Source organism: Hyla sarda, chromosome 1, assembly GCF_029499605.1.
Source record: "Hyla sarda isolate aHylSar1 chromosome 1, aHylSar1.hap1, whole genome shotgun sequence".
Taxonomy (NCBI): Eukaryota; Metazoa; Chordata; class Amphibia; order Anura; family Hylidae; genus Hyla; species Hyla sarda.
Genome location: NC_079189.1, coordinates 518,230,141 through 518,302,229, shown reverse-complemented (window position 1 = coordinate 518,302,229; position 72,089 = coordinate 518,230,141).

Below are 72,089 nucleotides of genomic sequence, written 5' to 3'. Positions count from 1 at the left end.
TCATTTATATATTCATTCGCCACCGCAGCTGACATGTCCCGCTGCTGCCGTGCTACTAGCATAATCAGCGCACCTCATGTCTATTCTATGCTGCTCATTTCTGTACCTGACGGTGATGAGCAGCAGAGAATAGGCATGTCCCGGCGGTGCGCTGATTGCACTTGGAGCATGGCAGTAGCGGGACATTTCGGGCGGTGGCGAATGAATGAATGAAGCCTACATGCAGGACATGTCGGATTCATGTCGGATTCATTCATCAATTTATGTGGGCAGGCAGGGCACTAAGAATGTAGCCAAAAATAATAAAAATTTAGTGTGTGTGTGTTTTTCCCTTTTTAAAAAAAACATGTTTTTAGGTAGTACTACTACTCCCAGCATGGAACACACTGTTCCATGATGGGAGTAGTAGTACTGTACTAATTGACAGATCACCTGTGTCACTCCTGAGACCCGTTGCGATCTACCTGTATAATGTATAGATGCAGCCAGCCGCTCTTCTATGGTCCCCTGCACTGACGTTTATATATACCTATTCATATTTCCCACAGAGAGTTGTGATTGGCCATATGGTTCCAGCCAATCGCAACTCTGTGAGGGAAATATGAATATGTGTATATACGTCATTGCTGGGGACCATAGAAGAGCGGCCGGCCGCATCTATACTTTCTACAGGAGGATCACAGCAGGTGTCAGGAGTGACACTCATTGCGATCTGTCTATTAATGCAGGTACTAGGGCTTACAGCATGGAGCAGAGTGTGATCCATGTTGGGAGCAGTAGTACCTGCAGTTAAGTACAGATCACAGTGGGTGTCACTCCTGACACCCGCTGCGATCATCCTTCATCCCTGAGATGCGGAGTGGCTTTCTCCTGCGCTCGCATCTCTGCTCTGTAATCCAGCCGGCCACTCACCAATTATATTTCAAACTGCGAGCGTGGATTGGCTGCGACCATCCAGCCAATCCCCACTCTGGGCGGAAAATATAAATGAGTGATATGAATTTTATTCACTTCACTGGCTGGCCCAGAGTATAGTGCAGAGAGGCGAGCGCTGTATGGAGCCGCTCAGCATCTTTGCTATATTATGGACGATCGCATTGGGTGTCAGGAGTGACTCCCGGTGCAATCTGTTTATTAGTACAGGAATTACTACTCCCATCATGGAACAGTGTGTTCCATGCTGGGATTAGTAGTACTACCTAAAAAAAAATTTTTTTTAAAGAAAAAAAAAGTGAAATACACACACGCTATATTTTTATTATTGTACATGTTTAGGTTAAAAAATCATAACTGTTTTATATTTTCATCCACAGACTAGTATGAGGGATTGCTTTTTGCACGACCAGTTGTCTGTTGTAATGCCATCACTCACTTTACCATTAAATGTATAACGCAACAAAAAAATACTATTTGTGTGGTGAAATTAAAAAGAAAACCGCAATTTTGCAAATTTTGGAAGGTTTTGTTTTCACGCCGTACAATTTACGGTAAAAATGGCATGTGTTCTTTATTCTTTGGGTCAATACGATTAAAATGTTACCCATGATAGTGTACTTTTCTATTACTGTTTTGCTTAAAAAAAATCGCAAACTTTTTAAACCAAATTAGTATGTTTAAACTCCCCCTAATTTGAATACCTATAACTTTTTTCCGTATAAGCGGCGGTATGAGGGCTCATTTTTTGTGCTGGGATCTGTTCATTTTATTGATACCATGTTTGCTTATATAGAACTTTTAATCCATTTTTTATAAATTTTTGGGGGAATAAAATGTTATAAAAAAGCATCTTTTTTGGACTTTTTTTATTTTTACGTTCACGACGCTCACCGTACGGTATCATTAACATTTTATTTTCATAGTTCAGATATTTATGCACGCGGCGATACCAAATATGTATATAAAATATTTTTCTTAACACTTTTTGGGGGTGAAATAGGGAAAATGGGACAATTTATGTTTATATTGGGGGAGGGGGTTTTTCACATTTTTTTAACTTTATTTTTATACTTTTTTTACTTTTATTTTTACACTTTAATAGTCCCCATAGGGGACTATTTATAGCACAATCATTCGATTGCTAATCCTGTTCAGTGCTATGTATAGGACACAGCACTGATCAGGGTTATCGGTCATCCTCTGCTCTGGTCTGCGGGAAGGCAGATCAGAGCAGAAGACGCCAGGATGGACTTGATGGACGTATGTCTTTTTTCAACCATACTAACTATGTACTATGTACTATGTACTATGTGAGGGGACCTCCCTGCGGGCGATCCGATCATCCATTTTAGTGACAGCGGTGCTGCAGATGCCGTGATCTGTATGGATTATGGCATCTGAGGGGTTAATGGCGGACATCCGCGGGATCGCGGGTGTCCACCATTACGGGCGGGTCCCTGGCTGCGATCAGCAGCCGGGACCTGCCGCACCAGGACGTACATTTATGGCGCTCATCGTTAAGGGGTTAAAAAACAACACTAACTTTTTTATATTTTTTGGGATCACGCAGGGACCAGGAAATTCAGCACTCAATATTAAAAATGAATGAGGCGTGCATTTCATTATTATTATTTTTTTTTCGTTGTATTTCATAATTTTTCTTATTTTCACTTTACTTTTTTAGCCCCATTTTTAATAATGAGCGCTGCATTTTCTGGTCCCTGACTGCTCCCGAAAATTGAAAGACAAAAAAAAGAAATGTTAATATTGATTATTAAACTGGGATCAATTTATGTGGGCGGGTAGGGACCTAAAATTGTAGTCGACAATAATAAAAATGTAGAAAGGGGCCATTTAAATGTAAAAATAATTTATTTTTAATCATTATTTTTTTTATTAGTAATGTATTCTAATATTGTGTTTAAGAAAGTGTGTGTGTATGTGTGTTTCACATTTTTTTTCTCTATTGTTTAAATTTTTTAGGTAGTACTACTTCTAGCATGGAACAGACTGTTCCATGATGGGAGCTGTAGTACCTGTACTAATAGACAGATCACAGCAGGTGTCACTCCTGACACCTGATGCGATCATCCTATCTATTGCAGAGATGGAGCGACTTTCTCCTGCGCTCGCATCTCTGCACTATACTCCGCCCGGTCAGTGATGTGAATAGAATTAATATCACTTATTCATATTTCCCGCAGAGAGTTGTGATTGGCCAGATAGTTTCAGCTGCTCACAGCTCTCTGCGGAAAATATTAATAAAAGGTGTATATACGGCATATACTTACACTTCAGTGGGACCAGAGAAGAGTTGCCGGATGCCCGAATCTTTACATTATACAGGACGATCGCATTGGGTGTCAGAAGTGACACCAGGGGAGATCTGTCTATTAATGCAGGTACTACATCTCCCACATGGAGCAGAGTGTGCTCCAGGTTGGGAGAAGTAGTACCTGCAGTTAAGGACAGATCAAAGCAGGTATCACTTTTGACACGTGATGCGATCGTCCTATCTAGATGCGAGAAAGCCACCCGCATTATACAGGACGATTATACATTATACATTATACAGGATGATTGCTGCGGGTGTCAGGAGTGACACCCGAGCCGATTTGTCTATTAGCACAGGTACTACTACTCCCATCATGGAACAATCTGTTCCATGCTGGGAGTAGTACCGTGTTTCTCCGAAAATTAGATCGGGTCTTATATTAATTTTAGTCACAAAAAACACACTAGGGATTATTTTCAGGGTAGGGCTTATTTATTTACAGTATGTACCTTGAACAACATGGGGGGGGCTGTAGCAGTGTGGAGGATGGGGGGCTGTAGCAGTATGGAGGATGCCACACCCCTCCATCTTCCACACTCCTACAGCCCCCCCATCCTCCACACTCCTACAGCCCCCCATCCTCCACAATGCTACAGCCCCCCCATCCTCCCCTTCCCCCATCGTCCTCCAGACTCCTACAGTGCCCCCCACCCATCTGCTATAATAGACTACGGTACACATTTCATCCCGAGCAGAGACCAGCAATTCCCTACCTTCATAAGGTAGCGTCCGCAACTTGTACTGTACAGAAGCTGCAGCTCTCGGTGGCGGCGAGATCTCCTTCTGTTGCTTAGCAGGGACACATCCGTGACGTCGGCAGTGATTGCGCACGGACGTTTGAAAGCGACAGCGTCCCTGCCCCGGCTCAATTACGGTAACTTGCTGCGGGACCAGCCAAAGGAGGGGGGGTGTCTGCGGGCATTACTGGCGGCCGCGGTCCGGATCTGGACGGCGGTCCGTCAGTTGATTACTCCTGGCCTAGGTCTTATATTGCAGCCCACCCTGATAATCCTGCTAGGGATTATTTTCGGGGAAACACGGTAGTACTACTTAAAAAAATGTAAAAAAAAATTTAGAAAAATAGCGAAGCACACAAATTTTCTGAAACACATTATTAAAATACATTACTAATAAAAAATTTGCCGAGAATTTATTCAGATTGTTTCATTTTTTTTATTTTTTTTATTCGGTGAATCAACCAAATCGAATTTTTCAAACATTTGCTAATCTCAACTTTTATGCAGTGATTTGGGCTTTTGGTGAATCGCTGCTGTAAAGCTGTTTTCCTGTGCAACGCACACAATGCTCTATCTCTCCCTACAATGAAACGCTCTCTCTGAAATAAAACGCTGAAGTGATTGGTCGCAAGATGGTTGCCGATTATATAGGGCTGTGACATCATGCTGATAGGCTGCATGCTGCATGTGATTCAGGGTCATCCCGCATACCCGTCTTCCCACCTTCCCAGAGTTCCTAGCCCCATGTCCTTACATGTGGACCCACCATTTTAGATGCCCTAGAGCCTTGACCAGTGGGATCGAATCGTAGCAATATTCGGATACGGTGCCAAGCTAATTTTTCCAGATTCAATTCATTCATCCCTAAAAAAAAGTTCAAACAGGTTCCATTAATAGAGGTAACGAGAGGAGGACAGAGTAGACTGTTAACCCCTTAAAGGGGTACTCCCTTGGAAAAAAAACAACTTATCAACTGGTGCCAGAAAGTTAAACAGATTTGTAAATTATTACAAAAAATGGAGAGGCTCCTGTGGGAAGGTTTGCAAAATGGCCCGAGGTACCCAATCTGGCACCTGTACCTAAGGTGTCTGAAAAAGACTACTATAGGATATGAAATATTGAGGCTTAAGGTCGTTGGATAATGTACACACTTGTTTATTGAATGATAATTATTAAATTATAAATATCAAACTGATAAATCTGGGATCACAGGGCCCTTGTTAATCCACAGGTTCAGAATGATGGTTAGAATAATATTATAAAAGGTATTAAAATATAATAAAATATACAAGACCACTGTAGATATAATAAATAATTAAATAAATAAGTAGCTTATACTTAATAATACTTCAATCAAAGCAGCTGTTTACTGTAAAGCTGCCAATAAATGTTCATTGAAGCGCTGTAGCAGTCAAAAGAAATGTCTGTGTTACTATATGCCAACACGATCAAGGTCCTCGCAATGTGACAAATCCTCACAATGTATTAGTTGTGATGATTATGTATCCATATACCAAAAGGGTAACGATCAGAATAGTAGCTGGATTCTATCACTTCGTAGTGTAGCTGATTTCAACACAAAAATGCCGGCAATTGTTCAAACTATGCGCATAGTATAAAATATATAGAGATCGCTCACCAGTCCGGGTGCAGATTGGGGTAAGTATATTTACCACTTTTGAGTTCCTGGAAACGATGTTCCGCGGCCGTCCAGTGCCTGCTCTCCGGCCGGAGAGCGCACCGCTGGAGTCTTGGCCGACTTCTATTGACGCGGGGCTTCACAAGCAGGTAATCTCAGTGGCGTCCTCGTGGTTAAAGAGCGCGCTCATGTGCAGACCGCGCACTCACAAAGTAATTGACAGGTCTCAGCAAAGTGATGAGATGTGCTTTCTATTGACTGTGGATACTAGTAATAGTACAGGTGGTCTCTCAATTCTCTTAGAAGTGTCACTGAACGCGTTTCAGGACCCACTAGGTCCTTTCTTCAGCAGCTAATTGTATATGTCCTGGGGGTCTGAGTTAATTCATTATATAGGGTTGAACTCCACCCCTACCAATAATGATGTCACAGTCCATTGTAAACATTATAGTAAAACATAGTTTTATGAATGGCAATGATCTAAATAGGCCACAGAGGGAAAATTTTCATCATATAGCTATTCTTGAATAAAACACCTTATATTTAAAGCTATAAAACAATGTATATGATGTAGTGGAATAAATAGTAAAAATAGTGTGAAATAACATGCTAAAATAAAATACTTACTAAACTATTACAATAGGAGTACTAAAATTATTATGTTATAAAATTAAAATATTGTATTAATGAATCATGAAATTGGGAATCTGGTAAATATTTTATGATTAATTGTCAAACATTATAAACATAAAAAATAAAAAAATTATAAATAATTATAAAAAAAATAAAAATGTATATAAGGATTAATGGGAATATAGAAAATTAATGGAAATACAGAAAATTCTCATATTTGTACTGTAATAGGTTCAACAGGTACAGATTTTTCATTATGATTATTTAGTAGTATCAATATAGATATTAATATTGATAATACCAATGTTAGTAAAAGGTATATAGAAGTATTAATAAAAGGTACTGATAAAAGGTACAGATAAAAGGAACATAAAAATGTATTATGGTAATATTAATAATGGAAAAAATGAGTGTATACTGTATCATGTAAAAATATGTAAAGTGCTATATACTAATACTAATATTAATATGGATGGTAGGGGAGTGGGACCCTTCCAGGACCGATCGGCGTGCTGAGAAACAACAGCCAAACGTCGAAGGGTCATTAGTATAAATTATACACAAAAAGGAAAGCTGGACTAAATCACGTCCCAGACTTGCCAAACATGTCCTCGTGCGTAGCAAAAATGCAGGAGGCCCTCATTGCTTTGCCGTGTTGTTCTGAAGCCCTCCTAACCTTCTGGGTAAGTCTTACAACCTCTTTCTTACGAACCTAGTAGTCTTCCTCGTTCCCATTCCCTTCTGTCCCTACAAAACCCTTTCCTGTCTCTTCTTCCTCCTTCTTTCTGTCCTCATCTCCTCTTCTTCCCATATGTTGCTTACACCAACCACATTTTTGTTGATTGTACCTACCCTAATCACATAGAAGCTCGGACCAAGTGCCTTGAGTTGACTAATTGATGTTTGATTTGTCATGTCTTTAAATATGTACCTTAATGTATTCAACATCCTGTCTTGTTACTGAATACCTGACTTCATATAGTGATGATACGCATCATACGTGTGTACCCTATCGACAACCACGTTTCTTACGATGCCTGTTTATTGATGGTGTTTTTGTACCTTACTTGAACTTCATACTTTGAAAAATTAATAAAACGTTAAAGAGAAAAAAAAATGCAGGAGGCTTGGCACTTCTGGACTACCTGTCCTACTACATTGCGACAATACTGACTAGAGTTCTGGATTGCTGTCACCACAGGACGGATAAGCAGTGGTCACTCTGGTCAGTCGCTGGATAGTGATCTGATGGCATTTTTGTGGCGCCCTCACTTCCCCCCGAGCCCGGCCACAACCCTCTCTCCAGTACTCTACTCCATACTACGTATGCGTAAACAATACCTCTCCAAATTTAATTTCTTCCCAAGCGATGGCCCTCTCACTCCCTTTTTTGACAACCCCACCTTCCCACCAACTCAATCCACGAGCAATTTCCTGAACTTTCGGAGAGGTACATGCATTATGTTCTCCCACCTCTTAAATCGCGACAACCTAAAACCGCTATCGGAACTCCTTTCTGATTCTACCCCCACCCCTGCACACTACTACCAATACACGCAACTACACCATTACTATCACAAAGTAAAAGGAACACTTCACTTACATCGACCTCTAACCAAATTTGAACGCCTCTGCACCTCCACACAGCCTGTCCCTCCTATACAATATCCTCATCGATGAGAACTCGGACCGTCCTCTCTCTTTCAGAGCGAGCTGGGAGAGAGACTTGGGCCACTCCATCACTGATGGTGACTGGCCTATAGCCGTCAGGAACTACCATATATCCACCATGTCCAGCAAGGCCCAAGAGACAAACTATAAAGTACTCATTAGGTGGTATAGAGTCCCCACCTTATTGGCAACCTTCTATCTGGGGGTTTCAGATGCTGGTGGTGCTGTAACACTGACAAAGGCTCCATGCTCCACATCTGGTTCACTTGCCCATCACTTAAATTTTCGATATCATAGTACTCATTACTTACATACGTCTAGAGGCTTCACCGGAGATAGCCCTGCTCTCTATCATCCCACCCACTGTACCCAAATCCACCTAGAGACTGATCCCATATCTCCTCTTGGCTGCCAGAACGGTCATCCCACGCCTCTGGAAATCAATGACTGCACCTACCATAACAGACTGGCTTAAAGAGGTATCACACATACATAGGATGGAGGAGCTCACCGCCATGTTACGAGATGACTTGCCCCGCTACTTGACAATTTGGCAACCTTGGTGCTCATTCCTGACCTCTCCTGAATACTCCACCCTTCACCTGACGAGGTGATTCCCTTCCTAAGGACATGCTTCATACCCCTTGCTGCACACATGCCATACACATTGTGAATTGACTTGCCTTTCCCTCTCAAAAACTGTGTGCTGTGCCTGTGCTATCCTTCCCTCATTGGGTCCCATTCAAGCTCACTCCCTTCTTTCCTTCCTTTCCCTCCCTCTTCATTTCTCACTTCTTTCTCCCTATTTACTCCACCTCCATTCCCCCCATTACTCTTGTTCTAGTTTATTATGTTAGACATGTTTGTGATTGCTACCAGGTCCGTTGTTGAGAACTATCGAGATGTCAACTACACGATTGTTACCTGAACTACCCACCTAGTGTGGTCGACCTACAGAGACCTGAACTGAACCTTCTGACCTCTGTTACATTGTTTTTGGAATGTCTTATGCAATCACCTACTTTGTTGCCTTGTTTTCCAGATACTACTTGTATTGTACTGTTTTCTTATGGAAAAACTCTAATAAAACTTTGAATTTGGAAAAAAAAAGAAAAAAGAAAAAAAAGAAAAGCACGTACGTGCACTCACTGCTTAGTGGAGACAGCTGGTGTGGGAGTCCGGTTTATAGGGAGCTGGATCACAGCATCAGCGCAGGTGTTGCCTAGAGGCTGGAAGAAGCACGCCTTCATGTGTGAAACTGCCGGCGTAGCATCCCGCAGGAGATGACTATATAGAGACTGTGCTGCATCCTAGCCAAGGTGAAGTTGCCTCTTGCATGCCCTCTCTTTTCTCGTCTCACTACTATTTAGATTTGTAAATTACTTCTATTAAAAAAATCTTAATCCTTCCTGTACTTATCAGCTGTTGCATGCTCCACAGGAAGTTTTCTTTTTGAATTTCCTTTCTGACTGACCACAGTTCTCTCTGCTGACATCTCTGTCCATTTTAGGAACTGTCCAGAGCAGTAGAGGTTTGCTATGGGGATTTGCTCCTACTCTGGACAGTTCCTAAAATGGACAGAGGTGTCAGCAGAGAGCACTGTGGTCAGACAGAAAGGAAATTCAAAAAGAAAATAACTTCCTGTCGAGCATACAACAGCTGATAAGCACAGGAAGGATTAAGATTTTTAATAGAAGTAATTTACAAATCTGTTTAACCTTCAGGCAAAAAAAAAAAAAAATGTTTTCCAGGGAGTACCCCTTTAACCACTCAAGGACTTTTAGCATTTTCGTTTTTTTCCTTCTTACCTTTTAAAAATCATAACCCTTTATATTTTGCACCTAAAAATCCATATTATGGCTTATTTTTTGCACTACCAATTCAGCTTTGCAGTGACATTAGTCATTTTACCCAAAAAGCCAATGCAAAACTGAAAAAAAAAAATCACTGTGCGACAAAATTAAAGAAAAAACGCCATTTTGTAACTTTTGGGGGCTTCTGTTTCTACGCAGTGCATTTTCTGGTAAAATGACACCTTGTCTTTATTCTGTAGGTACATATGGTTAAAATGATACCCTACTTACATAGGTTTGATTTTGTCATGCTTCTGGAAAAAATCCTAACTACATGCAGGAAAATGTTTACATAAAAAAATGTCCTTTTCTGACCCCTATAACTTTTTTTTTTCCGCATACGGGGCGGTTTGAGGGCTCATTTTTTGCACCGTGATCTGAAGTTTATCGGTACCATTTTTGTTTTGATCGGACTTTTTGATCACTTATTAATTTTTTAATGGTATAAAAAGTGACCAAAAAGACGCTATTTTGGAACTTTGATTTTTTTACGTGTACGCCATTGACTGTGCGGTTTAATTAACTATATTTTTTGTAAAGTTCAGACATTTACGCACGCGGCAATACCACATACGTTTATTTTTATTTAAACAGTTTTTTTCTTTTTTATGGGAAAAGGAGAGTGATTCAAACTTTTATTAGGGAAGGTGTTAAATCACATTTTTTAACACTTTTTTTTGCAGGGTTATAGTCCCCTAGGGGGCTATAACACTGCCCACACTGATCTTTTACACTGATCACTGGCATGTATTAACCTGCCATTGATCAGTGTTATCGGCGCTTGACTGCTCCTGCCTTGATCTAAGGCATGGAGCAGTCATTCGACGATCGGACACCGAGGAGGCAGGTAGGGATCCTCCTGGTGTCCTATAAGCTTTTCGGGATGCCGCAATTTCATCGTGGCGGTCCCGAACAGACCGACTGAGCTGCTGGGATACTTTCAGTTTCACTTCAGACGCAGCGGTCAACTTTGATCGCCGTGTCTGAAGGGTTAATACAAGGCATCACCGTGATCGGTGATGTCCTGTATTAGCCACGGGTCCCGGCCGTTGATGGCCGCCGGGACCGACCCGTTATGACACGGGGTCACCTAGTGACCCTGCGTTATATCGCGGCAGCGGGCGCAGGACGTAAATATATGTCCTGTCTCGTTGAGGAGTTAAGGACATAGCCCATTTTGACCTTAAGGACACAGCCATTTCTTGCAAATCTGACCACCTTCCCTTTATGCATTAATAACTCTGGGATGCTTTTACTCATGAATTTGATTCAGAGATTTTTTTTTGTGACATTATGTTAGTGGTAAATTTTCATCGATACATTTCATGACAATTTGGAAAATTTTGGTTGAAGTTTAACATGAAAATGAAAAATTTGATTTTTTTCACTAAAATGTTGGTGTTACCCCAAATTTTCCATTGTCACAAGGCGGAATAGGAGAAAAAGCCCCCCAAAATTTGTAACCCCATCTCTTCTGAGTATGCAAATGCCTCATATGTGGACATAAAGTGCTCTACCAGCTCGCTACAATGCTCAGAATAGATGGAGTAAAATTTTGCTGAAATGGTTTTTAGGGGGCACATTGCATTTAGGAAGCCCCCATGGTGGCAGAACAGCATAAAACACCCCACATGGTATACTATTTGGGAAACTACACTCCTCAAGGAATGTAACAAGGGGTACAGTGAGCCTTAAAGCCCCACAGGTGTTTGACAAATGTTCATTAAAGTTGGATGTGAAAATGAAAAAAAAAATTTTTCACTAAAATGCTGGTGTTACCCCAAATTTTTCATTTTCAAAAGGGGTAATATGATAAAAAGCCCCCTCCCCCAACAATTTTTTAACTCCATTTCTTCTGAGTATAAAAATACCCCAAAGTGGGCCCCCCTGACATGTGACCACATTTTGGAAATTACACCCTTCATGGAATGTAATAAGGGGTGCAGTGTGCATTTACACCCCACAGTGGGCTGTACAAACGAACAGTGGGCTGTACAAACGAAAATAAAATTTTTCATTTTCACGGACCACTGTTCAAAAATCTGTCAGACACCTGTGGGGTGTAAATGCTCACTGTACCCCTTGTTACATTCCTTGATGGGTGTCCTTTTTATTTAGCGTTTATGTCAAAACCTTATAAGGGAAATTGACATCCCAAATAAATTATATATTGATTCACATATACAATATGTCTACTTTATGTTTGAATCATAAAGTTGTTTTTAATGTTTTTACTTTTGGAAAATATCAGAGGGCTTCAAAGTATAGCAGCAATTTTCCAATTTAAAAAAAAAAAATTAAATCGGAATTTTTCAGGGACCAGTTCAGTTTTGAAGTGGATTTGAGGGACCTTCATATTAGAAATACCCCACAAATGACCCCATTATAAAAACTGCACCCCTCAAAGTATTCAAAATGACATTCAGTAAGTGTGTTAACCCTTTAGGTGTTTTACAGGAATAGCAGCAAAGTGAAGGAGAAAATTCTAAATCTTCATTTATTACACTTGCATGTTCTTGTAGACCCAGTTTTTGAATTTTTACAAGGGGTAAAAGGAGAAAAATCTTCCTAAAATTTGTAATCCAATTTCTCTTGAGTAAGGAAATATCTCATATGTGTATGTGAAGTGCTCTGTGGGTACACTAGAGGGCTCAGAAGGGAAGGAGCGACAATGGGATTTTGGAGAGTGAGTTTTTCTGAAATGGTTTTCGGGGGCATGTCACATTTAGGAAGCCCGTATGGTGCCAGAACAGCAAGAAAACGCCCACATGGCCTACTATTTTGGAAACTACACCCCTCAGGGAATGTAACTAGGGGTCCAGTGAGCCTTAACACCCCACAGGTGTTTGACGACTTTTCGTTAAATTTGGAGATGTAAATGTATTTTTTTTCCCAAATTTTTCATTTTTACAAGGAGTAATAGTAGAAAATGTCCCCAAAATTTGTAACTCCATCTCTTCTGAGTATGGAAATACCCCATGTGCGGACGTCAAGTGCACTGCGGGAGTACTACAATGCTCAGAAGAGGAGTCACATTTGGCATTTGGAAAGCAAACTTTGCTGAAATGGTTTTTTGGCGGCATGTCACATTTAGGAAGCCCCTATGGTGCAAGAACAGCAAAAATCAAACAAATGGCATACTATTTTGGAAACTACACCCCTCAAGGAACATAACAAGGGGTACAGTGAGCCTTAACACCCCACAGGTGTTTGACGACTCCTTAGTTAAACATGTGTAAATGATTTTTTTTTCACTAAAATGCATTTTTTCCCCAAATTTTACATTCCTACAAGGGGTAATAGGAGAAAATGCCCCCCCAAATGTGAAACTCCATTTCTTCTGAGTAGGGAAATACCCCATGTGTGGAAGTTAAGTGCTCTGCTGGCAAACTACAATGCTCAGAATAGAAGGAGTGCCATTGAGATTATGGAGAGAGAATTTGGTTGGAATAGAAGTCGAGGGCCCTGTGCATTTACAAAGTCCCCCATGGTGCCAGAACAGTGGGCGCCACATGTGACCCCATTTTGGAAACTGCACCCCCCACAGAATTGAATAATGAGTGCAGTGAGCATTTACACCCCACTGGCGTTTGACAGATCTTTGGAACAGTGGGCTGTGCAAATGAATAATTACATTTTTCATTTTCAGGGACCACTGTTCCAAAAATCTGTCATTTACCTGTGGGGCATAAATGCTCACTGTACCCCTTATTACATTACATGAGGGATGTAGTTTCCAAAATGGGGTCACATGTGGGGGAGGGTCCATTGTTCATGCACTATGGTGGCTTTTGTAAACACACGTGGCCTTCAATAGCGGACAAATTTTCTACTCAAAATCACATTGGCGCTCCTTGTCTTCTGAGCCATGTAGTTCGCCCGCAGAGCACTGTACATCCACATATGGGGTATGTTCTTACTCAGAAGAAATGGGGTTATAAATTTTGGGGGGCTTTTTTTTCCTATTTTCCCTTGTGAAAATTAAAAATTTGGGGTAACATGCCTGCCTCCCTGTGCAGGTAATATCCATGATTTATTATTTTTTGTGACATTGTTTCCACCTGTACCTGCACAGTACCTTTTCTGGTAAAAACCTCCTGAGGAACCTTGGCCACGCGTAGAGGTATTCCAAAGGTTTACATTTTATCCTCCTTTATTAATATATTTTTTCTATTATCCTATTTTTTCGTGAAGGATTGATTTATTATTGTTTAATCACAGATTGTACACATAGATGTGCTGTATAATGATGCATCATTATATACATTAGTGGCTTTGTATTGTCATGTATGTCTACAACGGTTTTAGTCAGCCTTAGGGAGTGGAGAATCAACGGTTGAAGTGGGGGCGCCTCCCCCGCTGTTAGGTAGGGTAAGATTGTGTAGCAGTAGGAGTGCTAGTTAGATTATATTATCAATATTGTATACATCCGAGCACTATTCTAACTTTATCTTACCCCACGACAGTCTCCTCCCGAAGGACTGAAAAGTAAGCACAGTCTGCAGTATGTAAGTGCCATCTAACATTATTGCTTTACTGCATTGTCAATTTGTATATGTATTTTTGTCCAAGTATACATACCTCTGACATGTATAGTTATCAGCTCTAGGTGAGCATCAATGTATATTTGCATATACAACAGATCGCTGGATATTGAAAAGTTATAATATAATTTTAATAAGATATAATAAAAGGTAGATTTTAATAGGGTATTGGTTATATAGTAAGCTAGTAACACCAGCATTTTAGTAAAAAAAAATGTTCCCATCCAATTTTAGCGAAAATTCGTCAAACACCTGTAGGGTGTTAAGGCTCACTATACCCCTTGTGGGTTGTAGTTTCCAAAATGGGGTCACATGTGGGTATTTATTTTTTTTGTCAGAACCGCTGTAAAATCAGCCACCCCTGTGCAAATCACCAATTTAGGCCTCAAATGTACATAGTGCGCTCTCACTCCTGAGCTTTGTTGTGCGTCCGCAGAGCATTTTACACCCACATATGGGGTATTTCCATACTCAGGAAAAATTGTGTTACACATTTTGGGGGTCTATTTTTCCTTTTACCTCTTGTGAAAATAAAAAGTATTGGGCAACACAAGCATGTTAGTGTAAAAAGTTTCTTTTTTTTTTTTTTACAGTAACCGGCTAATGTAGACCCCAACTTTCCCTTTTCATAAGGGGTAAAAGGAGAAAAAGCCCCCCCCCCCAAATTTGTAACTCAATTTCTCCCGAGAACGGAAATACCCCATATGTGGCCCTAAACTGTTTCATTGAAATACGACAGGGCTCCAAAGTGAGAGAGTGCCATGCGTATTTGAGGACTAAAATAGGGATTGCACAGGGGGGGACATAGGGGTATTCTATGCCAGTGATTCCCAAACAGGGTGCCTCCAGCTGTTGTTAAACTCCCTGCATGCCTGGACAGTCAGTGGATGTGCAGAAATGCTGGGAGTTGTTGTTTTGCAACAGCTGGAGGCTCTGTTTTGGAAACACTGCACTACAATACGTTTTTTATTTTTATTGGGGGGGACAGTGTAGTGTTTTACCCTTTATTATGTGTTAGTGTAGTGTTTTTAGGGTACATTCTCACTGACGGGTTTACAGTGAGTTTCCAGCTAGGAGTTTGCGCTGTGGCAGAAAATTTGCCGCAGCTTAAACTTGAAGCAGGAAACTTACTGTAAACCTGCCCGTGTGAATCTACCCTGTACATTCACATAGGAGGGGGTAAACCTCCAGCTGTTGCAAAACTACTTTTCCAACAGCTGGAGGCACACTGGTTGGAAAACCTTAAGTTAGGTTTTGTTACCTAACTCATTATTTTCCAACCAGGGTGCCTCCAGCTGTTGCAAAACTACAACTCACAGAATTTATTGATCGCCAAAGGGCATGCTGGGAAATGTAGTTATGCAACAGCTGGAGGTATGCAAATACAACACCCAGCATGGCGAGACAGCTGTTTGCTGTTTGGGCATCCTGGGATTTGCTGTTTTGCAACATATGGAGGGCTACCGTTTAGAGACCACTGCACAATGATCTCCAAACTTTGACCCTCCAGATGTTGCAAAACTACAAATCCCAGAATGCCCAGACAGCAAACTGCTGATTAGGCATGTTCGGAGTTGTAGTTTTGCAAGATCTGGAGGGCCACAGTTTAGAGACCACTGCACAATGATCTCCAAATTGTAGCCCTCTAAATCTTGCAAAACTACAAATCCAAGCATGCCCAAACGGCTGTCTGGGCATGCTGAGAGTTGTAGTTTTGCTAAATCTGGAGGGCTACAGTTTAGAGACCACTACACAGTGGTCTCCAAACTGCGGTCCTCTAGATGTTGCAAAACTACAACTCCCAGCATACCCAGACAGGCATTGGCTGTTTGGACATGCTGGGAGTTGTAGTTTTCTTACATATGGATGGCCTAAGTTTAGAGACCATAACACAATGGTCTCCAAACTGTGGTCCTCCAGATGTTGCAAAACTACAACTTCCAGCATGCACACACTGTCTGGGCATGCTGAGAGTTGCAGTTTTGCAAATTGTAAGGGGGAAGCACTCATCTGCCGCATCATCGCCGCCATACCTCCGGGCACCCGCCACTGGACCTCTGGACACCATCCGCTTCCACTGCACACCTCCTAATCCCGCCGCGCACAAGCCGATTCCGCCGCACATGCACACCCGATCGCTGATCAGGTTAATCAAATGGGGTCCTGGGGTGTCAGGTGGAAATGGTCTCCCGCCGGACACCCCGGGTCTTTAGCTAATTAACCCAATCAGCACAGTGGGAGCGCATATTTAATGAACGTCGTATATATACTGCACTCTGCAGGAAGGGGTTAAAGAAGAAGTTACAGGTCTGTGAGAGCCAGAAATCTTGCTTGTTTGCAGGTGACCAAATACTTATTTTCCACAATAATTTGCAAATAAATTCTTTAAAAATCAGAGATGTTATTTTATGGATTTTTTTCTCATGTCTCTCACAGTTGAGGTATACCTATGATGAAAATTACAGGCCTCCCTCATCTTATATTACTTCAATTAAAAAATCGTAATCCTTTCAATACTTATGAGCTGCTGAACTTGAGTCGTTCTTTTCTATATAAGTGCTCTCTGATGACACCTGTCTCAGGAACTGTCCAGAGTAGAAGCAAATCCCCATAGCAAACCTCTTCTACTCTGTGCAGTTCCTGAGAAAAGCAGAGATGTCAGCAGAGAGCACTGTTGTCAGACAGTAAAGAACAACTCAACTTCAGCAGCTAATAATTATTGGAAGGATTAAGATTTTTTAATAGAAGTATTTTACAAATCTATAATATAGAAGAGTTGGAGAGGCTCTTGTCTGACTACCCACCAAATAAACCCGGGCTACCTAATTAGACACTTATACCCAAGGTGTCAGATTGTAGTTTGTCTGTAGAAATATATATATTAGGGCTCAGGGTTTGAGACAACTGGACAGGTTGTGTTTAAAGTAATATTTCAATTTATTGATTGTATATAATGTGACAATTGAATATTAGATAAAATGTAAATAGCAGCAACTGCGTCTCACAGGGCCCTTGTGTAGGCGCAGCACCAACTATTAAGAACTATAGCATATGTATAGTACAGTATATAAAATATAAAAATATACTTGTAAAAAATTATAAAAGATATAAAATAAGAATATAGAGACCACCATAAACATATATATATAGAGAGGGATCTGGATGGGAGAGTCTTAGTCCATCCTCTATGGTAAATAATCTCCTCTCATAAAAAAGTCCTGCTCATATAGACCGATTCTGGTATTGTGGTAACCAATGGCAACCATAAGGTTAGTAACCCGTAGAAACCGTTCTGATGAGTCCGGCTATTTAAGCACTTCAACGTTTAAGTAGAAGATAAACTTGATATTTGTAGACAATATTCAACATGAACAGCTAGTGTGCAGTCACTGTTAATATGCATGCATATTTGTATGATACTTTGTATCTCACCGCTCCCGGACACTGATGCGCTGGACTTCACGGGGATGCTGCGATCTCCTCCTGATGCGCTGTGTAATCCTGCAGTGTATTAGCACTGAGTAGCTGTCTTGGTAAGCGGCAGCATCACCGGAGACTCGGCAGTCTCCCAAAGTGGTGATGTTGGTAGATGGTGGGTTGCGGGTGGTGTTGTCGCAGCGGTTCTGCGGATGCGCACGTACATGTGCCGGTGGCGTCCTCGTGGCAGCGAGGTGCGGATGTCTCCTTCACCGGGTGTCGGGTGATTGACAGTTTATTGTCCGGTATCGGACTGCTATTGACTTAAGCAGGGCAAATATACTGGTGGTCTCAATAGGTATTGAGGGGACGCTGGACGCGTTTCAGGACTCTCTCAGTCCTTTCTTCAGCAGCAAAGAATAAGTGACACTTATTCTTTGCTGCTGAAGAAAGGACTGAGAGAGTCCTGAAACGCGTCCAGCGTCCCCTCAATACCTATTGAGACCACCAGTATATTTGCCCTGCTTAAGTCAATAGCAGTCCGATACCGGACAATAAACTGTCAATCACCCGACACCCGGTGAAGGAGACATCCGCGCCTCGCTGCCACGAGGACGCCACCGGCACATGTACGTGCGCATCCGCAGAACCGCTGCGACAACACCACCCGCAACCCACCATCTACCAACATCACCACTGTGGGAGACTGCCGAGTCTCCGGTGATGCTGCCGCTTACCAAGACAGCTACTCAGTGCTAATACACTGCAGGATTACACAGCGCATCAGGAGGAGATCGCAGCATCCCCGTGAAGTCCAGCGCATCAGTGTCCGGGAGCGGTGAGATACAAAGTATCATACAAATATGCATGCATATTAACAGTGACTGCACACTAGCTGTTCATGTTGAATATTGTCTACAAATATCAAGTTTATCTTCTACTTAAACGTTGAAGTGCTTAAATAGCCGGACTCATCAGAACGGTTGCTACGGGTTACTAACCTTATGGTTGCCATTGGTTACCACAATACCAGAATCGGTCTATATGAGCAGGACTTTTTTATGAGAGGAGATTATTTACCATAGAGGATGGACTAAGACTCTCCCATCCAGATCCCTCTCTATATATATGTTTATGGTGGTCTCTATATTCTTATTTTATATCTTTTATAATTTTTTACAAGTATATTTTTATATTTTATATACTGTACTATACATATGCTATAGTTCTTAATAGTTGGTGCTGCGCCTACACAAGGGCCCTGTGAGACGCAGTTGCTGCTATTTACATTTTATCTAATATTCAATTGTCACATTATATACAATCAATAAATTGAAATATTACTTTAACCCCTTCAGGACGGAGCCCATTTTGGCCTTAAGGACCGGAGCGTTTTTTGCACATCTGACCACTGTCACTTTAAACATTAATAACTCTGGAATGCTTTTAGTTATCATTCTGATTCGGAGATTGTTTTTTCGTGACATATTCTACTTTAATATAGTGGTAAATTTTTGTCGATACTTGTATCCTTTCTTGGTGAAAAATCCGTAAATTTGATGAAAAATTTGAAAATTTAGCATTTTTCTAACTTTGAAGCTCTCTGCTTGTAAGGAAAATGGATATTACGAATACATTTTTTTTTGGTTCACATATACAATATGTCTACTTTATGTTTGCATCATAAAATTGACATGTTTTTACTTTTGGAAGACACCAGAGGGCTTCAACAGTCAGCAGCAATTTTCCGATTTTTCACAAAATTTTCAAACTCAGTATTTTTCAGGGACCAGTTCAGGTTTGAAGTGGATTTGAAGGGTCTTCATATTAGAAATACCCCATAAATGACCCCATTATTAAAACTACACCCCCCAATGTATTCAAAATGACATTCAGTCAGCGTTTTAACCCTTTAGGTGTTTCACACGAATAGCAGCAAAGTGAAGGAGAAAATTCACAATCTTCATTTTTTACACTCACATGTTCTTGTAGACCCAATTTTTTTATTTTTACAAGGGGTAAAGGACAACATTTTTACTTGTATTTGTAGCCCAATTTCTCTCGAGTAAGCACATACCTCATATGTCTATGTAAAGTGTTCGGCGGGCGCAGTAGAGGGCTCAGAAGGGAAGGAGCGACAAGGGGATTTTGGAGAGTACGTTTTTCTGAAATGGTTTTTGGGGGGCATGTTACCATTAGGAAGCCCTTATGGTGCCAGAACAGCAAAAAAAAAACACATGGCATACCATTCTGGAAACTAGACCCCTCGGGGAATGTAACATGGGATAAAGTGAACCTTAATACCCCACAGGTGTTTCACGACTTTTGCAAATGTAAAAAAAAAAAAAAAAATTTACCTAAAATGCTTGTTTTCCCAAAATTTTTTTATTTTTAAAAAGGGAAATAGCAGAAAATACCCCTAAAAATTTGAAGCCCAATTTCTCCCGATTCAGAAAACACCCCATATGGGGGTGAAAAGTGCTCTGCTGGCGCACTACAGGTCTCGGAAGAGAAGGAGTCACATTTGGCTTTTTGAATGCAAATTTTTCTCTGGGGGCATGCCGCATTTAGGAAGCCCCTATGGTGCCAGGATAGCAAAAAAAACCCCACATGGCATACCATTTTGGAAACTAGACCCCTCGGGGAACGTAACAAGGGGTTAAGTGAACCTTTATACCCCACAGGTGTTTCACGACTTTTGCATATGTAAAAAAATTTTTTTTTTTTTACCTAAAATGCTTGTTTTCCCAAAAATTTTACATTTTTAAAAAGGGTAAAAGCAGAAAATACCCCCCAAAATTTGTAACACAATTTCTCCCGAGTACGGCGATACCCCATATGTGACCCTGAACTGTTGCCTTGAAATACGACAGGGCTCCAAAGTGAGAGCGCCATGCGCATTTGAGGCCTAAATTAGGGATTGCATAGGGGTGGACATAGGGGTATTCTACGCCAGTGATTCCCAAACAGGGTGCCTCCAGCTGTTGCAAAACTCCCAGCATGCCTGGACAGTCAACGGCTGTCCGACAATACTGGGAGTTGTTTTGCAACAGCTGGAGGCTCCGTTCTGGAAACAGTGGCGTACCAGACGTTTTTCATTTTTATTGGGGAGGGGAGGGGGGCTGTGTAGGGGTATGTGTATATGTAGTGTTTTTTACTTTTTATTTTATTTTTTGTGTTAGTGTAGTGTAGTGTAGTGTTTTTAGGGTACAGTCACACGGACGGGGGGGTTCACAGTAGTTTCTCGCTGGCAATTTGAGCTGCAGCAGAAAGTTTGCGGCAGCTCAAATTTGCAGCTAGATACTTACTGTAATCCTCCGCCCATGTGAGTGTACCCTGTACGTTCACATTGCGGGGACATCCAGCTGTTGCATAACTACAACTCCCAGCATGCCCGTTGGCTGTCGGTGATTGCTGAGAGTTGCAGTTTTGCAACAACTGTAGGCACACTGGTTATGTATCACTGAGTTTGTGACCTAACTCAGTGTTTCACAACCAGTGTGCCTCCAGCTGTTGCAAAACTACAACTCCCAGCATGTACGGTGCATGGTGTACGGTGACTGCTGAGAGTTGTAGTTTGCAACAGCTGGAGGCACACCGGTCGTGAAACACTGAGTTAGGTAAAAAAAAACTGAGTTTCACAACCAGTGTGCCTTCAGCTGTTGCAAAACTACAACTCTCAGCAGTCACCGACAGCCAACGGGCATGCTGGGAGTTGGAGTTATGCAACCAGCAGATGCACCACTACAACTCCCAGCATGCACTTTAGCTGTTTGTGCAAGCTGGGAGTTGTAGTTATACAACAGCTGAAGGTACACTTTTCCATAGAAAAAATGTGCCTCCAGCTGTTGCAAAACCATAAGTCCCAGCATGCCCATAAGGGAATGCTGGGAGTTGTAGTGGTCTGCCTCCTGCTGTTGCATAACTACAGCTCCCAGCATGCCCTTGTTGCATGCTGGGAGCTGTTGCTAAGCAACAGTAGGAGGCTGTCACTCACCTCCAACGATCCAGACGCTGCAGGTCAGTCCCGCCGCCGCAGCTGCTCCTGGGGCCCCGATCCCAACAGGGTCGCCGGGGATCGGGGTCCCCAGCACCGGGGGTCGTCTTCCCGCACCCGCTCACGTCCTCCAGAAGAGGGGCGGAGCGGGTGCGGGAGTGACACCCGCAGCAGGAGCCCTGATTGGTCGGCCGGTAATCCGGCCGACGAATCAGGGCGATCGTGAGGTGGCACCAGTGCCACCTCACCCCTGCAGGCTCTGGCTGTTCGGGGCCGTCAGAGACGGCCCCGAACAGCCAGTAATTCCGGGTCATCGGGTCACTGGAGACCCGATTGACCCGGAATCGCCGCAGATCGCTGGACTGAACTGTCCAGCGATCTGCGGCGATCGCCGACATGGGGGGGCATAATGACCCCCCTGGGCGATATGCCGGGATGCCTGCTGAACGATTTCAGCAGGCATCCGGCTCCGGTCCCCAACCGGCTAGCGGTGGGGGCCGGAATTCCCACGGGCGTATGGATACGCCCTCGGTCCTTAAGGACTCGGGATTCAGGGCGTTTCCATACGCCCTATGTCCTGAAGAGGTTAAACACAACCTGTCCAGTTGTCTCAAACCCTGAGCCCTAATATATATATTTCTATTTTACAAATCTGTTTAACTTTCTGGAGCCAGTTGATATAATTTATTTTTCCTGGAATACCCCTTTAAGTAGTTTGGTACCTCCTAACACATATCATAACCCACTATACCCATAAAGTGCAAGTACAATAGCATAATAACCAGGGCTAGGAATAGTGCGAAGCAGAATACCAACAATCAAATGGAACAAACAGGGACAGAATCAGGCATGGATAAGTAAGACATTTTTGACTCCTGTCCTACTGATAAGATAATACTACTACTACCCCTGCTTTTCTGTACACTGGCTACAACTCCAAAACACCAACTAGTCCTCTACTGCCTGCTGTCCACTGGTAATGATGAGCGGCATCTACAAAATTTGAATTTGCGATATTTTGCGAATATATAGACGAATTTTCGTATTTTTGCATATTCGTTATATTCGCATATTCGAAGAAGAAAATAGTGAGCGGGTGGGCAACTTTACTATTGGTTGCTAGGGATGTTGTTGATAACCTCTGACAAGTGTATTTGCATAAAGTTAAGAGAAGGAATATGTGCATATGCGGAAAAAAAGCGACTATTCATCATTTCGAATATATAGCGAATTTGTGATATTCATAATAAAAATTTAAAATGTGAATATTCGCACCCAACACTTTCCACTGGCTACTTCAACTACCACCAGTCCAATACTGCCTGCTATTCCCTGGCTATTACAACTATCATTAGTCCACCACTGCCTGCTTTCCGCTGGCTACTACAACTGTCACTAGTTCACCACTGCCTGCTGTTTGCTGAATACTAAACATTTCCCCGGTCCAAAACTGCCTGCTTTTCACTGGCTACTACAACTATCACTAGTCCATCACTGCCTGCTGTTCTCATGATACTACAACTATCACTAGTCCATCACTGCCTGCTGTTCTCATGATACTACAACTACCACCAGACCACCACTGACTGTTGTCCACTGGCTACTACAACTATCACCGGTCCACCCCCAGGCATCTGATGGGCTAGAGTGTTGTTTACTTTGTGGTTGTATCTATTGAAGATTAACAATTGTTGAAATAGGATGTTAAAGGGGTAGTCCAACTATGAAACCTATTTTTAACTGTCTAATAAATTAACATATATTGGTAAAAAAAAAAATATTTTGCTACATTTCTGTTGTCTTTCATGCTTTTCTTCTGCTTATGATGCAAACTATCTGTTCTGTTATCTTTATTAGTCCAACTTCCTTTCTTTACTAAAACTCCTCCCATTTAGTGGGAGGGAGATAGAGGTGGCTGAATTCCCGACTGGAGTGTACACATAATGTACACCAAATAGAAAGTTGTGTTAATGAAGAGAGCAGAGCAGACAATCTCAAAAGCAGAATGAAAGCATGCAAGTCCACAGAAATGTAGTAAAATAACTTAATTCACCAATATTTGCTCATTTATTAGATGAATTAGCTGAATATAGGTTTTATCATCAGACAACCCCTTTAAGTTAACATTAAAGTGCCATGATTACCTTCTTGCCAGGTTGCTTAAAAATAGAACGCATGTAGGTAAAATAGAAATCTGAGGATGTGTTCACATGTTTAGATCACTTATAGGTAAAATAGAAATCTGAGGATGTGTTCACATATTTAGGTGTTGAATTGCAATTATAAAATACAAAGCAAGGAAGATATCATGAATGGAGGACACATATAAACGAAAGACTGAGACTTTTTCCTCCATTAAAATCCATTGCTGCTGTTTTTAATAATTGCAATTAAAACCCTGAAGGTGACAACACACTTTAACAGGTCATTTTAACCTTGTCAATTACAACTAAAAGCTATAAAATATTACACCCAGTCTTGCTTTAAACCAAGACTTCCTTTCAACACGCTACACAATCTTATAGACAATAAAATCACCCACTTTGGGTATAAGTGAACTATTTTCACATGATGGTACATTTGACGACCATCAGAGTAAATTGTTAAAATATTATTTCTAATAATAGCTAGGAAGAAAGACAAGACAGAGGGGATATGATACAAACTTTTAAATACATTAAGGGAATCAACACGGTAAAGGAGGAGAGCATATTTATAAGAATAAAAACTATAAAAAAGGACATAGTTTTAAATTGGAGGGGCAAAGATTTATGCAGTAATATAAGTAAATATTACTTTACTGAGAGAGTAGTCTATACATGGAATAGCCTTCCCGCAGAAGTGGTAGCTGCAAATACAGTAAAGGAGTTTAAGCATACATGGGATAAGCATAAGGCTATCCTTCATATAAGATCGAGCCAGGGACTATTTTTAGTATGCAGAATATTGGGCAGACTAAATGGGCCGAATGGCTTTTATTTGCCAAAATATTCCATGTTTCTATGTTTCTTTATTTCTAAAACTTTTTACAAGACAAGGTGACACAAAAATAGTCCCCTATCATCAATAGCATGTAGTATGTATCCCTTTTTCTCTAACAATAATACTTTTAATTTCCTACCACTAAATCTAAGTTATTCTTTGACATGTAATTATTTCAGGTAGTCAACACCTGGCCTACATTTTAGAGATCATTAATTATTGGATTAGGGAATCTGCCAGAAGCAAATCATTTTTGCTCCAAAAATAGAAAATGGTAGATTTCATTGCCTACTCATCTGCCATGCAAATTGTTCTGAGCCTAAAAATTGGACTTGAATTTGATATAGCTTGTAGTGAAGAAAGTAGGGGATTCTGATATTGCTGCAAGCCAATACTGTTTCAAGCCAATATAACTAAAAGTTTTATATGTATCTTACAAGTTTAGGATTTTAGACAGAAGTTTATTTTATTGTCTTGAGGGAAAATTGACTATTTCTAGTTCAACAAAGATAAAGAAAACACGATGGCACTCACCACTGTGGAAAGCTGTGTAGTTTATTCAAGCATCGGCAGGTTACAGCATCAGGGGAGAGGGATGCCAGGAGAGCTATAGCTATTTCGTGCGCTAGGTGCACTTCTTCAGGCCACTCCTCCACTGTCGTCAGTGGACGTATAAATACACCTGCACATGACGTCAGTGGGTGTATGTAAATAGCCATGCACCTGTCCAATAGTATTCTCATGTGAGTTACGTGCACAATAGTAAAAAATGGTTAAAAACATACAAAACCACAATGAATTCAGACTGATATATTACATCCGTTATATAAAAATGCTTAAATCCACCTTGTCGTTCATCCCAGCCGGGCCTTGCGCACACATGTACAGAATCTAGCCGGCCTCTTTCTGCAGCAGACACTTTCTCCTATCTCCCCCGGCAACGGAATGAATCTTCTCAACGCCAAAGAATTTTAACACAGAGGTATTTCCTCCATGCTCTTTATTCACGTGTTCTATTAATCTTGGGCATCCGTTCAATGTTTTAATAGATCTCATGTGTTCGTAGAATCGAGCGTGCATAGGCCGTATAGTGCTTCCTATATAGAAGCGGCCGCATACACACTCGATTGCATAGACTACATGATCTGTGCGACAGGTGATCAGTTCTTTAACTACCACCTCTTGTCCTCCAATTTTATAGTTTTTGCCTTTTTTTTTTTTTTTTAGAAATGGACACCAATTACAGCTACCACAACAGTGATTACCTGCTGGGGCTGTACTCCCCAGCCAGTCGATGCCTTTATTTTTATTTGACATAAATCTACTTTTTGTAAGTAAGTTGCCTAGGTTCTGTACTTTTCTGAAGGCTATGACTGGTTTTTCTCTTGTTGCTTCTGTCAATAGATGGTCTCTCAGGAGGAGAGACCAGTTGTCATTTATGGCTTTCCTGATAGTGTTCGACATCGGACTGAAATCGAACACAAAAGAGAATCGATTCAAACTGACCTCCTCTTCCACAGAGCCCCCCGTATCATACTGGGGATACCTTCTAGCTCTATTTTTATTGGCACTGCCTTTGAACAAAAGTTCCCTGTTTTTTTTTGCTGCTTTTACAAATGCTGTGTTGGTTACTTCTTTTGGGTAACCTCTTGAGGCCAAGCGTTTGGCTAAATCTTTGGCTTGACTAACAAAGGTATCATTCGAGCTGTTAATCCACCGTAATCGCAAAAATTGTCCATATGGAACAGCTCTCTGTACATGGGTTGGATGATAACTTTGGGGAATCCAGAGCCTTGTGCACTTTTGGCAAGAAATACCAACAGGGGAATTTTGGATGTTTAGGGAACAATTTGCAAGCTGTTTTATTGCTGATAATTCCTTTTTCGACGTAGGACCTTAACAGGGTTTGTAATTTAGAACTATATTTGGGTGTGGGGTTACTCTTCAATATTTCATAATTAGCAGGATTGTTTTGCTGACGATGGGACGATGGGCTTCCGAGATGTAATAGCTCTCACTCATCAGCACGATATTGCCCCCTTTATCACTCTTTTTGAAGATGACCCATTTTAAAGCTCTCAACTGTTTAAGGGCTGTCAATTCCTCTGGGGGTATATTTGGGGGATCCCTCGGGTACTGCAGTGCCCTGACCTCCTCCAATACCTTATGATGGAAGAAGTCAAGACTACTACCAGGCGTAATCGGGGGCAAAACGTGGACTTTACACCACCCGAAAACGCTGCAACCGGGGGGGGGGGGGGGGGTCTCCCACACCTTGGGGGTTAACATCACCACCTAATAGTTCAATTAAAGCTCCCAGACATTCCAATTCGGTGTCTGGGGCATCCCCTAGGGGACTAAACCCTAAAGGTCCAATGAAGACTGGATGTTTGCCTTCTTCATTGGTTGCTATTACATCTTTATTATGGAATACTTTCTTTAGATTTAAATTCCTCACACATCTAAACAAGTCCACTTCAAAGTCCACCTCATTGAATTGCTGTGGAAAGCAAAAGTTCAGTCCTCTAGATAGTACTTTCACCATGGCCTCTGTTAGCACAGTGTCCGATAAGTTGATCACCATTTTATCAGAGCAGATAGGGTTTTCCTCCTAAAGAGGCAGAAGCTTCTTCTACTGATCTACTGATGGAGGATTTGGATGTCGTACCTTTATTTTGTTCGTCAGAGCCACTAGACTCTGACTCTGTAGTCCAGAAGTCTGTGGTAGGTCTCTTGTCTTTCTTACTATCTTTATTAATTTTATTTGTGCTTTTTTGATTGGAGGTGAATGGTCTTCTCTTATATTTTTGCGATTTGTTAAATGAAAACGGTTTCCCTTCATCAAAGTCCTTTTTCTAAAAAAAGACAAAAACTATAAAATTGGAGGACAAGAGGTGATTGTTAAAGAACTGATCACCTGTCGCACAGATCATGTAGTCTACGCAATCGAGTGTGTATGCGGCCGCTTCTATATAGAAAGCACTATACGGCCTATGCACGCTCGATTCCGCGAACACATGAGATCTATTAAAACATTGAACGGATGCCCAAGATTAATAGAACATGTGAATAAAGAGCATGGAGGAAATACCTCTGTGTTAAAATTCTTTGGCGTTGAGAAGATTCATTCCGTTGCCGGGGGAGATAGGAGAAAGTGTCTGCTGCAGAAACAGGCCGGCTGGATTCTGTGCATGCGTGCGCAGGGCCCGGCTGGGATGAAGGACAAGGTGGATTTAAGCATTTTTATATAACGGATGTAATATATCAGTCTGAATTAATTGTGGTTTTGTATGTTTTTAACAATTTTTTACTATTGTGCACGTAACTCACATAAGAATACTATTGGACAGGTGCATGGTTACCTACATACGCCCACTGACGTCATGTGCAGGTGTATTTATACCTCCACTGACGACAGTGGAGGAGTGGCCTGAAGAAGTGCGCCCCTCGCACAAAATATCTATAGCTCTCCTGGCATCCCTCTCCCCCGATGCTTTCAGCACAGCTTTCCCCAGTGGTGAGTGTCATCGTGTTTTCTTTATTTTTGTTGATCTGGACTGTCTTGTCTCTGATTGAGCACCCCACTGAAGGCTATAGAGCGCCTTCATTTAGCAAAAGTATTAGGTGATAGAGCAGCTGTGCCGGATGCTACTCCTATTGGATTGACTATTTCTAGTGTTTATACTGTTACGTAATCATTTGAAATTATAATGAAATCAAATAATATTTTTATCTGTTTTTTAACAGAGTATAGCCCTCATTTACTATTGCAAACCCGACATGTTTTGTCGGGTTGTGCGCCAGATTCTGTCGCATTGCGCCAGAAATTCTGTCTGCGCCAGATTTTGCGCCAGAATGTGCGCCACAATTGAAAAAAACCTGACTAACTCTCCATTTTGCTAAGAAAACCTGAAAAAGGGGTGCGGTCTCCGAAAAGGAGCGTGTTCCCGACATTTTCACAAAAACCCAACATATTTACTAAGGTTCCACATAAAATTTGGTGGATTTCAGCTGAGGAAAACCCTACAGATCAGAGCATGTGTAAAAAAGTTAAAAGTAGAGAAAGTTGAAAATGTAGTGAAACCTTATTAAATACCATAGAAAATTAATTGTAGGGAACTAAAACCCCCAAAGAAACCTACACTCCACTATTAGTAAATAAGGGCCACTATGATTATTACTAGGGATGAGCGAATCAAATGTGATGAATCCAAATTTGTTACGAATTTCAGGAAAAATTTGATTCACAATAAATGCGAATATCGCTGTAATTCTATCAATTGAATCGCTTCATTAAACTCTATTTAGTGTGGTCCAGGCATCTAAAATGGCAAATCCACATGTAAGGACATGGGGCAAAGAATCCTGGGAAGGCAGGAACAAGGGTAGGCGGGAAGGGAAGTAGGCGGGATGACCCTGAATCACATGCAGGATGCAGCCTATCAGCAGCCAGTCACCCCTGTGATGTCACAGCCCTTTATAATCAGCAGCCATATTGCGGCCATTCACTTCAGCCTTTCACTGCACAGAGATAGAGAGGGACAGAAAGGGCTGTGTGTTGCACAGAAAAGATTTTTCCAGCAGTGATTCACCTCATAGTCAAGTCAACGTTCTGTTGCACAGAGCGAGGGAAAAAGAGCAGTGTGTGTGTCACAGAAAAGCATTCTTACTGCAGTGATTTACCTCCAAGTCACTGTCTACAGCGTTCTATTACAGAGAGCAGTGTGTTGCACAGAAGAACAGCAGAGATTCAGCTCAAGCACAAATCCTGCCTAGAAGCACTGATAGAGAAGAGAGTGAGATTGAGAGAGAAATTGCAATTTTGGTTGTAGTACACAGCGACTGTGTGCTGCAGCACTGGTGTGTACTGCTGGCGTTGTACACAAATACTTTTTTAAGCGTACTGTAGCATATTTTTCTGCATAGCACATAGGTACATCTAAGTGGTGTAATATTTTGTTCCTGTTAAAGTCTCAAGGGCCTAGATACTGTGAAAGACCAGGCAAAAGTACTCACCGGCTGGTGTTATACACAAATACTTTTTGAAGAGTACTGTAGCGCAGTTTTCTGCCCTCATAAGTGTATAGCACATATGTACATCTAAGTGGTGTACTATTTTGTTCCTGTTAAACTCTCAAGGGCCTAGATACAGTGAAAGGCCAGGCAAAAGTATTCACAAGCTGGTGTACACACATACTTTTTTAAGTGTACTGTAGAGCAATTTTCTCCCCTCAGAAGTGCATAGCACATATGCACATCTAAGTGGTGTACTATTTTGTTCCTGTTAAAGTCTCAAGGGCCTAGATACTGTGAAAGACCATTTAATTTTTAAATTTTTAAAGCATACTGTAGCACACTTTTCTGCCCTCATAAGTGCATACCACACACGTACATCGAAGTAGTGTACTATTTTGTTCCTGTTAAAGTCTTAAAGGCCTAGATACTGTGAAAGGACAGCCAACAGTACACATCTGCTGCTGGTCTAGACAAATACTGTTTTAAGCATAGTGAAGTGTATTGTACTCCCCTCATATACACACTATGTCAGGCAGAGAAGTGCCAGGATGTGCACAGAGGAGTGGCAGAGTAGTGTTGCTCGCGAATATTCGCAATACGAATTTTATTCGCGAATATCGCATATTCGCGAAGATTCGCGAATATAGCACTATATATTCGTAATTACGAATATTCGTTTTTGTTTTTTTCCCACAGTACACATCACAGTGATCATCCCTTTCTGCTTCCAGCTTGTGTGGTGTAAAGAAGGCTCTAATACTACTGTGTGAGACTGGCGTGCGAATTTTCGCATATGCGAAAATTTGCATATGCTTATTTTCTCTCATGCTAATTTTTATATGCAAATTTTCGCATACACGATTTTTCACATATGCGAAAATAAAACGCGAATATTCCGAATATGCGAATTTAGCGAATATATGACGAATATTCGTCCATATATTCGCGAATATTCGCGAATTCGAATATGGCCTATGCCGCTCAACACTATGGCAGAGGCCTAAATTCATCAGGGGCAGGCAGAGGTCGCAGCAGACTAGGGGCAAGTGGCTGCAGGAGTCGAAGCTAGAGGCCTGAGTTCCCGGTATCAGTTAGTGGTCATGTCTCGACCTGCAACCCATATGCCATCATCGATTGGTTAACACAGTCATCCATTTCATCACAAATGACATCTGATTCCCCCAGTCAACAATCAGTGGGTTCCTCAGACACAACCCTCAGTTGGCAAGTCCCTGTCCCCCCATCCTATTATGCCGCCTCTGTCCTATGCTGTTCCCTCCTCTACAGAGGTATCTTATGCTGTGGGTTCAGCTCTACTATTCAGTGAGGATGATCTAATAGAGGGCAGTAAGCAGCTACTGCCCAGCCAAGAAGTAAAGGAGACATCTGCCGCTTCCTCGGCTAGGCGGTGTTGCCAGCTTTCAGGGTCCTGAAGCAAACACTGTTGAGGAACCTGAGGAGGACATCAGTGATGTGCAGACACTTGTTGATGATGATGATGATGAAGCCATTCTCAATTGGGAGCAGGGTGCAGAAGGGACTTCGTCATTAGGAGAAGAAGGTTGCAGATTGCCCGTGAGGCAGCAGCTGAGCCAGCAAAGTGGTAGCATGGTTGGCAGTCAGCATGGTGGCAGAAGTGGAAATTCTGGAGCCAAACGTGCCCGGGGGAGACCACCTGCTTCGCGGCAGCCTACCTTACCAGGAGGTAGTGCAACAGGTGTTCCTGGAGACGGCGGCAGTAGCAGTCAATTAGTGCAGACTGTTGGTGGGAAAATCAGCTACTCGGCGGCGTGGCAGTTTTTCATCAAGCATCCGGAGGAGGTTAACATAGCCACATGCAGGATGTGTCGGCAGAAGGTGAATCGTGGCAAGGGTCCCAATGTTGGTATCACGGCCCTGCATCAACATATGCTACTCCACCATAAAGCGGCCTGGGAGAACCGTGGCTCCGATGTAGTGGTCCATCCTGCTGCATCACCCAGTGGCACGCCTCTCCTAGTTTAAGCCAGCCAAGGCTCCACCACATCAGGCGAAGGGAGCTGTGTGTTATATCCTCCTTCTATTGCTCCAGATGGTACGGTATCCACCAACATAGTCTGATTTGCGACGTTGCCACATGTTGGAATTCCACCCTCCATATGTTGGACCAACTATACGAACAGAGAAAAGCCATCACCAATTTCTTGATGATCCAAGCAGATAGGGGAACTCCCCTGTGTAGCTTCAATGTCAACCAATGGCAGCTCATACGTAACACCTGCCGTTTGCTCAGGCCCTTTAAGGAAGCCACATTATTAGTCATTTGCTAGGATTACGGGATAAACTGCGTCTTTCCATTGCTTCATTTCCTACAACACGTGTTGGAAATGATGGCTGGTCAGGGCAATGGAGATGTGGTGCCTACATCTTACGGCCACATGAGCCCTGGGGAGGCTGGACTGGAGGATGAGGAGTGGCACAGTGGAGCACAGTTTAGATTTTGCAAAATGGGCAGTTTTTCTAGTCAACTGAAAGGAGAGGAGGAGCATGAGCAGCCAGAGGAGCTAGAAGGTTATGAGGAAGGTGAGACAGAGGACCCAGACACACTGTGGCAGTATGCAGTGGAGATGAAAGCAGGGAGTCCCTCTGAAACACTTGCAAAAATGGCATGATGAATTCTCAATTGTTTGCGTAGTGACCCCCGAATTGTCACCATTTGGCAGCGGGACGACTTCTGGCTCTCCACCTTATTGGACCCTCGCTTCCAGCATAAAATGGGTATTTTTTTTTACACCCACTTATAGGGAGGACAAACTGGCCTACTACAGAGAGATCCTACGTAGTCAGTTGGCATATGCCTATCGGTGCCATCTTCCATCCTCTCGCAGGTCTGACTCTGGGGGCCCTCTGCGCTCACCTTCCACTGCTTTGGCTGCTGGGGAGGGGAGAGGTGGGGTGGCAGGAGTAGTACCAGCTCCATCAGCAGCAGCCTGAGTCTACAGTTGCTGATGAGTACCTTTCTTCACCCACATAGTGAAGCAACTCATCATCATCCGGCAGACCTGGAGCAGGACCTGAACCAGCAGGTGGTGGCATACCTTGACATGACCATGTCAATACAGCTTGAAGATCCGCTGGACTTCTGGGCAGCCAAACATGAATGTGGCCACAACTAGCAGAGTTTGCCCTGGAAAAGCTGTCCTGCCCTTTCAGTAGTGTACCATCAGAGCAGGTGTTTAGTGCAGTGGGAGCCATAGTAACCCCAAGGAGAACTCATCTGTCCACGAAAAATGTGGAGAGACTGACCTTTGTGAAGATGAATCAGGCATGGATCAGCCAGGATTTCCACCCACCAATGCCTGATGCATCAGAGTAGATTGCCATAGTGCCACACCAACACTTCACAAATTTGGATAGTGCAAAACAGATTTAAGGCTCTTCTCCCCAGTTACAAACATTCCTCCGCATCAGACCTTTTTTCACTCACCTTCGCCACCGGGAACTGGTATTGCAACCAACGGCACCACTTTGTGACCGGGTCATTTTCCAGATGGCTGATGCTGCTCTGCTACCTCCAGGCTGTCTAATTCTGCCACCATATATTCTCCTCATGTTGCTGCCACTTCCAGGCTGTGTCATTCAGTCACCATATGTTCACCTCATGCTGCCGCACACTCCAGGCTGTCATTCAGCCAATATATGGTCTCCTCATGCTGCCGCAAACTCCAGGCTGTGTCATTCAGCCTCCATATGGTCTCCTCATGCTGCCGCAAACTCCAGGCTGTGTCATTTAGCCACTATATGGTCTCCTCATGCTGCCGCTCACTCCAGGCTGTGTCATTAAGCCGCTATATGGTCTCCTCATGCTTCAGCCACCTCCAGGCTGTGTCATTCAGCCACCATATGTTCTCCTCATGCAGCCACAAACTCCAGGCTGTGTCATTCAGTCACCATATGGTCTCCTCATGCTGCTGCCATCTCCAGGCTGTTTCATTTAGCCACCATATGTTCTCCTTATGCTGCCGCAAACTCCAGGCTGTGTCATTCAGCCACTATGTGGTTTCCTCATGCTGCCACAAACTCCAGGCTGTGTCATACATCCACCATATGGTCTCCTCATGCTGCCGCCACCTCCAGGCTGTGTCATTCAGCCACCATATGTTCTCCTCGTGCTGCCACAAACTCCAGGCTGTGTCCTTCAGCCATCAAATGGTCTCCTCATGCTCCCGCAAACTCCAGGCTGTGTCTTTCAGATATTATATGGTCTAATTATGCTGCCGCCATCTTCAGGCTGTTTCATTCAGCCACTATATGTTCTCCTCATGCTGCTGAAAACTCCACACTGTGCCATCCAGCCTCCACATGGTCTCCTCATGCTGCTGCAAACTCCAGGCTGTGTTATTTAGCCACTATTTGGTCTCCTCATGCTGCCACAATCTCCAGGCTGTGTCATTCAGCCAACATGTGGTCTCCTCATGCTGCCACATTCTCCAGGCTGTGTCATTCAGCCACCATATGGTCTCCTAATGCTGCCGCTACCTTTAGGCTGTGTCATTTAGCCACCATATGTTCTCCTCATACTGCTGCAAACTCCAGGCTGTGTCATTCAGTCACCATATGGTCTCCTCATGCTGCCGAAAACTCCAGGCTGTGTCATTCAACCACTATATGTTCTCCTCATGCTGCCTCAAACTCCATGCTGTGTCCTTTAGCCACCATATGGTCTTCTCATGCTGCCGCCACCTCCATGCTGTGTCATTCAGCCACTATATGGTCTCCTCATGCTGCTTGTAAATTAATTCAAAAATTTAAGTTAGCACTAGCTACCATAAATCTTGAATTTAAATTTGAAAATTAATCTTTTTACCTTAGGGATTGTGAGGCCCTATGGTCTCCTCATGCTGCCGAAAACTTCAGGCTGTGTCATTCAGCCACTATATAGTCTCTTCTTGATGCCGCCAATTCCAGGCTGTGTCATTCTGCCAGATTATGATCTCCTCATGCTGCTGCCACCTCTAGGCTCTGTCATTGTGCCGCCATGTGACATGTGACTCCTTGTTGGATTTGGTCTTTTGTAACCACACATTTTATTATTAAATCTTAAATTTAAATATAAATTTCAAATAACCGATAGAGCCATAACAATGAACCATAACTGATTAAATTAAACATTCACACTTTCACAATCAGGGGGAGCTGAAAGGCAGGGGCTAGAACAGGTGGTATCTCGCATGGCAGAGGACCACCAGCTTGATGCTGACCAGAATGGGTACTCAAAAAATGTAAATAAATTCAAATAAAATGTATTAAAAATTACATAAACAATCCCTTTATTCTCTTCAATTTTGATGCCATATGGTCTCCCTGCTGCCACATCCAGGTGCTCTGCGGCCATGATTTTAATAGTGATGCCTGTAATCTGCATGTCTTACTGAATAACAGTGTTATTTCACTAACACAGCAGACTCCCTATGCGTGTTAGGACAAGGCAAAGTGTTCTACACCCCTATTGAGGCTATATGGTCTCACCATGCTTCCACTACCTCCACGCTGTGTCATTCAGCCACTATATGTTCTCCTCATGCTGCTGCCACCTACACGCTGTGGCATTAAGCCACTATATGTTCTCCTCATACTGATGCCACCTCCAGGCTCTGTCATTGTGCCGCTCTGCAACAGACACCTCTGATCTGAATGTCCTAGTGAATAACAATATTATTTCACTAACCCAGCAAGCACCCTATGCGTGTTACAGCAAGGCAAAGTGTTCTACACCCCTGTTGATGCTCTCTGTAGGCCAGAAATGGCTGTTTTAATAGCGATTCCCTGCAAATAAATTCAGACCGAACCTAATTTTTTCGGAAAATTTGGCGAATAGGTCAAATCAAATTTCTCAAAATATTTGCTCATCTCTAATTATTACATTTCCTAAACACAATAGATTTGTATTGGACTATCTATTTCCCATTCTGTTTAATCAATTGTCTGTCTTAAGCTTTGGCCAACAATCTGTTTCTCACAAGCAGCATAGAATTTAAAAGGGTAGTCCAGGCAAAAACATCTTATCCGCTATCCAAAGGATAGGGGATAAGATGTCTGATCTCGGGGTGCCCGCTGCTGGGAACCCCTGCGATCTCCCTGCAGCACCCGCATTTTATGCGGGGCTGCGTCTCCAGTTTCGGAAACCTCTGGGTTTCCGGGACTGAGGACGTGACGTCACGCCATGCCCCCTCCATTCATGTCTATGGGAGGGGGTGTGACGGCCATCACGCCCCTCTACCATAGACATGAACGGAGGGGGCATGGCATTACATCCCATCTCCAGTCCCGGAAACCCGGAGGTTTCCGAAATGAATGTTTTTGCCCGGAATACCCCTTTAAAAATCTTAAAAAGCTTTCAGGGCCACAAGTTGGACACCAATGGTCTAAACTCATGCTTTTCAAATATCGATACGAAGATAACAATATCTACCCTGAGAAAGGTATAGCAGCAGGGGCTTCTTGATTTCGAAAGGGGTATGCTGTGATTAAAAGATAAATAAGAATAAATCATACTTACCCTGGTCCCCTGCAGGTTCCGGTTTGCATCTTCTCGTCCACCACTGCTCATCTCTTTTACTGGCTTTTGACATGATGTGTAGGAGGAGGAGGTGCCTATCTTGCTGATCACTTGCCACAGCAGTGTTTCTTCTCAGCTAGTGATTCTGATAAACAGAAAGGTCCTGCTTCAACACATTGGCCCTCATTTACTTAGAAAATCGGGTTGTAAGTCTATCTTGCTTTCTTACCTGACTGCTTTTTCCCCCTGGTATTTATTATTATGTCGCATCCTGTTTGTGGCATTGGGTTTTGTAGGTTTTGGTTTCCAACTATTCTGAACTGTCGGGAAAAAATCCACAACAATACAACAAATTCGGGTTGGAAACCTTTATAAATACGTGGGAAAGCTCAGAAATGTCGGATTATGCCCCTTTTTCGGGTTTGGGAGAATCCACATCGGGTCCGTCGGGAAAAAATGTTGCATCGTGTCGCAGACTGGCGCACGATGTCTGCGACATGGCGCAGACAAAGATGTGACAAAAAAAAAACATCGAAAGAGGTCGGGTTTAGAATAGTAAATGAGAGCCATTGTCTTGGAAGAAGCTACAAGCGGGGATCAGCAGGGATCAGCAGGGACTGTGAGTCACTGGGACTGGGGAAGGGAATAATAATATTTTTCCTATTTTTGTGCAGTCCCCTAACAACATAGAATAAAATTTTAAACCTGTAATATGCTATTTAAGGATTCCTCTTTGGTTAAGTTAGGAATTACTAATCTTTGTTACAGGTGATATTTGTATTGCAGACTGGTAAAAAAAAAACAATAATAATAAAGAAAAAGAACAAGGCTAAGGCAGAATATTACTATGAAGTATTGTGTTTTTAAAGGACTCTCCAATGGGCCTGGATCCTGACAGAATAATAAGCCAAAAAGGTTTAACAGGTTCATAGGTTTGGTTATCCCTCTCCAACTGTCACGATGCCGGCTGGCAGGTAGTGGATCCTCTGTGCCAGAGAGGGATGGCGAGGACCGCGCTAGTGGACCGGTTCTAAGCCACTACAGGTTTTCACCAGAGCCCGCCGCAAAGCGGGATGGTCTTGCTGCGGCGGTAGTGACCAGGTCGTATCCACTAGCAACGGTTCACCTCTCTGGCTGCTGAAGATAGGCGAGGTACAAGGGAGTAGGCAGAAGCAAAGTCGGACGTAGCAGAAGGTCGGGGGCAGGCGGCAAGGTTCGTAGTCAGGGGAGATAGCAGAAGTTCTGGTACACAGGCTTTAAACACACAAAACGCTTTCACTAGGCACAAGGGCAACAAGATCCGGCAAGGAAGTGCATGGGAGGAGGTTAGATATAGTCAGGGACCAGGTGGAAGCCAATTAAGCTAATTGGGCCAGGCACCAATCATTGGTGCACTGGCCCTTTAAGTCTCAGGGAGCTGGCGCGCGCGCGCCCTAGAGAGCGGAGCCGCGCGCGCCAGCACATGACAGCAGGGGACGGGAACGGGTAAGTGACCTGGGATGCAATTCGCGAGCGGGCGCGTCCCGCTGTGCGAATCGCATCCCCAACGGCCATGACAGAGCAGCGCTCCCGGTCAGCGGGACTGACCGGGGAGCTGCAGGGAGAAAGACGCCGTGAGCGCTCCGGGGAGGAGCGGGGGCCCGGAGCGCTAGGCGTAACAGTACCCCCCCCCTTAGGTCTCCCCTTCTCTTTGTCCGGTAACTGCCTCCCCTGGGATGAGGACACCGGGAAAGGATGGAGGGATTCCTCAACGGCAGGCAGAACAGCAGGAGTAGGAATGGGGAGAGAGGGCAGAGGGCGAGACCTGGCACGGGGCAGTGTGACACCAGGACGAGGGCCATGAGGGGACACAGAGGCTTGCCTGATGGGACTGGGAGGGGGGGAGAGGCATTTCCTGTGGAAGGCAGAGTCCTTAATGACCTTAGGGGGACCGGATACAGGAGGAACCACAGGGTCACGGCAGGGAGTACTGGGAACCGGTTGAAGGCAGTCCTTGGAACAAGAGGGACCCCAACTCTTGATCTCCCCAGTGGACCAATCCAGGGTTGGGGAATGGTGTTGAAGCCAGGGTAGTCCAAGGAGAACTTCAGAAGTGCAATTAGGAAGGACAAAAAATACAATTTCCTCGTGATGAGGTCCGATGCACATTAGGAGGGGCTCCGTGCGGTAACGCACGGTGCAGTCCAACCTGGCTCCGTTGACCGCGGAAATGTGGAGTGGCTTGACAAGACGGGTCACCGGAATGCGGAATTTATTCACTAAGGACTCCCGAATAAAATTCCCAGAAGCTCCAGAGTCCAGGCAGGCCACGGCTGAGAGGGGAGAGCTGGCTGAAGTAGAAATCCGAACAGGCACCGTGAGACGTGGAGAAGCCGACTTAGCATCAAGAGACGCCACACCCACGAGAGCTGGGTGCGAGCGTGCGTTTCCCAGACGTGGAGGACGGATTGGGCAATCCACCAAAAAATGTTCAGTACTGGCACAGTACAGACAAAGATTCTCTTCCTTACGGCGATTCCTCTCTTCCAGGGTCAGGCGAGACCGATCCACTTGCATGGCCTCCTCGGCGGGAGGCCTAGGCGCAGATTGCAGTGGAGACTGTGGGAGAGGTGTCCAGAGATCTAAGTCTTTTTCCTGGCGGAGCTCTTGATGCCTCTCAGAAAAACGCATGTCAATGCGAGTGGCTAGATGAATGAGTTCATGCAGGTTAGCAGGAGTCTCTCGTGCGGCCAGAACATCTTTAATGTTGCTGGATAGGCCTTTTTTAAAGGTCGCGCAGAGAGCCTCATTATTCCAGGATAGTTCAGAAGCAAGAGTACGGAATTGTATGGCGTACTCGCCAACGGAGGAATTACCCTGGACCAGGTTCAGCAGGGCAGTCTCAGCAGAAGAGGCTCGGGCAGGTTCCTCAAAGACACTTCGAATTTCCGAGAAGAAGGAGTGTACAGAGGCAGTGACGGGGTCATTGCGGTCCCAGAGCGGTGTGGCCCATGACAGGGCTTTTTCAGACAGAAGGCTGACTACGAAAGCCACCTTAGACCTTTCAGTAGGAAACTGGTCCGACATCATCTCCAAGTGCAGGGAACATTGCGAAAGAAAGCCACGGCAAAACTTAGAGTCCCCATTAAATTTGTCCGGCAAGGACAGGCGGAGGCTAGGAGTGGCCACTCGCTGCGGAAGGGGTGCAGGAGCTGGCGGAGGAGATGGTTGTTGCTGCTGTAGCTGTGACTGTACTTGCTGTAGTTGTGACTGGAGTTGCTGTGCCATGGTGGTCAAGTACGACAGCTGGTGATCTTGTTGGGCGATCTGACGAGCTTGCTGGGCGACCAGCGTAGGGAGGTCAGCGACAGCTGGCAGAGGAACTTCAGCGGGATCCATGGCCGGATCTACTGTCACGATGCCGGCTGGCAGGTAGTGGATCCTCTGTGCCAGAGAGGGATGGCGAGGACCACGCTAGTGGACCGGTTCTAAGCCACTACAGGTTTTCACCAGAGCCCGCCGCAAAGCGGGATGGTCTTGCTGCGGCGGTAGTGACCAGGTCGTATCCACTAGCAACGGTTCACCTCTCTGGCTGCTGAAGATAGGCGAGGTACAAGGGAGTAGGCAGAAGCAAAGTCGGACGTAGCAGAAGGTCGGGGGCAGGCGGCAAGGTTCGTAGTCAGGGGAGATAGCAGAAGTTCTGGTACACAGGCTTTAAACACACAAAACGCTTTCACTAGGCACAAGGGCAACAAGATCCGGCAAGGAAGTGCATGGGAGGAGGTTAGATATAGTCAGGGACCAGGTGGAAGCCAATTAAGCTAATTGGGCCAGGCACCAATCATTGGTGCACTGGCCCTTTAAGTCTCAGGGAGCTGGCGCGCGCGCGCCCTAGAGAGCGGAGCCGCGCGCGCCAGCACATGACAGCAGGGGACGGGAACGGGTAAGTGACCTGGGATGCGATTCGCGAGCGGGCGCGTCCCGCTGTGCGAATCGCATCCCCAACGGCCATGACAGAGCAGCGCTCCCGGTCAGCGGGACTGACCGGGGAGCTGCAGGGAGAAAGACGCCGTGAGCGCTCCGGGGAGGAGCGGGGGCCCGGAGCGCTAGGCGTAACACCAACATTGCTGACATTGAGCACAATGACAAAGTTCTATTTATGCATGGGACATTGTTGAGTTTTTTTTTTTTTTTATGTAGGACCAACAATTTTTTTTATCCATAAACAAATAATGTATTGCTTATTGTTGACGGGCATTTCTAATAACAACTTCCAAAAGCTTCTACAGTAAAAGCTACTACATTAGCTAAACGTACTTCACAGGGAAATCCACAGTTCCTTTTCATGTCTCAAGTACAAAAATAGAGGGCCCATAAGACTCTACTTCTCAGTTATGGCCAGTGCTGATCCTTGATAGTATTAAGTAATCCAATTGCTCTTCTCTATGCATCACTGTCATGTTAATTTGTGTTAATGTGATGAATTGATAGGGAAGCGTTAATCAACTCAAAAACATTGACCCAAGAAACTAAATAGGAACAGTAAATAAGAAAAAGGCCATATCTATTATAGAGAGCTTAATCATTCAAATAAATACATATAGGGTAGGTTCACAATGGCCAATGACCATTCCTAAAGTGAGCTTCCTGCTGTGCCCATGTGTTTTGCGTCTGCTCGTTGCAGCAATCTGTTGCTATAAGCAGACATACAGGGATCTGTAAGTCTGTGGTAAACTGCACGTGCATGCACAGTTTACTCTCAGACATCATGGACGCTCTCGGCCTTGCTCAGGGAACAGGGGGAGCAGGGGCAGCATAACACTGTGCATGCGCTTAGTTTACTACAGACTCACAGATACCTGTGTGTCTGCACATAGCAGTGGATTGCTGCTATGAGCAAGCACGCAGGCATAGCAAACAGCTCACTCTAGGGGCGGTCATCGGCGAATCAGCAGCATCAAATATGCTGCAGATGCGCTCCATGTGACTCTACCCATCCAGTGAAAGTCTTTCACCTCAAATATTTTTGGTTTAAGAAACAGAATTGAATAGGAATGTGGTTGAAGTAGTTCCCTTAACACATCTGACAACCAACAAATTTTTAAAAATGTTACTTCAAAATAAAATAAATAAAAATTCAACCTTTACAACCCAGGAAGTAGAAACTTCAGTTTATTGCTTAAAAACAACTGCCTTAATGCAAAACTCTGAGGAAAAAATATTACAATTGTATGGATGTGCAATTTTTTTAAAGGTCAAACCTAGTACCAGTGAAATTCCACTGACGTACAAATAAGCCTGCGCCTCTGCACATAACTGATTGCTCAGACACTTCTTACATTTCTATTTTTATTCCTTGAAATAAAACATATTCTACATTGTATCATTTGTATCCACCATTATGAGCCCTGCTTTTGAAAAACAATCAAGTTTGATTGGCTCATTTACTCATCACAAGTACCCTATAATGCTGTAGCTTCCTAAAAACGATAAAAGAAAATAGGAATTAATAGTAATAATGTATATTGTACATTTAATGATGGTCATGTTAGCTGATCTCCCTTATGTGCATAGAATAAATCTGTATGCCATAGGTGACATAAGCTTCTTTGTAGTCTTGGGGGAAAGGGAAAAAAATCTAAATTCAGAAGCAATGACTTGAAAAGGAAAGATTGTATGTGAAGCGTCTGCCAAGTGTGATTGGCCATCATCCCATTAGTGCACAGAAATTATGATTACGTTACTTGTGAAGCTTCTTCCGTTGTCATTTTAAAAATGCTGGCCTAGTAGATTCACGCCAATGTATTAACAACTCGGGGGAATGTATCAGAATTATTAGCAAATTCGAAGCTACAGGAGTATAGTTTTATAGGTCAAAAGGGCAGGCAACATTATGACAAAGAAAATCTGGGATATAAAAACAAAAATAATATTTTGAAAAAAATAAATAAAAGTAGTACATAGATAATAAAATGTTCTGAACAATGGAAAAGAGCATATGGCTTCTTAAATTTTTTCTATCTTAAAGAAACCGCCCAGATTTTTTGTGTGTACCTGTTATGGCTGACGCGGCATGCATGGATCGTCTGTTATCTTGATTTCAATTTTCTTTCTCATTTCTCAATTTCCAGGTGCTACCCATAGGTCCCAGATGTTTATAGAGAGTGGGTGTGAGTGTGGAGTTTTCCTTAAAATCTTCAGGAAAATAGAAGGGACATAGAAAAGAACAAGAAGGATAGAGTTTAGTAGTGAGGGATGTGAGCTGCCAGGAGGGATCTCATAGGTGATGATGTAATCATGTAGTTAACTGGAAATCAGGTGACACAGGACAGACCACTTCATATGACACATTAAGCACTCTACATTTTTTGGATGTTGTGTGGTCACATGACCCAGCTGCTGTAATAAATTGTATGAATTCAGTAGAGCTGGAATAAAACAGATGGCACTATAGAAATACTGGTAGTCAGTGTGCATTAAATGGAAAAAAAACTGTGTCTTATTTTTTTATAGTAACCTTGTATTTAGATATGAGCGAATTGTTGAAAAATTTGATTTTGGCCAATTCGCCGAATTTTCCAAAAATAATTTGTTTTGGCCTGAATTTATTTGCGGCGAATCACTATTAAAAATGGCTATTTCTGGCCTAAAGAATGGTGGCTGAATGACATAGCATGGAGGTGGCAGCAGCATGAGGAGACCGTATAGTGGCTGAATGACCCAATGTGGAGGTCGCGGCAGCATGAGGAGACCATATAGAGCCTCAATGACACAGCCTGGAGTTGGCGGCAGCATGAGGAGACCACATAGCAGCTGAATGACACAGTGGGGAGGTGGCGGAAGCATTAGGAGACCATATAGTGCCTGAATGACACAGCATGGAGGTGGCAGCAGCATGAGGAGACCATATAGTGGCTGAATGACACAGCCTGGAGTTGGCGGCAGCATGAGGAGACCATATAGTTTCTGAATGACACAGCGTGGAGTTGGGGGCAGCATATAGTGGCTGAATGACACAGTCTGGAGTTTGCGGCAGCATGAGGAGAACATATAGTGGCTGAATGATACAGCCTGGAGGTGGTAGAAGCATTAGGAGACCATATAGTGGCTGAATGACACAGCATGGATATGGCGGCAGTATGAGGAGATCAAATAGTGGCTGAATAACACAGCGTGGTGTATGCAGCAGCACGAGGAGACCATATAGTGGCAGAATGACACCGCCTGGAGTTGTCTGCAGAATATTGTGGCTGAATGACACAGCCTGGAGGTGGTAGAAGCATTAGGAGACCATATAGTGGCTAAATGACACAGCGTGCATATGGCGGCAGCATGAGGAGACGATATAGTGGCTGAATGACACAGCCTGGAGGTGGCAGCAGCATGAGGAGACCATATAGTGCCTGAATGACAAAGCCTGGAGGTGGCAAAAGCATGAGGAGACCACATAGTGGCTGAATGACACAGCCTGGAGTTGGCTGCAGCATATATTGGCTGAATTACACAGCCTGGAGTTTGTGCCAGCATGAGGAGAACATATTGTGGCTGAATGACACAGCCTGGAGGAGGCGGAAGCATGAGGAGACCATATAGTGGCTGAATGACACAGCGTGGAGGTGGCGGCAACATGTGGAGACCATATAGTGCCTGAATGACACAGCCTGGAGGTGGCGGAAGCATGAGGAGACCATATAGTGCTAAATGACACAGCCTGGAGTTTGCGGCAGCATGAGGAGAACATACAGTTGCTGAATGACAGCCTGGAGGTGGCAGCAGCATGAATAGAATATTTGGTGGCAGTAGGAGACAGCTTGGAGCTGGCATCAGCATTAGGAGAACATATGATGCAGATTGAGACCGCCTGGAGCTGACATCAGCATGAGGAGAACATATGGTTGCAGAAAGAGACAGCCTGGAGGTGGCATCAGCATGAGGAGAGCATCTGTTGACAGAATGAGACAGCCTGGAGGTGGCAGCAGCAGCATCAGGAGTGGTGCAGTGGGTGGCAATACCAGTACCCAGTGACAAAGGTTGGTAAAAAAAAAAAAAAAGAGAACTTGGCATCAGATATGTGGCATCAGGTAGATGGATATGCATTACGTAAAATTTAATTTTTAATGATATGCTTAGGATAAAATATATGGACCCATTTTTTTTTTTTAAATCAAGCAAAGGGAAAGGTGTGCAAAAAACATGATATGCCACCTACACCACCAAGTATTGATGTGATGCATAGACCTCTAAAAGGTGAAAGGGAACAACATATGGTACATTGTAACTGGTGGGGATAAAAACTTTCCCTATAAGGCCCTATTTTCGCATTATTAATTCCCTTTTTGGCAAGTGTTACTCACCCTAAAATTGCCGCCCCACACAGGAACCTCTTCCTTTTTCCACCTACAAACACTTTTATTTCCCAGGGTTTTTAGTTCGAAATTGGGATTGGCTCCTATGTGGGGCCACCCTTTTTAAGATGAGTTACACTTTCTTCAAAAAGGGGAAAGGAACAACGTATTGTCCATTGTAGCAGGTGGGGGGTAAAGACTTCCCCAGTAAAGCCCTAATCTCGACCTATTAATTCCCTTCTTGACAAGTGTTACTCACCCTAAAAAGGGTGGCCCCACACAGGAAACTCTCTCTATTTCCACCTAAAAACCCTGGGAAATGGCAGTGTTTGTAGGGGGAAATAGGGAGAGGTTGCTGAGTGGGGCCACTATTTTTAGGGCGAGTAACATTTGCCAAGAAGGGAATTAATAATGCGAAAGTAGGGCCTTACAGGGGTAGTTTTTACCCCCACCGTTTACAATGGACCATACATTGTTCCCTTCCACCTTTTAGAGGTCTTTGCATCACATCAATACTTGGTGGTGTAGGTGGCACATGGTGTTTTTTGCACACCTTTCCTTTTGTTGGATTTCAAAAAAATGTTGGGTACATATATTTTATCCTAAGAATATTATTAAAAGTTACATTTTACATAATGCATATCCTCAATACATACTTGTACTCTGATGCAGAGGAATGTCTGTAACTGGGGTGCAGCGCCTTAAAGGGGTACTCCAGTGGAAAACTTTTTTTTTAATCAACTGGTGCCAGAATTAAAAAATCTTAAGCCTTCCAGTACTTATTAGCTGCTGAATACTACAGAAGAAATTATTTTCTTTTTGGAACATAGAGCTCTCTGCTGAATCACGAGCACAGTGCTCTCTGCTGACATTTGCGTCCATTTTAAGAACTGTCCAGAGTAGGAGAAAATCCCCATAGCAAACATATGCTGCTCTGGACAGTTCCTAAAATGGACAGAGATGTCAGCAGAGAACACTGTGCTCGTGATGTCAGCAGACATCACTCTTTTCCAAAAAGAAAATAATTTCCTATATAGTATTCAGCAGCTAATAAGTCCTGGAAGGATTAAGATTTTTTTAATAGAAGTAATTTACAAATCTGTTTAACTTTCTGGCACCAGTTGGTTTAAAAAATAAAGTTTTCCACCTGAGTACCCCTTTAAATCTGTTTGACACTATACATATTTGTGAAGTGTTGGTGTGGCACCATGGTCAATCTACTGTGATGCAAAAGGCATTGGTGGGTAGAAATCCTGGCTGATCCATGCCTGATTCATCTTCACAAAGGTCAGTCTCTCCACATTTTTCATGGACAGACGAGTTTTCCTTGGGGTTACTATGACTTCCGCCGCACTAAACACCTGCTCTGATGGCACATTACTGACCGAGCAGGACAACTTTTCCAGGGCAAACTCTGCTAATTGCGGCCACAAATCAAGTTTGGCTGCCCAGAAGTCCAGTGGATCATCAAGGTGTGTTGGTATGGTCATGTCAAGGTATGCCACCACTTGCTCGTTCAGGTCCTGCTCCAGGTCTACCTGCTGCTGATGAGTTGCTTCAATATGCGAGTGAAGAAAGCTACTCATCAGTGATTGTAGACTCAGGCTGCTCCTGTCACCTCACCCCTCCCCAGCAGCCATGGCAGTGGAAGATGAGCGCAGTGGGCCCTCTGAGTCAGACCTGCGAGAGGATGGATGATGGCGCAGATAGGCATCAGCCAAATGACTACGTAAGATGTCTCTGTAGTAGGTCAGTTTGTCCTCCCTCTCAGAGAGTGTAAAAAAGGCCCCCATTTTGTGTTGGTTGCGAGGGTCCAATAAGGTGGAGAGCCAGAAGTCGTCCCGCTGCCAAATGGTGACAATTCGTCAGTCACTACGTAAGCAACTGAGAATGCATCGTGCCATTTGTGCAAGTGACTCAGAGGGACTCCCTGCTTTCATCTCCACTGCATACTGCCATGGTGTTTCTGGGTCCTCTGTCTCACCTTCCTCATAACCTCATAACCCTCTAGCTCCTCTAGCTGTTCCTGAACCTCCTCTCCTGTCACATAACTAGAAAAACCAACCATCTCTCGAAACCTAAACTGTGCTCCACTGTGCCCCTCCCCCTACTCCTCCTCCTCCAGCTCAGCCCCCACAAGACTCATGTGGCTGTGAGATGTAGGCACCATGTCCCCAGTGCCCTGACTAGCCATTGTTTCCAACACATGTTATAGTAGATGAAGCAGTGGAATGACGTTGTTCATCCATAATCCTGGCAATTGACTAATAATATGGCTTCCTCAAAGGGCCTGAGCAAATGGAAGGTGTCACGTATGAGCTGCCACTGGTTGACATTGAAGTTACACAGGGGAGACCCCTATCCTCTTGGATAATCAAGAAATCAGTGATGGCTTTTCTCTGTTCATATAGTCAGTCCAACATATGGAGGGTGGAATTCCAATGTGTGGAAACTTCGCAAATCATATGTTGGGGATGCCGTTCTGACGCTACAGCTCAAAGAGGATGTGCTTTGCGGTGTAGGAGTGGCTGAAGTGCATGCAAAGTTTCCTTCCCATTGTTAGGATGACTTTTAGATGGGGGAAACACTTCAGGAACCTCTTGACAACCAAATTGAACATGTGTGCCATGTAGGGCGCATGTCTCAGGCTTCCTTGTCGCAGCGCAGACAAGATGTTCTTCCCATTGTTGGTCACCATGGTTCCTATTTCCAGTTTTCATGGAGTAAGCCATGATTTGATTTCTTGATGAATGACTTTTAGCAGTTCCTCCCCTATTTGACTCAGTTAGCCAAGGAAAATCATGTGAAGAACAGTGTGATACCACCATGCCCTGCGCACATTGTATGCTGGAGGGGCACTGAGACCTGTCACGGTGGAGGATGAGGAGGCGGAGTCGCACACTGTCACAGGACTAACAGCCTGAGAGTGTGGATACGGGAGCGGCGTGACCTGTCCAAGTTGCTCTTGTGGCTGTGCAGGAGCCACATTCACCCAGTGAGCTGTAAAGGACATGTATTGTCCCTGACCGTAGTTACATCGCCACACATTGGCGCTGCCGTGCACTTTGGTACACACCGACAGGCTAAAGGCCTGGCCCACCTTCTGATCTACAAAATTGTGCAGGGCTGATACTGCCTTCTTTGCAAAAAAAGGATGACTTGTGACTCTGCACCTCGATTAGGCACAAGCCATTAGTTCCCAGAAAGGTGCAGGTCCACCACTTAAAAAGGGAGGGACTGTCGCACCAGCAACTTGGAGAGGAGCACATTGAGCTTCGCCATTGGATGAGTGGGCGCATACTGTTGTCTCTTGGACATCGCTTCGCCGATGGATTGCTGGCGGAATGACTGAATCGAAGTAGGAGGAGCAGGAGCATCAGGAGCAACAGAAGATAGGTATAACACACAGCTCCCTTTGGCTGAGGTGGTGGAGCTTTGACTGGCTAAAACAGGGAGCGGCATGCCACTGGGTGATGCTGAGGTGGTGTAGCTTTGGCTGGCTAAAACAGGGAGCGGTGTGCCACTGGGTGATGTGGCCATGTTAACATCCTCCGGATGCTTGATGAAAAACTGCCACAACGCCGAATAGCTGATTTTCCCACCAACAGTCTGCACTGATTGACTGCTACTGCTGCCGACTCCAGGAACCCCAATTCCACTACCTCCCGGGAAGGGAGGCTACCGCAAAGCAGGTGGTCTACCCTGGGCACGTTTGTCTTCAGACTTTCCACTTTTGCCACCATGCTGACTGCCATCCATGCTACCACCTTGATGGCTCAGCTGCTGCCTGCCTCACGGGCAACCGGCAACCCTCTTCTCCTGATGATGATGAAGCCCCTTCTGCTCCCAGTTCCCAAGCGCGATCAGCTTCATCACCATCGAGTTGTGTCTGCACGTCACTGATGTCCTCCTCAGGTTCCTCAAAAATATCTGCTTCAGGAGCCTGAACGTTCGCAACAACACCTCCCACGCCACTCTCCTCATCAATACTGGCCCACCTAGCGGAGGATGTCTCCTCCACTTCTTGGCTGGGCAGTAGTTTCTGACTGTCCACTAGTAGATCATCCTCACTAAATAGTAGAGCTGACCACACAGCACAAGATACTTCTGTGGGGGAGGGAACAGCATAGGACAGAGGCAATTGGAGAACAGGGACTGCTCCTGGGCCATGCCAACTGAGGGTTGTGTCTGAGGAACCCACCGACTGTTGACTGAGGGTGTCATATATCACTTGTAATGAAGTGGATGACTGTGTAAACCAATCAATGACGGCAGATGGGTTGCTGGTCGAGACAGAACCGCTAGCTGATCCTGGGAGCTTAGGTCTCTCGCTGCGACTCCTGCTGCCGCTTGCCCATAGTCTGCTGCGACCACTGTCTGATGAATTTAGGCCTCTGCCACTCCTCTGTGCACGCCCTGGCACTTCTCTGCCTGACATACTTAGTGCATATATGAGGGGAGTACAATACGCTCCACTATGCTTAAAACAGTATTTGTCTACAACACAGCAGGTGTGTACTTTTGGCTGGCCTTTCACAGTATCTAGGCCCTTAAGACTTTAACAGGAACAAAATAGTACACCACTTCGATTTGCTCATCCCTACTTATATTCATTCAATCTGTTTTATTCATGCATGTTGCTATTATGCACAAGGACATACAGTCTTAGGGTGGGTTCACACTACGTTTTCTCCCATACGGGAGCGCATACGGCAGGGGGGAGCTAAAACCTCGCGCTCCCGTATGCCTTTCATATGCGCTCCCGTATATAATTCATTTCAATGAGCCAGCCGGAGTGAAACGTTCGGTCCAGTCGGCTCATTTTTGCGCCGTATCCGCTTTTACGACCGGACTTCAAACCGTGGTTGACCACAGTTTTAGGTCCGGTTGTAAAAGCGCATACGGCGCAAAAATTGAAATTAATTACATACGGGAGTGCATACGAAGGCATACGGGAGCGCAATGTTTTAGCTCCCCCCTGCCGTATGCGCTCCCGTATGGGAGAAAACATAGTGTGAACCCAGCCTTACACAGAAAGATGGCACAAGAGTAAACAAAAATGAACTGTGTGAGAGCTTGTTTTTTGTCTTTTTCATCACTTTATACTCTTATACTATAGTTTTTTTGGAGTTGGAGTTCTCGATTCTCGATTGTTTCACCTTGTTTAATGTTTTTCACTATATGAGTTTTATAATGCAGACTGTTATGAATGCAGTAACAATATTATAATAAGATTACTATTTTGCACTAGCCATTGCCATTTTAAATACATTATATAATATTATAAAGGACACTTGTTTCATTTTTTTTTTTTACAATTTTTGGTTGGCTATTGATAATGGGCACAGTTCTGTTTTAGCAAATTCCCAGTCAATGTAAAAACTCGGAATAAAGAAGGGTAACCTCTCAAAGACAAGAGATTTAAATAAGAAGTAAGGGGGCATTTGCTTCAGTATTATACTGATAGATTATGATATGTTCGAAATGCTGTGTTATAGAGGTATTTTGTTATTGTAGAATTGTGTAGTGTTAAACAGTATGCCTATAAATGTGCGGAAAACAGTGTAACTGTATCTTGATTTTATAAAGCACTTGCATCAATCCGACATAGGGTTAGGTTGTTTGGATGGCTCAGCCTAAGGAGCTTTGCCTAAGCCATCTGCAATAGGAGCCAGCAGTAACATATAGCCTGGCTCTTCAGCATTCCCAAGATACAATCATGGGTTGCCATGGCAGTCAGGGTCCTAAAAAAGGCCTTCACGTCTGCCATGCATGTCAGCCTACTAGGCCCAGAGGCAATGTGTAATATGCTACCTGTCACCTAGTGCAGCATAATATGCAAGTGATCAAAGGACTGAATCTGCAAGTATCCTTGTGGGATAAAAAAAAATATTGGAGAAGAAAATAAACTATAGAAATTGTGGTAAAAATTTTAATGCATAAAAAACTGTAATATCACAACATTAGTAAAGAAAAAAAAATTATTATTGGAAAAAAATTACAAATGCCCTACCACAGAAATGGCATAACTACATCCATAACAATCTGCATTATAAAACCCATGTAGTAAAAAAAAAAAAAAAAAATTAATAAGGAGAAACAATTGAGAATCACTGTGTTTGTTCATCCTGTCACTCCAAAAATGCAGCATTTAAAGTGATCAGAAAGTTACAGCTATCTCAATTTATGTTCCGTTGGTGACCGCTCTTCTTTTGCTTTTTGTTGTGTTATTAAACCATTAAAGTGTACCTGTTGTTAACAAAAATCTTTTTACATAATGTAGATAATATTATTCTATTTATATTTGTAAAATACATTGGTTAGAAATGTGTATATTTTGTCCCTACAGCTATTTTCTGTGTGTCTCTGTGAGGAGTCCCAATACAGGTAGTGTGGGTGGACAAGCAGGGCTCTTTGCACTGAGAACAAGCAGGGCTCTGTGCACTAAGGACAAGCAGGGCTCTGTACACTGAGGACAAGCGGGGCTCTGTGCACTGAGGACAAGCAGTGCTCTGTACACTGAGGACAAGCAGGGCTCTGTACACTGGGGACAATCAGGGCTCTGTACACTGAGGACAAGCAGGACTCTGTGCAGTGAGGCTCTGTGACATGCCCCCTGCTCACACAGCAGGATGATTGACAAACTAAGAGCCTGCACAGAGCCCTGCTTGTCCTGCCCTCATTTCCTGTATTTGGACTGCTCATAAAGACACACAGGCAATAGCTGCAGGGACAGCATTCTTTTACCCAAAAATATAAACATTTTTTTTAATCGATATATATTACAAATATATATATATATATATATATAGATATATATAAATATATATATATATATATATATATATATATCATCTACTTTATATAAAAGTTTTTTTTCCTTAATGACAGGTAGACTTTAGACTTTAATAAAACATTTACTATCATTTAAAAAATTTATAGGTACACCACAAAAACTAGCAAAAAAACAAGCTCTCCCACAACTCAATTTTGTCCAATCTTGTTCCATATTTCTGTAAGACTGTCCGTCTTCATCTTAGACATATTTATTAATCTTGCATACATATGAAAACAAAAGAGTTTAAACCACCACCTTTTATATGTTTTAAAAACCAGAATTTATTACTGCATAGTTAAAAAATATATTACCATGGTAGACACAATATTACAATTCAAAAATGATTGTTCAGTGCAGTACATAGGAGAACTTGTGGTCTTCTAATAGAATAATGCAGCCATATCACCAGTTACAAAAAATGCATCATATACCATTACAAAGGTACTCACAGTGCTGGGTAAACATAATAGTCATAGGCACAATCTTCCCCCAAACAGGTAGTCAAACAAGTATATGAATAGTAACTGCAGGACCACACTCCTTCACCCCTGTATATTTATTAATCTGGCACACACCCCTTAAAGAGTACCTATCATTAAATCATATTTTCTAAACTAACTCAGATTATATTCCCTAACTACTCCTAACACCCCTCTTGCCCTTACAAAAAAATATTCTAAGCTTTAAAAAGCTCTGTATCATACACTTCCCCTTGCTCACAGTGTGAGCTCCGGTGGGGGAAAATGGGCGTTTCCCAGCAGATGCAACGTCACTGAAGCCTGTGAGAATTGTACATCACCATGCCCCGCATGAACTTCCTGAGTTTGGTTTCCTGCCAGGCCAGGAGGGGACCAAACTAACTGTTTGACTTGCACAGGGAACAGAACAGAGCCACCTAGTGGCCATTTTTTCTATCATATTAAAAACATATAAAGGTTGAGAATTTTAACAGCAAGTAAATAGCAAAGTGTCTTATAATTACATAAAAAACAATATATTAAAAGTTTAGTTTGGTGACAGGTACTCTTTAATAAATTTGTCCTCTTCTCTGATTAGATGGTTTGAGCCAGAAATCTGTCTGACGTGCAACAATTCTGGGCAGTTGTGAAGAAATTTCTGAAGTAACCTTTGTGACCTGTTGACCCACACTAACTATAACTGAAGGTCACTGAAGAGATTAGTGGACACAGTACACAGGACTCTTGTACAAAAATTCTCCTCCTCTGTCTAGATACTTCTTCTTGGAGCTGGAAACTGAAGCACGCTGCCCTTACAGCATGGACTGGAAACATTTTTACTAAAATCTTTGCAAGCTCCTCTCCGCACAATGTCATGATCACTGGACACATGACCCAGATCTGTGTCAGGTTAGATGACTCTTGCAACTGGGACAGGATTTGAGACGTTCTTGTAGCAGGCATTGATTTCATCAGAACACAAAATAGGCTTAAACTGAGCTGAACCTAAGAAGTACACTCTCTATGACTGACTGGTCTACTTAGTAGACATGTGCACTTTGTTTCGTAAGAAATTAGTTTGAATTTTTCATATTTCGTTCATTCGGATTAACCCTAATGTATGAAATATTTACATCTGAATGAATCTGAATTCGTAACCAAAGGTATTGTACATGCCTACGAAATTGTGAGAAACAAATAAAAAAATAAAAAAAAAATAAATTATTTTTTGTTGAGAAGCAGAGGACCATTATGGGGAGCGGGTGCAATGATTCTCTCTTCTTATACAGAATATACAAATGTTTAATCCGTAGAGACTTTTGATACACCAAGGTTTGCTGCCATGGCAGAGTAATACACTGAAACAATTATACAAGTGAATACACAATAGAGCATACAGAGATTTGTAGATGGGACCTGGCTGCCAGGACACTGCAGAAGCAGTCAGGTATTCAAGTGTACATATGTGATCCCAACAAATAAACAGCATCTTCAAAGTGGCATTCCGAAATACAAAATAAAAATAATTAAAAAAAATACTGCTGAAATATCCAAGCAAAACAGGTTAACTAGAGATCAGCTTTCATGACTATCTGTATGTGACTGTGTTTCACAAATGGCTAAGTAAGTCAAGTAAGTGCAAATAATGAATAACTTAGACAAATAATTCTTTTGGTTCATTTTGTATTCTTAGCCCATACAATGAAGCAGGCTTTATATATGTGAAAGGCATGTGCGGCCTATTGTATGAATCAACAACTCTCTTGTTGGTCCATTATAGAGTATACAGTACTGTAGGCATCTCCTGTACAATAAATCTTTAGATTTCTATGCGGCATTTGTCTCCTCAGTTGAGGCATGCACTCAGCCTGGTTTGCTGCTGTGTGCGCTTGCTGTCAGTGAGGTGATGAAACGCATTGTTATGTTGTTGAGTCCTGCTGCTAGTCCATTAGCAACTGTCTGTAGGAGAAGAAGAAAAATTGTGTCAGTGCTCTGTGTCAAAGGACCACACTGTTGCTTGCCACTTTGACTTTAAGATAAATTGTTATCTTGCCGTGTGACAGATGCAGCGCCTGGAAGTTTAAAAGCTGGTAATTCAGCAATCCCGTAACCTCTTGATGTTGTCATTTATTGGATAATAACACAGGCTTAATCAGTCCTATTAAAGTGCACCTTTTCCTTCTATGTGAGGCTTCTATTATTCCTCCGACAAGAAGAATAAATAACAAACCCTAATTTACCCCCGCATTATATTTACAATTAAGATTTAACAGGACCATAAACTTTTTTATGCTTTTTTAGATGGAAAAATATTTGTGTACCTTCAACAACCTTAAAGGAAAATGGTCATCCTGTTCACCCACACTAAACCCAATACAATGGGTTATGCTGTGGGTGAACAGGAGTCCGTTGAGGGGTCACTTACTAACATACATACCTGGAGTTCCTCTTCTATCTTGAATTGCAAGCTGGAGGCAGGTCCTGACAGCTGTATTTGCATATTCATCAGCACTGGTCTCCACGTCCTAGTGCTGGTCGCGTAAGCACATGGGCCTCCTGAGCGCTCACATGACCAGCACTAGGACATTGAGACCAGCAGCGATGAATATGCAAATACAGCTGACGGGGCCCCCCTCATACAATTCAGTGAAGATAGAAGCAGATCTTCGGTGGGACATATCACCAGACCTAAGGTACATATGTTAGTTAATGACCCCTCAATGGGCTCCGGTTCACCCACACTACAACCCAATGTATAGAGTTTAGTGTGAGTGAACAGGATGAACGTTTTCCTTTAAAGGGAACCTGTCATCACATTTTACTATATACAATGTAAGGCAAATCTTCTTCTGCCCAGAGATGGTGAGGAAATGATCTTTGAAAGTCTCCCCTATCGGCCTTATAAGTAGTCCCCTGGGCGGGGAGCTATACTCACCTAATCCTGCCGTTCAGGATGTAATCACGCCCCCTCAGCATGATTGACAGTTTGTACAGGGCCTGCATCATCGCTCTGCTCCATCTGCATAGGAAGCAGAGTGGTGAGAAAAGGTGTCAATCACGTTAAGGGGGCGTGATAAAAGCCAGAGAAGCGGGACCAGGTAAGTATAAACATCATATCCTCAACATCCGTTCCAGCTGGAATGTCTCCCAGGGATGGTGAGGAAAAAGATTTTACCATATTTAACACTTTGCCATGCTTTTTATATGGTAAAATTTAACGACAGGTTCTCTTTAACAAGAAAAAAATACACTTTCTTGAAGATTAGGATAACAGGATTAGGATAATGGCTGCTTTCCTGCAGAAATGCACTTTCGCTTATCATGGGTTGTGTTTGCAGCTCAAGTTACATTGAACTATATGGAGCAGAGAGATTTTAAATTTTTGCATTTTCATTTTTCCCTCCTTATATTTTCATAGACATAACTCCTTTAATTTCTCAGCTGAAGACCCATATTAGTGTAGTTTTTACTGTTTGTGCCACCAATTGAAATTTGTATTAACATCACTCCTTTTAGCAGGAAATCTACAGCAAAACCGAAAAAATACTTGAGTTGTGGGACAAAATTTACATGTTATCCCCATTCTGTAGGTCAATACAATTACAATGATACACAATTTATAAAGGCTTTGTTTTATTTTACTACTTTTCTAAAAGAAAAAAAAAATAATGAGGGAGATTTATCAAAGGATTTAGAGCTCTTTTTTTGCTTAGAAAAGTCACATAAAAAGTTGCAGGTACGCCTAAGCAAATTTTTGTGCAACTTTTGTGGGTATGCATAAAGTACAAATCTGCCCTACTTAGGCAATTTTCAGTTTTCCCTTTGCAGTGGTCGGGAATTTATGAAGTGCGCACGTAAGCAAAAAAAAAAGTTGCAAACCCCCTTCCAAAACTCACAAGTCAAAGCCAGGTCAGACCTGGCTAACAAAAACAGCATTTTTAAAAGGTTGCACTTTTTGTAAAGCTCTGCTCCCCGGCCACCCGCCCACATCTACCACCTGCCCGCTAGCTGTTGTAAGACTACAACTCCCAGCATGTCCTTACTGTCTTCCAACAACTAACAGGTGGGTGGTAGATGCGAGGGGGGGGGGGGGGCGTGCCAGGGAGTAGAGCCGGCCGGCTCACAGGAATATGAAATCACAGCACTTTAGTTTCATATTTCCCACCCGAAGCCGTAATGACGGCTTTGGCGGGAAATATGAAATTACAGTGCTGTCATTTCATATTCCTGGAAGCTGGATGGCTCCGCTTCCTGACCACCCTCCCGCATCTCCCACCTGCCCACTAGCTTTTGGAACTACACTGTAAGGGAATGCTGGGAGTTGTAGTCTTACAACAGCTAGCAGGCGGGTGGCCGGGGAGCTATTTTACCACAAGGTTATCTTCAGCTGTTGCTAAACTACAACTCTTATCACGGGAGTTGTAGTTTAGCTAAAGGGTGCTTCCAGCTATTGCTAAATGAGAGTTGTAGTTTAGGAACAGCGAGACTCCAGCTGGTGCTGAACTGGAGGTGTGCTGTTGTTAAATTACAACTCCAATCATTCCCAATGATGGGGGGGTATAGTTTAGCAACAACTGGAGGCTCCCTGTTAGGGAAACCCTGCTTTATGGGTGTTCTCCACAGCAGAGAGCGCCATAAATGTACTAACCATTTTTAAATCAATTCTAAATAACTATACAGCTAAATATATACCAAAGGGGAACAAATATAAACGATTAAAACTAAATCCTACATGGCTGACAAATGATGTTAAAAGAGCAATAAACAACAACAAAAATTGCCTTCAAAAAATTCAAATCTGATGGGTCAGCTATAACATTTAAACAGTACAAGGAGCTTAATAAAATCTGTAAAAATGTAATAAAAACAGCAAAAATTCAAAATGAGAGACAGGTGGCCAAAGAAAGCAAAACTATTCCTAAATATTTTTTTAGATATATAAATACAAAAAAACAAGGACAGAGCATGTAGGACCCCTTAATAATGATAATGGGGAGGTTGTCACAGGCGATCAAGAGAAGGTGGAGCTACTGAATGGGTTCTTTAGTTCTGTATATACTATGGAAGAAGGAGGAGCTGACATTGGACAGGTCAGTGCTGGTAACACATCATGTAATGTACTGAACTGGCTTAATGTAGAGATGGTACAAGGTAAGTTAAGTAAAGTAAATGTAAGCAAATCTCCAGGACCGGATGGACTACACCCAAGAGTTCTTAGAGAGGTAAGTTCAGTAATATCTGTACCCTTGTTCATGATATTTAGAGATTCTCTGGTGTCTGGTATTGTGCCAAGGGACTGGCGCAAGGCGAATGTGGTACCAATCTTCAAGAAGGGCTCTAGGTCTTCGCCAGGCAATTATAGACCGGTAAATTTAACGTGCATTGTGGGTAAATTTTTGAAGGACTTATACGGGATTACATACAGGAATACATAGGGGATAATTGTATTATAAGTGATAGCCGGCATGGGTTTACTAAGGATAGAAGTTGTCAAACCAATCTAATTTGCTTTTATGAAGAGGTGAGTAGAAGCCTTGACAGAAGAATGGCTGTGGATATAGTGTTTCTGGATTTTGCTAAAGCATTTGATACTGTCCCTCATAGACATCTGACAGGTAAGTTAAGGTCTTTGGGCTTGGAAACTTTAGTTTGTAACTGGATTGAACACTGGCTCATGGATCGTACCCAGAGAGTGGTGGTCAATGATTCGTACTCTGATTGGTCCCCGGTTATTAGTGGTGTACCCCAAGGTTCTGTACTGGGCCCGCTGTTGTTTAATTTATTTATCAATTATATAGAGGATGGTATTAACAGCTCTGTTTCTATCTTTTCAGATGACACCAAGCTTTGTAGCACGGTACAGTCTATAAAGGATGTGCATAGGTTACAAGATGACTTGGATAGACTAAGTGTCTGGGCATCCACTTGGCAAATGAGGTTCAATTTGGATAAATGTAAAGTTATGCATCTGGGTACTAATAACATGCATGTGTCATATGTCTTAGAGGGGATTAAACTGGCAGAGTCACTGGTAGAGAAGGATCTGGGTGTACTTGTAGATCACAGACTACAGAATAGCATGCAATGTCAGGCTGCTGCTTCCAAAGCCAGCAGGATATTGTCATGTATAAAAAAGCATGGACTCAAGGGACAGGGACATAATACTCCCCCTTTATAAAGCATTGGTACGGCCTCACCTGGAATATGCTGTTCAGTTTTGGTCGCCTGTCCATAAAAGGGACACTGCGGAGCTGGAAAGGGTGCAGAGACGTGCGACTAAACTAATATGGGGCATGGAACATTTTAGCTACGAGGAGCGATTAAAGGAGTTACAATTGTTTAGTCTTGAGAAGAGACGTTTAAGGGGGGATATGATAAACGTATATAAGTACATAAATGGCCCATACCAAAAATATGGAGAAAAACTGTTCCAGGTTAACCCCCCCCCCCCCCCCCAAAGGACGAGGGGGCACTCCCTCCGTCTGGAGAAGAAAAGGTTTAGTCTAAAGGGGCGACACGCCTTCTTTACCATAAGAACTGTGAATTTATGGAACAGTCTACCTCAGGAATTGGTCACAGCAGGAACAATTAATAGCTTTAAAACAGGGTTAGATACATTCCTGGAACAAAATAACATTAATGCTTATGCAGAATTATAAAACTACATCCCTTCTCGTTATCCCCTTACATCCTTCCCTTCAATTCCCTGGTTGGACTTGATGGACGTATGTCTTTTTTCAACCATACTAACTATGTAACCAATTTTTTGTGTTTTTTTTCTTCTCATTTCAGATCGGTGCATACTTCGGATTTGGTGGACTATGTCAATGAACTGTATTTTTTTTATTTATTATAAAAAAAATGGTTAACATGAGCTTGTAAGGGAATGTTTTTTCACTGCTGACGGTTCCCGACATGTCCAGCTGGTGCCCTGCTCCAAGAAGCACACTGGGGCCGATAAATTATTATAAGCACACTGGGGCCAATGAATTATTATAAGCACACTGGGGCCAATGAATTATTATAAACACACTGGGGCCAATTAATTATTATAAATATGCATGGGGGGCATACATTTGGGTGTCAATTTGGTAGTATAAAAGCCCTGAATGGCTCTTTGGTGACAGACATTCAGGGCTCCCGGCAGGGAATTTAAAAGTGAAAGTAAAAATACACTGTATATTGCAGGGGAGCGGAGCATGCCGCCTGCTCCCCTGTTTAATAACTTCTGATCGCATCGGGTCTCAGAAGTAAGAACCGTTGCAATCAATCCCTCAGCCCATGTACTACAACCCCCATCATGGAACAGAGTCTGTTCCTTGATGGGGGTAGTAGTACAAACACTAATGTAGCCTCCCCAGCCACCATCAGACTGCAGCCGGGGATCTGCTACTCCCATCATGGAAACAAGTCTGTTCCATGATGGGAGAAATAGTCCCGGCTGCGGGAGTCTGTAGGCAAAGGCGTTAAAATGGACATAAAATAACGATACATGATGGATGTTATAATGGGTCTTAAAGGATGAATATGCCCGTTATTTTGACGGACATTATTCAGCAGTTAGCACCCGTTATTTCATCCATTATTATTATTATTATTATACATCCATTTTTAATTATACAATACAAAAAATGGATGTTTAATAAAGGATGAATACTCATAGTGTAAGAGCAGCCTACAATGTAGACTCCATTCTTGGGTGTATAAAAAAATTATGAAGCCACCAAAAAAAAAAAAAAAAAAAAATTTAATGTAAGGGATACATTTATATGGGCGGGCAGGGACCTAAAAATGTAGCCGACAATAATAAAAATGTAGCAAGGGGCCACTTAAATGTAAAAATAATATATTTTTTATAATTATTTTTTTTTATTGGCAATGTATTTTAATATTCTGTTTAATAAAATGTGTGTATGTGTGTTTCACTTTTTTTTCTCTATTTTTAAATTTTTTTTTTAGGTAGTACTACTACTCCCAGAATGGAACACACTGTTCCATGATGGGAGCTATAGTACATGTACTAATAGACACATCGCCCCAGGTGTCACTCCTGATACCCGATGCGATTGTCCTTTCTATTTCAGAGATGGAGCGGCTTTCTCCTGCGCTCACATCACTGCCCTATATTCTGGCCGGCCAGTGATGTAAATAGAATTCAGGCAGAGAGCTGTGATTGGCCAGATGGTTCCAGCCACTCACAGCTCTCTGCGGGAATTATGAATAATAGGTATATATATATGGCATATACTCATACTACAGTGGGACCAGAGAAGAGCAGCCGGCCGGCCACATCTATACATTATACAGGACGATCGCATCAGGTGTTGTTGTGCGGTAATAACTTGATTATGAATTATGGTCATAAAACTATTAATTATGAAAAATAAAAAAAATATGAAAATTATTAAAAATATCAAAATTATGATCTGGTGAATTGTAGACAAAGCCAATAAATACAATTCACATCTGAGTCCGACTATTTCCTCAGATATCAACAAGTTCTTTTTATGACGGGATGAGCTTAAGGATGTAGTTTTGCAATATACAATAATACACAGGTTTTATAAAGTATGCAGATTTATTGGTTATAAGGTTATAAACATAAATGAGTAACAAACACAATGATATATGCAAATGAATATCAATTAGATATATTAGTAAACATTACAAGCTTGTTAATTGACTACCTAAAATTAGAACATTACATGTTAATATTGAGTAACTTGTTACAATAAAACAAAAGCTACTAGGTTAGGATTTCATACAATAAAATGTTACATGTCACTCTGTTCAGAGGAAACCTTATGAAATCAAAATGGGCAAAATCTAATCATAGACATATCAATATGGAATGCTAAATACACTCCCTGCCCCCTTCTTACCAACTACAAATCACATGACTCCAAGAATGAGCAAATCCATCTAAGGATATAAATATGGAAGAAATTTAATATACTTCCGCCTCATTCAGGAATATTTTTCTATACATGATCTTGGTAAGACATTAAGACAAAAAGCAGAGTTTTATGATCTCGCTAGACTATATTTTAGGAGGAAGAACTTGAAACAAGTTTCCTGTGTGGGAAATATACTTATGACACTTAATTTGGCAAGTAGGAATTCTATCAATATCTAAGAAATTATTTAATGCTTTGATTGATTATGAGTCTTGATTCTTCTGCAGGTAGAATGAAGTCTCACAATATCCTAAAACTATAATCTCAAGATGGAGATCAAAAGTAACACCTGCTGCAATCTGTCTATTAATGTAGGTACTACAGCTCCCAGCATGGAGCAGAGTGTGCTCCATATTGGGAGCAGGAGTACCTGCAGTTAAGGACAGATCACAGCAGGTGTCACTCCTGACACCCGCTGCAATCGTCATATCTATTGCAGCGATACAAGCGCAGGAGAAAGCAGCTGGCATCTATACATTATACAAGACGATTGCAGGAGTGTCACTAATGAAGAAATTTTTTATTTCTAATTGAGTCGAAGTTCGGGTTCGGTCCGAATTAAATTTTTCATGAAACTCGGAACGAATTTGACTTCATCGGATTAGATTTGCTTATCTCTATTTATAGCCTCTAGTTTTCTTGGTAAGGCTGCCATAAGGTTTGCAAACCTGGATTAGAGGATTTTTTGCCATCCGTTTTTTGCAGATTCTTTCAAGCTTCAAGCTCTCTAAGGTTACATAAGGATCATTGGTGAAAGCCATTTTCATTGTCTTGTTGGAAGGTGAATCTTCACTCTTAACTCTTTTGGATTAGACATTAAGACGTGATCCATATAGATAGTCTTATAGTCACCGGATTAGGTGCTCTATGTTGGTAACCATCAGATTTGTTGTTTTTTTTCCTTTCATTAAAATAGTCAAATGAGGGATGTGTGGCTGTTTTTATTTCAGTGAAAAACTTTTCTCTGCTGTCTTGTGTTTTTTTCCCCTTTATTTTCAGGCTCAATAGTGGGGCCATGTGATATATGATGTCCATTACTAAGCTTGGTATTAGCATTTGCCAATAAAATGAAAATGTCTAGCACTAATCCACAAATATAACTCCAGTATACACTACCAGAGAGGTACTTGGAAGAGCTTGGTTCCCACAGGCCCAGGTTATCAAAAAATTGTCATCCACATCTGGGGTGGTACTAGGCTGGTATTATTAGGCTGATGAGGACAAAAGTGAATATCCCCTCCTCCCCTCCTACTAGGCTGACACTGCTTGTATTTTTATCCTGGCTTGTTAGGGAGCAGATGAGGCACTCCATTTTTTAACTACATAAATAAATAATTTTCCAAAAAAAATTCTGGCCTACAGAGAGGCTCAATAGGGGGTGTAGAACACTTTGCTTTGTCCTAACATGCATAGGGAGTGTGCTGTGTTAGTGAAATAATACTGTTTTTCAGTATGACATGCAGATTACAGGCATCCCTACTAGAATCACTGCCACAGAGCATCTGGGTGTGGCAGATTTTTAATGTCATTTTTATTTAATTTGAATTTATAAAAAAAATTTGATTACCCATTCTGGTGAGCATCGAGCTGGCGGTGTGCCGCGAGTCGAGCTACCACCTGTTCCAGCCCCTGCCTCTCAGCGCACCCCCATACTCTGAGTGTCCACTTGAAAAGGGAGGGACTGCAGTACCAGCTAGTTATACAGGAGCACATTCAGCTTCTGTGCCCTTGAATAAGTGGGTGCATAAAGCTAGAAGTGGCTGCAGTGAAAAAGCTTGTACTTGTATCTTAAAATCGAGCTGGAGGACTGCCAGGCGAGATGCCACCTGTTCCAGCCCTTGCCTCTCAGCGCCCCCCTCACTGTGAAAGTGTGAATGTTTCATTTAATCGGTTATGGTTCATTGTTATCGCTCCAAGCTGTTTAATTGGATTCTTGTGATAATTCCACAGGTAATATGATGGCGACGACCAGAGGGCCTCAGTCTTGAAAAGATTACATCGATTTTTTTTTCCTTTAAATTTAAGATTTATATTAGATTCCCAAGTTTAATGTCCTGGTGTTTACTTTGAACTAATACTGTATGACCACAAAACCCAAACTAACAAGGAGTCACATGGTGGCACAATGACAAAACCTAGAGGTGGCAGCAGCATGAGGAGACCATAATCTGGCAGAATGACACAGCCTGGAATTGGTGGCAGGAAGAAGAGACCATATAGTGGCGTAATGACACAGCCTGCAGCTCGCGGCAGCATGAGGAGATCATAGGGCCTCACAATCCCTAAGATTAAAAGATGAATTTTCAAATTTAATTTGAAGATTTTTGGTAGCTATTGCTACCACAAAAATTTGTAGGTAATGTCCCAGGCACAGTAGCATCAGTAAATCATATAGTGGCTGAATGGCACAGCCTGGAGTTAACGGCAGGATGAGTAGAACATATAGTGGCTGAATGGCACAGCCTGAAGTTGGCGGCAGCATGAGTAGACCATATAGTGGCTGAATGGCACAGTCTTGAGTTGGCGGCAACATGAGTAGAACTTATAGTGGCTAAATGGCACAGCCTGGAGTTGGCGGCAGCATGAGTAGAACATATGGTGGCTGAATGGCACAGCCTGGAGTTGACGGCAGCAAGAGTAGAACATATAGTGGCTGAATGGCACAGCCTGGAGTTGGCAGCAACATGAGTAGAATATATTGTGCAAGTACAACTTAATTCTGCAACTGAAGAACCACAACAAAGGATGAACAACTTAAAGCCTACTGGAACTGAGGAACTTCAAATGGTAAATCTACCACCTGGGATAGTCAGTCAATTCCAACAACCGGTGGTCAATATCCACTGCTGGGAGAGTAACTCAAGGATACCCACATGTTTCCTAAAATACACATTCAATATATGGAGACCATATAGTGGCCGAGTGACACAGCCTGGAGGTGGCTGAAGCATGAGAAGACCATTTAGTGTCTGAATGGCACAGCCTGGAGTTGGCTGAAGCATGAGGAGACCATATAGTTGCTTAATGACACAGCCTGCAGCTGGAAGCCGCATGAGTAGACACAAGGGCTGCACAATCCATAAGAAATATGAATTTTGAAATTTAAATTGAAGATGTAGGGTAGCTAGTGCTACCATAAAAATTTTTAAGGCCCAGGCCCAGCAGCATCAGTAAACCATGTATTGGCTGAATGACACTGCCTGGAGTTGGCTGAAGCATGAGGAGACCATGTAGTGTCTGAATGGCACAGCCTGGAGTTGGCAGAAGCATGAGGAGACCATTGACATTTAAGATTTTGAAATTGAGGATTTTGAAATTGTAACTTCCAATTTTTAGTGTCCCGGGCCCTGTGTGGGTACAAAGGACAAAATCTAACAAGGAGTCACATGTCACATGGAAGCACAATGACAACGGCTGGAGGTGGCATCATTATGAGGAGACCATATAGTGGCTGAATGGCACAGCCTGGAGTTGGCTGAAGAATGAGAAGAGACCATATAGTGGCTGAATGAGACAGCCTGGAGGTGGCATCAGTATGAGACCATATAGTGGCTGAATGACTGCCCGGAGTTTGTGGCAGCATGGGGAGACCATTTAGTGTCTGAATGGCACAGCCTGGAGGTGACTGAAGCCTCAGGAGACCATATAGTGTCTGAATGGCAATGTTAGGGACCGATCAGAGGACAGGGAGAGTGAGCCCTAAACGGACCCTAATACCGCTCTCCCTGCTTACTTGCCCACTCACCCTAAACGGTGAGTCGACAACTGGGCGCTGGTCCCTCCCTGAACTAAAGTGCTGCGGCCCAAATAAAAACACACATTAACAAATAGTCGATCACCAACAAGAAAACTAACAGGAACATACAACTCTAGATATATCAGTTCAGAGGACACAGATCGGTGAGCAGCACAGAGGACACCATCAGCGGAAAAGAACCAGGGACACTAGATCATTGGACATGAACAGGGGGCACTGAGGCCGTGAACAGAGGACTCTATAGATCTGTGGTCATGAACAGAGGTCCCTATAGATAAGTAGACATGTACAAAACTCAAGTGATCAGAAAACAAGAAATAATAAACATATAGTGAGAGATTTATCAAAACCTGTCCAGAGGAAAAGTTGCTGAGTTGCCCATGGCAACCAATCAGATCGCTTCTTTCATTTTGCAGAGGCTTTGTTAAAAATTAAAGAAGCAATCTGATTGGTTGCTATGGGCAACTTTTCCTCTGGACAGGTTTTGATAAATCCCCCCATAGAGTTCAAAACACTAGACAGGAAAACGGATAAGTAAACAGACTTCAGGAATATAGCATAATCCCCCAGAACGTCCAATAGACTCCAAATCCAAGGACCAGAAACAGGGATATATCGCTAACAGGGCAGAGTATAGTGAATTATCAAACAGTTCATAACCCGGTCATCAGATTAATGGCAGACATGCTAAAATGAACAAAACTAAGCATGATACGAGTATACAGCAGAATACAGGAGATGCAGGGGATAGCAGAAGAACTGAGCCAAAACACTAAAACTGAAGAGGTAAAATAGAACACTGTTCACACAGAACACAAGACAGGAAACTGCAATCCCTCAGGAATGTCCAGAAGACTCCAAGTCCCCATGGACCAGAAACAGGGATGCCAGATATAGGACACTGTTCACACTGGACACACAAACTGGACACTCCACTCCACAATAGGAATATCCATAATAATAAATCCAAATAAACTACTGACCAGCGGCACACACACCTAAGTGTGGTCAGGATGCTGGCCCAGTAGGAAAACAGAAATATAAAACACATAACTTCACATAAACGGATATAAGAGCAGACACATAACAGAAAGGATACTAAAATCCTAAAACCAACTAAACAAACACAGCTAAAAATCTACTAAGAGCATGCCAAATAACTAAAACCAGAAATATAAAGTGCATGCAGAAGCTGATATAGTAGATTAAAAGCACAAACAAAGAGTTTCAACCAGCCTCCATAAACTGCAAGGCAGTATATTATGAAGTCAGGGTATAATGGTGTGTAACCAGCCCAGAGCATAACCTGGGCACAATAAATAGACATACCTGAAAGTCTATTGGCTAAGAGAGGCCTGGGCTAAAAAAGCCAGAGGAATTAACTCTTCCCTGACTAGGAAAACGAAAACTGTTCACACACCCAATGCAATAGCTATAGGCTGTGTTTGAATACAGACCAATACAGACATGACAGGCAAAGCCTGAAGGTGGCTTAAGCATGAGGAGACAATAGGGCCTCACAATCTCTAAGAATAAGCAATGAATTTTGACATTTCCATTGAAGATATATGGTACCTAATGCTGTCATAAACATATATAGGTAATGTACTAGGCCCAGCAGGGTCACTAAACCATGTAGTTGCTGAATGACACAGACTGGAGCTGGCTGAAGCATCAATAAACCATATATTGGATGAATGGCACAGCCTGGAGGTGGCTGAAGCATGAGGAGACCATATAGTGGCTGAATGAGACAGCCTGGAGGTGGCAGCAGCAGCATCGGGAGTCCTGAAAGTGACCCGGGGACAGAGTGGTGCAGACGGTGGCAATACCAGTACTCGGTGACAAAGGTGGGTGAAAAAAGGTCTTGTGCAGAGGAATGTTTGTAACTGGGGAGCAGCGCCTTAAATCTGTTTGGCACTATCCATATTTGTGAAGTGTTGGTGTGGCATCATGGTCAATCTACTCTAATGCATCAGGCATTGGTGGTTGGAAATCTTGGCTGATCCATGCCTGATCATCATCTTCACAAACGTCAGTCTCTCCACATTTTTCATGGACGGTTTTCCTTGGAATGACTATGGCCCCTGCTGCACTAAAAACCCGCTCTGATGGCACACTCCTGGCCGGGCAGGACAGCTTTTCCAGGGCAAACTCTGCTAGTTGCGGCCACAAATCAAGTTTGGCTGCCCAGAAGTCCAGCGCATCTTCAAGGTGGGCATAGCATTGGCTTGTCAAGGTATTCCACCACCTGGCTATCACTACACAAGCAAGTGAGCATGCATCGTCCCATTTGTGCAAGTGTCTCGGAGGGGCTCCCTGCCTCCATCTCCACTGCATACTGCCATGGTTTGTCTGGGTTCTCTGTCTTGTCTTCCTCATAATCCTCTAGCTCCTCTGGCTGCTCCTGCTCCTCCTCTCCTGTCAGATAACTAGAAACACCGCCCATTTGGCGAAACCTAAACTGTGATCCACTGTGCCCCTCCTCCTCCAGTTCAGCCACCACAGGACTCATGTGGCCGTGAGATGTAGGCGCCACGTCTTCAGTGCCCTGACCAGCTATCGTTTCCAACATGTGTTGTAAGAAATTAAGCAGTGGAATGACGTTGTTCATCCCGCAATCCTGGCGACTTACTAATATTATGGCTTCCTCAAAGGGACTGAGCAAATGGCAAGTGTCACGTATGAGCTACCACTGGTTCACATTGAAGTTACACAGGGCAGTACCCCTATCCGCCTGGCTCATTAAGAAATTGGTGATGGCTTTCCTCTGTTCGTACAGTCAGTCCAACATATGGAGGGTAGAATTCTAATGTGTGGCAATGTCACAAATAAGACTATGTTGGGGGATACAGTTCTGATGCTGTAGCTCAAGGAGGGTGTGCTTTGTAGTGTATCGGCTCTGCCGTGCACTTTGGTACTCACCGACAGGCTAAAGGACTGGACTACCTTCTCTTCCACAAAATTGTGCAGGGCTGGTAATGCCCTCTTCACAAAGAAATGATGACTTGGCACTCTCAACCTCAGCTCGGCACAAGCCATCAGCATCCACCGCTTCAAAAGTGAGGGACTGCAGCACCAGCAACTTGGACAGGAGCACATTCAGTTTCTGAGCCATTGGATGAGTCGACGCATACTGTTGTCTCTTGGACTTGGCTTCGCCGATGGATTATTGGTGGAATTGCTGACTAAAAGTAGGAGGAGCAGAAGCATCTGGAGCGACAGAAGGAGGGTATGACACACAGCTCCCTTCAGCTGAGGTGGTGGAGCCTTGGCTGGCTGAAAGAGGGGGTGGCGTGACAGTGGGTGATGCAGCAGGCTGGACCACTACATCGGAGCCACGGTTCTCCCAAGCCGCTTTATGGTGGGGAAGCATATGTTGACGCAGGGCCGTGATGCCAACATTCGGACCCTGGCCATGCTTCAACTTCTGCCGACATATCTTGCATGTAGCTATGTGAACCTCCTCCAGATGCTTGATGAAAAACTGCCACACCGCCGAGTAGCTGATTTTCCCACCAACAGTCCACACTACTTGACTGCTACTGCCGCCTTCTCCAGCTACCTCCCAGGAAGCTAGGCTGCTGGCTCCCAATTGCGATCGGCTTCATCATCATCAACAAGTGTCTGTACGTTACTGATGTCCTCTTCAGGTTCCTCAACAGTGTCTGCTTCAGGACCCTGAACCCTGGCAACACCACCTACCACATCACTCTCCTCATCACTACTTGCCCGCCTAGCAGAGGAAGCGATGGATTTCTCCTCCACTTCTTGGCTGGGCAGTATCTGCTGAGTGTCCTCTATTAGATCATCCTCAGTGAATAGTGGAGCTGAACCCACAACATAAGATACTTCTGTAGGAGAGGGAACAGCATAGGACACAGGCAATGGGAGGACAGGGACTGCTCCCGGGCCATGCCAACTAAGGGTTGTGTCTAAGGAACCCAGCAACTGTTGACTGGGGGTATCAGATGTCAATTCTGATGAAGTGGATGACCATGTTAACCAATTGATGACGGCAGATGGGTTGCTGGTCGAGGCAGGACCTCTAGCTGATACCAGGAGCTCAGGCCTCTCGCTGCGACTCCTACTGCCACTCTCCCCTAGTCTGTTGCGACCTCTGCCTGATGAATTTAGGCCTCTGCCACTCTTCTGTGCATGTCCTGGCACTTCTCTGCATGACATACTTAGAGCAGTACAATACGCTTCACTACACTTAAAATAGTATTTGTCTAGAACAGCAGCAGGTGTGTACTTTTGTATTGGAGTAAAACACCAGCCGGTGATTACTTTTGTCTGGCCTTTCAAAGTATCTAGGCCCTTGACAGATTAACAGGTACAAAATAGTACACTACTTAGATGAGGGCAGAAAAATTTGTTACAGTACGCTCATAAAATGTATTTTTGCACAACACCAGCAGTACACAACAGTGCTGCAACACACTGTCGCTGTGTACTAAACCCAAAATTTCACTCTTTCAAAGAATATTAGGAATTGACGGCTGGGTATTATACTGTCTACAGACTAGTATAACCAACAGACCATTTGTTGTAGACAGAATTGCGCTGAAAAAGTATTCCTCCATCCTCTGCTGGGAGGTTAATGGCTGCAGTAAAAATTATTTTCTGTGAAAAATGCACTGCTCTCTGTCCACTAGAACCCTGATGTGACTATGAGGTGAAATGCTGCTGGAAAAAGCTTGTCTGTGTAACACACAGCGCAGTCCTATCTCTATGTAGTGAAAGAATGAAGTGACGAGCCAGAATATGGCTGACGATTATATGGGGCTGTGACATGGCAGGGGTGACTGGCTGCTGACAGGCTGCATCTTGCATGTGATTCAGGGTCATCCTGCCTACCCTCGTTCCCGCCTTCCCAGCGTTCCTTGCCCCATGTCCTCACTTGTGGATCCACCATTTTAGATGACCTGGAGCCTGGACCGCACTAAATGGAGTTTATTGAAGTGATTATCACGATATTCACATTCGTTGTGAATCGACTTTTTCATGAAATTCGTAACAAATTTGGATTCCTCAGATTTGATTCGCTCATCTCTAGTTTTCACTACTGGTTTTAGCTTAAAAACTCTTTTTTATTAGATAAATCATTTATTTATCATCATAAATAAATTATTTCCTGTAAAAAAAAGCTTGCTTGCTTTTTTTTTTTTTTTTTTTTCTAATAAACGCTTCAATAGTTCCCTTTTATGCAGTAGGTTGTAGGAAGAACAATACAACACCCACACAAAGGCAATTCCATGTACAATACATAAATGGCAGTGTATGTGTTTTACAACTGTTATTGAGTGACTGCCAATATTGCATAATATGACTGCAGGGATCAGGAGCTTTTGCTTTTCACCACGAGTGCCCACACAGTGCTAGTAAATTATTTCTGTCTCACTTGTAGATTGCCAATGGCTTCAATCCTTGTGGTCCAGCAGGGCTGTCAGCATTAGAAAAACAGTGTCCCTAAAGGCCAGGTTCACACAGTATAGTTTTTGATACATATTTTGATACATATATTCAGCCAAAAAACAGTTAGGTATAAAAACAAGAGGGGACATAGAAGTCTTTCCTTTATTCTTTTCCTGCCAATATGTTTTACTTTGGTTATAAAGGTGCTATACAGTAGTCTGGAATTCATCTTCAGCTTGAAACCCAGACTTTAGATTTTTACCTACTTTTTGCTATAAACTACAGCTCTTCTTGGTCAGATTGGCTTCTGTGCATGAACACAAGCTCACCATAAAGTTAGTTCAAGGGCTGATTTCCCATACATCAAGAACAGAATGATCATAAACAATGATACAGCAAGGCTTTACAGAAGCACATACGGGGGGCCTGCCGATAAGAGAGCTGTAGATATTGTATACATGCCACTGTTATGATTTGGCCGCTGCATGTAATAGACTACACTACCCTGAGATGAGATTGTTTCCTCTCCCGGTAGTTAAAGCAGGAGCCTAGCTGTCTTGTTGACAAGTAGACTTCTGCGATCCTGGCTTGAAAGACCTGCATCACTCTATGCCGATCATGCCGTGAAAAGGTATATTGGTTAGAATAAGGCCCATAAGTGATCCCATAAAATAAAGTTGTTAGAGGAAAGTAGGAACTTCAAAAAAGACATGTTTGGTTTGGGATCCCTTTGACACATTACTTCATGATAGCTTTGCTGAGTTTCATTTTGCTGCATTGCTACTTAGTTCAGTTCTGCTAAAACTTTGTTTTTGTCTCATGGTCCTAAAGTCAACTTGTTGTTTGTGACACGGGAGAATGTCTGAACAGAAAAAATGTTGGCGCTAGGTCTGCTTGGAAATGAGCCGTCACCAGGGCTGGCCCTACAATGTGTCCCATTGGGTCCATTGGACCAAGGATGCACCTTCACAGAGGCGGGACATTGCCACCCCGAGAAGATTATTGACCCTTTTGCGACCCATGACGGAACTAGTCCATCATGGTGTCGCTCAGGGTGTATGGAGCGGACTCGAGCCCGCTCTATACCCGGCGGCCCACAGCTAATTTCAGTAGCCGGGGGGCCACCGCTAATAGCTGGCATGCAGCGACTGCCACAGCCGGCTATTAACCCTTTAGATCGCTGCTGTCAAAGCTGACAGAGGCATCTAAAGGTAGCTTTAAACCATCCCTGGTGGTTAAGAGGTGTGGATGCCCCCCCCCCCAACAAAACAATTGTGGGGGAGCAATCCACTGTGGAGGTAGCTGGAGGGCTTACCTTTCCTTCCTGAATGACCATGGCTCTTCATTTGAAGGAGCCTAACTGCACCAGGCTCTACCAAATGATCGCAGAACACACAGATTAGTGAAGTTCTATGGAACTTCATTGATCTGTATGACAAATCTAATTAATCCTCCTAAAAGTCCCCTAAGGGGCCCATAAAGTGTTAAAAAAAAGTTTAAGAAAGGTTTAAAAAAAAAACACATTAACCCCTTCCATAGAAAAAGTTCAAATCACCCCTCTTTTTCCATGTAAAAAACCTGTAAATATAATAAAAATAAACATATTGGGTATCACCGTGTGCGTAATTGTCCAAACTATTAAAATATAACATATTATTTCCTTATGGTAAATGGTGTAGAAGTAAAAAAAAAAATAAAATAAAATAGAAACCCCAGAATTGCGTTTTTTTTCCATTATTCATTATGTCCTCCTGATATCCAATGGCATCGTATATATATATATATATATATAGAGAGAGAGAGAGAGAGAGAGAGAGAGAGAGAGAGAGAGAGAGAGAGAGAGAGAGTAGTTAGGAGTAGCCATATTAGTCCAGTGATGCAAAAAGCAAAATCATCTGTAGTTGCAGTATCTAGTAATACCTTTTTTATTGGACTAACAAGATTTGCGTTGTTAAGTGGCTGTATGCGGTATCTTCCATAGTAGAGTAGTTAGGAGTATATATATATTATTTATTTATTTTTTTTGTAAAAAAATAATA